Below are 60101 nucleotides of genomic sequence, written 5' to 3'. Positions count from 1 at the left end.
TTTTGGGTAAACTATTTTCTACGCATATTTTCCTCAAATTATATATACAGTCAGTGGTGTAGGGTGGGTTGTCAGCGCCCGGGACAAGGCAAGAAATTTGCACCCCCCGCCAGACTTTAACACTCCCTGGGCCAGATTCTCAGAAGAGATACGACGGTGTATATCAGGAAACACCGTCGTATCTCTGTTTTTGGCCCCGGGTATCTATGCGTCTGATTCCTAGAATCATTTACGCATAGATACAGCGTAGATCCGACAGGTGTAAGTCACTTACACTGTCGGATCTTAGATGTAATTCTACGCTGGCCGCTAGGTGGCGTTTACGTGCATTTCTCATTTGACTATGCAAATGAGCCTGATACGCCGATTCCCAAAAGATTTTGCGCCGCCTCGTCGTCGTTTACGTAAGCGTAAGGTTACCCCTGCTATATGAGGGGTAACCTTACGCCAGTCCGCCATATGCCATGTTAAGTATGGCGTCGGGTCAGCGTCGTCGGGGTCCGTCGTTTTACTAAGTCGTTCGTGAATAGGACTTTACGTCAATGACGCTCACGTCGGGTTCATTAACGTTTTGCGTCGTGAGCTGGAGCATGCGCGCTTGGCTATTTTTACGACCGGCGCATGTGCAGTTCGATCGGCGCGGGGGCGCGCTTAATTTAAATACAAGCCGCCCCCTTTGAATTACGCGGCCATACGCCGGGCCATTTACACTACGCCGCCGCAAATTACGGAGCAAGTGCTTTGCGAATACGGCACTTGCTCCAGTAAATTGCGGCGGCGTGGTGTAAATGGCTTACACTACGCCGCCGCCGATTCTATGAGAATCTGGCCCCCTGAGTCCCTTACACTAGTACAGTAGTACTGACCAACTTGATTCCTACACTGACCTACCTGACTACTGCACTGACCTACCTGATTCCTACACTGACCACTACACTGATCTACTTGATTCCTACACTGACCTACCTGATTCCTACACTGACCACTACACTGACCTACCTGATCCCTACACTGACCTACCTTATTCCTACACTGACCTACCTTATTCCTACACTGATATACCTTATCCCTACACTGACCTACCTTATTCCTACACTGATATACCTTATCCCTACACTGATATACCTTATCCCTACACTGACCTACCTTATTCCTACACTGACCTACCTTATTCCTACACTGACCTACCTTATCCCTACACTGATATACCTTATCCCTACACTGACCTACCTTATTCCTACACTGATCTACCTTATCCCTACACTGACCTACCTTATTCCTACACTGACCTACCTTATTCCTACACTGATCTACCTTATTCCTACAATGACCTACCTTATTCCTACACTGATATACCTTATTCCTACACTGATATACCTTATCCCTACACTGATATACCTTATCCCTACACTGACCTACCTTATTCCTACACTGATATACCTTATCCCTACACTGACCTACCTTATTCCTACACTGATCTACCTTATTCCTACACTGACCTACCTGATTCTTACACTGATCTACCTTATTCCTACACTGATATACCTTATTCCTACACTGATATACCTTATCCCTACACTGACCTACCTGATCCCTACACTGACCTACCTGATTCCTACACTGACCTACCTGATCCCTACACTACACTAAGGTGACCAGATTTTTTAAATGAAATCTGGCGACATATTTTTTTTTACTAGTAATGGCGGCAATCAGCCACTCTCTGCCCGTCGCCGCCACCCGCCCTCACAGCCTGTCAAGTCTCACTCTCTGGGCCCCCGGCTACTACTGGGTGGGGTGCGGAGGAAGATTACTCCGCCAGGGAAGACAAGGAGATAAGCAGGCGGCGGCTGGCCGGGACTTGAGCCAAGCCAGAAGAAAATGCGAACGGAGCTGAATGGGCATGCACCTGAAACTGAAGAAATATTCCCTCCGCTCCGACCAGCACATGATCATCAGAAAGGGGCACAGATAATGAAAATTTGTGTAATTCAGATTTATTTTATTTTATTCGGCACTGACTGTCTTTGAAATTGCCCCAGCCCCTGTTCAAATTCAATCCGGGGACAAAACCGGGGACAGACTTGGTCCGGGGACAGTGTCCTCCATCCGGGGACTGTCCCCTGAAACCGGGGAGGTCTGGTCACCCTACACTACACTGACCTACCTGATCCCTACACTGACCTTGAAAAAAAAAAATCTGCGCCAAGTGTCAAATAGATTGACTCACAAAAATTAAATTTACCGCTATATATCTAAGCTGCTCCCCAAAAATGTAAAGAGTGAAAACCTTTTACTATGATGTGATTAATGATAAAGAGGGCGCTATAAAGTGGTTAATTATAAACACTCATAAATTATAAACTATATAAATATATATATAAAAATAAAAGGATATATATAGAAAGAAAATCACAAATTCCACTACTAGTGAATCAAGTGTAGTGCTACACAACTTACACAGTAAGCTTGCCCCCATCATCTGAGCCGTTCTGGCTGGGGGGTTAGTCAGCGTGCTCTCCCCCTCCCTTGGGACTACATCCCCTGAATGTTCACAGCGTCTCCCCGCAGGGATGTAGTCCCAAGGGAGGGGGCGAGCACGCTGACTAACCCCCAGCCAGACGGCTCGGATGATGGGGGAAGCTTACTGAGGAGGAACAGGAAGTGAGAAATTCAGACAAAGAAAAAAAAACATTTAGAGGGGAAAGCGAAGGAAAAGGTAAGTGAACCAATAATGCACTAGCAGCTTAAAGCGGAGGTTCCGCCTAAATTTTAAGTTTGTTTAAGCCACAAAGGGGCAGATCCACAGAGATCTGTACCCGCGCAGCGTATCAGAGATACGCTACGCCGCCGTAACTTACCCGGCTTTGGTTCGAATCCATAAAGATTTCGCGCCATAAGTTCCGGCGGCGTAGTCTATCTCTGGCGGCGTAACGGCGCGTAATTCAAATCGGCGAGTAGGGGGCGTGTTTCATTTAAATAAAGCGCGTCCCCGCACCGAACAAACTGCGTATGCTCCGTTTCTAAATTTCCCGCCGTGCATTGCACTAAATGTGACGTCGCAAGGATGTCATTTTTTTGTGACGTGGACGTCAATTACGTCCATCCCGATTCACGGACGACTTACGCAAACGAAAAAAAAATTCTAATTAAACGCGGGAACGACGGCCATACTTAACATAGCAGGTTTAACTATACTTAACGAAATACCAGCTTTAACTATACGCTGAAAAAAGCCGACTAGAGACGCCATAAAAAAATGCGACGGACGCTCGTACGTTCGTAGATCGTCGGAAATAGCTCATTCGCATACTCGGCACGGAAAACGACGTGAATGCCACCCAGCGGACGGCGAAGAATTGCATCTTAGATCCGAAGGCGTACGAGGACGTACACCTGTCGGATCTAACCCAGATGCCATCGTATCTTGTTTTGAGGATTCAAAACAATGATACGACGCGGGTAATTTGAAAGTACGCCGGCGTATCGGTAGATACGCCGGCGTACTCGCTTTGTGGATCTGCCCCAAACACTGCAGATGCTGACTTTTAAAAAATGGACACTTCCCTGTCCAGCGCGCCCGTGAAGTCGGCAAACGAGGCTTAGCAATCGCTCGTCCCTCGGCTGCACCCGCCGCCATCATCGGTTAGGGAATCGGGAAGTGAAGCGTTGCGGCTTCACTGCCTGGTTCCCTACTGCGCATGCGCGAGTAGCGCGCTGCACCGTCACTGGTCCCTGCTCTCTCCTGGGAACAGTGGGGGGTGCGGGTAGGGACGTGTCTGACGCACGAGTTGTTCCCAGAAGTGGGTGCAAATACCTGTCTTAGACAGGTATCTGCACCTCCCTCCCCCATGAAAGGTGCCAAATGTGACACCGGAGGGAGGGAAAAGCGGAAGCTCCATTTTTGGGCGGGGAAGCTTTAAAGGAACCTATTTAGAAAATAAAACCTTTACAATCCCTTTAATGCGCATGACAATGACAACAGATCCATGACAACAGATCGGATCAACTTCCAACTGACACACATAAGGATCAAAGGTTTGAATCTAAAACAAGGGTTCTGATTGGTTGCCATGGCCAACACAACTTCTTTTATGTCTCTTTTGTTAAGCCTAGGGGCTCTCTGGCAGGCAAGGGTTCAGCAAAGTTGCCAGTAATTATTTTGAACATATGGTTGACAAGACAAGACTGACTTGAGGCATAAACAAACTGGCTAGATTGGGGCCCTTTGTACACCAGATTGCCCTCCCCAGGAGAGCATGGAAAAAAAGAAATTGCCCAATGGTTGGGCAAAGTTGCCCACATATGTTTTAATCTAAATGTTTGACAATAGGGCTTCCATTTTTTTTGATAACCCTCTAGCTAAAAAAAAAATTGAGGGTCCATTGCTACACGTTGCTACATTGGGAAGCCTTTTATTTTGGATGGTCCACAACACGCTAAGGCAACCCGTCTGATTTTCTGGACTTTTTGGTGAGTTGGCAGCCCTTTCTTATCAATGGGCCACCCTAATGCACTGTAAAAATGCAAATGGACCCCTCGTATATTATATATATATTTTTTATAACTTTTACTTCTATGAGAGAAAATGGTAAATATAAATTCAACAGTTGCTTCCACCATTTATTTGCTGAAATGAAAATATCTTGTCAAGCATTACACTAAGGATGAGATTGTTTGTTCTGAACTGGGTTTGGGGTCCGAACTCGGAAAACCGCTTTCATTCCTGGGCCATTGAACTGAAGGAGGCAGGGGTTTCCCCACCCCGCAGCTGATAGATATATATATATATATATATATATATATATATATATATATATATATATAGAGAGATATATATATATATATACACATATATATATATATATACATATATATATATATATATATATATATATATATATATATATATATATATATAGATATAAGGGGCAAGAATGACCAAATGTGGCCACATGCCTATATTGGGTCAATGATGTCACAAGCATCTCTGCTCCAGTTATGTTACTAGTCACTACTTTGTGTACGTCAGCTTTAGGGTGGGGATGCTAACAGTGGCAGTGCGTCCATAGAGGGCGCAGGAGCGCCGCCCCCTCTCTCCTGCGCCACTCTATCACCAATAGATAGATTCATGCCATGTCTGGCCCCTTGTCGGGTGCCCAGCATCTGAATTACAGCGGTTGTTTTTGGAAGGCTCTAATATGCTTCCAAATTGGTAAACAGCGGGCGCAATGCTCTGTGTTCGCTGTTTACTTAGTGTTGTGTTAGAGAAGCGAATAAATCGCTTCCCTAACACTGACCTGCCTCTCAGCCAATCAGGTGCACCGGGTCTGGTTACCTGTCACCTGATTGGCTGAAGCGACAGGCACTGTGATTGGACGCCTATCAGGCATCCAATCATAGCAGAAGAGGACGGGAGAAGACATCGAGGACTCGGCGGGAGCGTGGAGGACAGCGCCGTGACCCAAGACAGGTAAGTGCTGGGTGGGGGCACACTGGCAGCATTTGATGGGGCACACTGGCGGCAATTGATGGGCACACTGGCCGCAATTGATGGGGCACACTGGCAGCAATTGATGGGGCACACTGGCCGCAATTGATGGGGCACACTGGCCGCAATTGATGGGGCACACTGGCAGCAATTGATGGGGCACACTGGCAGCAATTGATGGGGCACAGTGGCAGCAATTGATGGGCACACTGGCAACAATTGATGGTTACAGCAGCTGTGTTTGATGGCACAGTGACGGCAATTTATGGGTACAGTGGCTGTGCTTGATGGGTACAATTGATGTTTTTTTCAGTTTGTTTGCGCCCCCCCCCCCCCCCCCCCCAAATTTTTGAGCACCAGCCGCCACTGGCTAAGGACATCATTGACCTAATCTGGCTATATGGCTAGATTAGGTCAATGATGTCATGAGCATCCCCCGCCCCGTTGTGTACATCTGCTGTGGAATGGGGATGCTCGTGACATCATTGACCAAATATGGCCACATGACCATATAAGGTCAATGTCATTGACTTAATATGGCTATAAGGCCATATGATGTCACAAGCATCCCTGCTCCAATGACGTCACTAGCATTCCCACCCCTCTGTGTACTCTAAAGCAGGGAAAAGATGCTTAGGACACCATTAACCTAATATGGCTGAATAGTCAAGTTAGGTCAATGTCTATGTGGCCATATTGGGTCAATGATGTCACGAGCATTCCTGCGCCAATGATGCCACTAGTATCCCCACCCAAGATTTAGACCCAAACCCAGTTTGGAACAAACCAAAGCTCATGCCTAACATTACAATAAGTACAAATTAAATTGGCTGAATTGAGTCAAAGGCCGGTGAGTGAAACCAGCAGACAGTACATTTTATAATGGATTTCTTCTGAGCAGTCCTTGGAGAATCTCAGCAGATCTAGAAGGTCCTTGGTATTCTTGAAGTCTACGGCGATTGCACTGGGAAAGAAAAAAAAACATAATCGGCAACAGATCAAAAGAGCATGGCAGAGATGGGACCAGGAAGGGAATGATGGTCTGCTGGGCTCATCTCATTCCGACAAATATGGACAAGACCTATAAGGCCACGTACACACGGTCGGTTTGCTCCGATGAGAATGGACCGAAGTTCATTTTCACCGGACCAAACCGACCGTGTGTATAGACCATCGGTCTGGTTTCCTTCGGTCCAAAATTTTAAAACATGCTTCAAAACCGAACCGATGGACCACTGCCCCATCGGACCAAACCGATGGTTAGTACAGAAAAGCATTGGTTCAAAACCCGCGCATGCTCAGAATCAAGTCGACGCATGCTTGGAAGCATTGAACTTTGTTTTATTCAGCACGTTGTGTGTTTTACGTCACCGCGTTCTGACACGATCGGATCTCACCAAAGCCCCCCAACAGGGCTGATAAAAAAAAAAAAATGCAATAAACAATAAAAAAAATGATTGTAAAAAAAATAAAAACACACTGACACTGTCCACAACCCCCCCCCCCCCCCCCGCCTAAAAAAAATAAAGCATTGTAAAAAAAATAAATAAACAAAATAATAAAAAATTGTAAAAAAAAACAAATAAAAAAAAAATACTGACACATGCGCCACTGTCACATGAGATGAAATAAAAGTATTGGTAATCGGTATTGGCGAGTACTTGAAAAAAAGTGGTATCGGGACAACCCTAGTGCATTGTGTGTTGCGCTCTACTGCACAATGCATTGGGATGCTGTTCACATTTAATAACACTGCATGTAAAGCAGGTGTGTTGCCATGCGTTGTGACAGTGCGTTTAGCACACAGTGTGAATGGATCCTAAAGGGATAGCTTGTAGCATAAAGTATGTACATGTAGCGTTACCTGCATAGGGGCCACTGGCATAGCCCATAACTGTCCCTGATTTCGAAGGACTGTCCCTGATTTGGAACAAAGTCCCTCTGTCCCTCCTCTCCTCATTTGTCCCTCATTCTGGTCTAATCTTTATAGTTGTATATAAAATGCACTACTTGCAGTGGCGGCTGGTGCTCAAAATTTTTGGGGGGGCGCAAAGGAAAACGAAAATTGCAGTCTCACTGTGCCCAAACGCAGCCACTGTTACATGCCATCAAACGCAGCTACTGTGCCATCAATTTGCACCACTGTGCCATGCCATCAAATGCAGCCACTGTGCCATCAATTCGCACCACTGTGCCATGCCATTAAACACAGTCACTGTGCCATGCCATCAAATGCAGTCACTGTGCCATCAATTTGCACCACTGTGCCATGCAATTAAACGCAGTCACTGTGCCATCCATTGTCACCACTGTGCCATGCCATTAAACGCAGCCACTGTGCCATACATTGTCACTACTGTGCCATGCCATTGTCACCACTGTGCCATGCCATTAAACGCAGCCACTGTGCCATACATTGTCACCACTGTGCCATGCCATTAAACACAGCCACTGTGCCCTGTAAATTGCTTTCTCCCCCCCCCCCCCCCGCCCGGCACTTACCTTTACTGGTTTTAGGCATCCACGTCCCACGATGTCTTCTCCCGCCCTCGATAAATGACAGGCGTCTCAGCCAATCAGGTTACAGGCAGCCATAACCGGCCAACCTGATTGGCTGAGACGCCTGTCATCTTATTTAAGGGGCGTACAGTCTGTGCGCTCCGAGAATAAGCTTCCGGGACCCGAGGGCTGTATTGGGAAAGCCTATCAGAGCTGTTGGCTTTGATAGACATTTCCGTACAGCCAACCAGCTGGCGTTATTCAGATGGCCGGACATGAGCGCGGACCATCTGAATAACAGCGGCAGCGGCGAAAATAACATAGATTCGTGCAATGCATGAATCTATGTTATTTGACTCAGTGGCGGTGAGAGCCAGAGGGGGCGGCGCTCCAGCGCCCTCTATGGACGAACCGCCACTGACTACTTGTGTATCAAAAAGTGTTTCCCAGTGCTCAACCTTTCATCCAATTTCTAAATTGCTGCATTTGTAAATTCCAAAAGCCAAGGAATAGTAGTAATAAAGGAATAGTAGTGGTAAGAAAAGCACTTTTGGGTTTAACCAATCTTTTTTGTTTTTGTTTGTAACAATTCTCCTTTAAGGGGCGTGGCAAGGGGTGTGTCCTTTGCCTGCATACTTTTGCTGATAGGTGTCCCTCATTCCCATCTCAGGAAGTTGGGAGGTGTGACTTTAATGATGCATTAATAAATGCAGAGCTGAGTAAATTGTGTCTTTTATATCTGCCTGAAGTTCAGCTTTAATGTTGTCGGTGTTTTTTCTGTTATATTTGTACCCTGAAAACCAGAAAGGGCTGCTCACCGAAATGGTAGTCCGCGGAGTAGCCGGCCATGTTGAACCAGTTGTCGCTGCGGAATTGTAGAAGTAGAGCGTTTCCTGTGGAAGTGATGGCGGGGACGGGATCGTTGGAGCAGAACAGACCCAAAAGAGGAGAATCCAGCCTTCCCCCGTCATTGATAATCAGGTAATCGTACAGACAGGAGGTCGAATATTCCAGATCGAACGTTGTGAAATTTAGGACAATCTGACAAAGGAGGAAATACTATTCTAAAGAGATGCTTTTTTCAACAACAATCTTCCCATAGGAATAAATGTGCATTCAACATATTTAATGAGTGTTACTAAACTACTTCAGATCCGCGCTATAGCCATAAGACGGCTACAGCGCAGACCTAATTTGTCGGGAGGGCGTCCATGGACGTCCTCCTGTTCTTGAGCAGCTTGCACGCCCTCTGCAGGGCTAGCGCGGTGCGCTCTGTGATCAGTGAGTCAATGAGACTTGGTGGATCACAGATCGGAGAAAGGGGTCGATCCCGACCTCTTACCACGTGATCAGCTGTCAGCCAATGACAGCTGATCATGTGATGTAAACAGAGCCGGCAATCGGAGAAAAAAAAAGCTGATCACCGGCGGCTATCAGAGGGACATCGGGCCTGATCAAGGAGACCGGGACCAATGCTCACCTGTGCCACCTGCCAGTGCACAAGAGTGCTGCCTACCAGTGCCCACAGTGCCACCCATCAGTGTCACCTACCAGCTCCACCCATCAGTGCCCACAGTGTCACCCATCAGTGCCGCCCAAAGTGCCACCCATCAGTGCCCACAGTGCCACCTAACAGTGTCACCAATCAGTGTCACCTACCAGTGCCGCCCATCAGTGTCACCTACCAGTGCCCATCAGTGGCGCCTTATCTGTCCCCATCAGTGGCGCCTTATCTGTCCCCATCAGTGGCGCCTTAACTGTCCCCATCAGTGGCGCCTTATCTGTCCCCATCAGTGGCACCTTATCTGTCCCCATCAGTGGCGCCTTATCTGTCCCCATCAGTGGCGCCTTATCTGTCCCCATCAGTGGCGCCTTATCTGTCCCCATCAGTGGCACCTTATCTGTCCCCATCAGTGGTGCCTTATCTGTCCCCATCAGTGGCACCTTATCTGTCCCCATCAGTGGCGCCTTATCTGTCCCCATCAGTGGCGCCTTATCTGTCCCCATCAGTGGCACCTTATCTGTCCCCATCAGTGGCGCCTTATCTGTCCCCATCAGTGGCGCCTTATCTGTTCCCATCAGTGGCGCCTTATCTGTCCCCATCAGTGGCACCTTATCTGTCCCCATCAGTGGCGCCTTATCTGTCCCCAATGCCATCAGTGGCGCCTTATCTGTCCCCAATGCCATCAGTGGTGCCTTATCTGTGCCCATCAGTGCCCACCAGATTTTCTTTACCTGGAACCCTACCGGAGCCCATATGGTGGTGACGCAGTTAGCCAGGTTTGGGTAAAGCTCAGGAAATCCTGGGGAGGTGACGGTGCCGTTGTCCCTGGTGTAGGTCCCTCCACAGTCCACTGCAAGATGGGATTCGAAGAAAGGACAAAAGAGGTTTCAGGGTAACATACAGTGATTTTGTCCGTTTTTACAATAACACTTACTTTGCCCTTATGGAAATATCCTACAGTTGCATTCTCCAAAAGGGTCTACATTTTTATTAGAGCTCTAAACCGGCTTCATTTTTTATTTTCTGTTTATGGATGCTTAGACATAAAAAAAGACAAATCAGCTTGTAGGGCGGTGCAGCGGGGTGCGGTGACACTCTGTCCAGTTGCAGAGAACAGAACTAATGTAGGAGCCAATAATTCACAACAAACCCTGTGGGAAGGCGCCTGGATGGGAACACTTGGGGCACTTTCACACTGGGGTGGGCGGGCGTCAGCGTTGTTTTTGCGGCGCTTTTTGGCCGTTAGCAGGGCGCTTTTAACCCCTGCTAGTGGCGAAAAAAAGGGTTAAAAGTGCCTGCAAAAGCATTGATTTCAATGGGCAGGGGCGCTGTAGGAGCAGCGTATACACCGCCCCTACAGCGCCTCAAAGATGCTGCTTGCAGGACTTTTTTTAGCGTCCTGCCAGTGCAGCGCTGCAGTGTGAAAGCACTCAGGCTTTCACACTGGAGTGAGAGGAGAGGCATTTTGCAGACACTATTTTTAGCACTATAGCCTGTAAAGTGCCTCAGTGTGAAAGTAGCCTTACAGAGTGTAACATCAGTGCGTAGCAGAGCAGGCCTCAGTTGTGCCAACAGCGTCTGTCTTGAGGGGCGGCCTGGCCAGTTTGTGCTCTAATGGGAAGGATTACAGGAAGGATGGCATGTCCCTACTGATTTAGAATCCCTCTTTGACGCTAAGGGTCTTAAATAGGGCCAGGGTCTTAAATAGGCTCTGCCTGACCCAAGATGGCTGCCAGAGTCACATAGGGTGGCAGCCTCCAATCGGATAGCTTCACCAGTGACCCAGAAAACCATAGGAGAACCAAGTTCCTCTTCACCTCCCCTCCAACTGCAGTCAAGTGCCACCTACAGTGGAGGATGGCATGCCCCTATCCTTTCCCTACGAGTCTGGAACCCCTCTCTGCCACTAATCACTGTCCCTGTCAGGCGGGTGACCTATCCCTACACTACCCACAAGTAAAATGCGCACCAAACCTGAGAGCCAGGGCCTTAAATAGGCTCTGCTTGACTCAAGATGGCTGTCAGAGTCACAAGGGGCAACAGCGTCCAATCGTATAGCTTCCCCAGTGACCCAGAAAACCATATAGGAACCAAGCTCCTCTTGACTTCCCCTCCAATTGCAATGCCGCTGTGGTCGAGCTCCACCTACAGTAGAGAAACTAGACTGCGCCTGCCTATACGTTAGGGTTGCAATACTCAGTTTTAATCAAGAGTTGTACCCAGCAGTACTTTTATTCAACAAAATGTCCTCAGATCGACTTTGGGGAGCTTTCAACTATGGGTGCATCCTGGTTCTTTGCTTCTATGCATTTGTTTGTCAGCACTCTATCTTCGAATTACATTGGGGTGGATTCAGGTACGACTTGCGCCCTCTTACAGAGGCGCAGCGTACCGTTTTAACGCTGCGCCTCCGTAAATTACCTGCGCTACGCTTCATTCACGAAGCAGTAGCTCCGTAATTTGCGTGGGCGCTCCGTAAAAATGGCCGGTGTAAGCGCGCGTAATTTAAATGATCCCGTAGGGGGCGTGGATCATTTAAATTAGGCGCGTTCCCGCGCCGAACGTAGTGCGCATGCTCCGTCGGGAAACTTTCCAGACGTGCATTGCGGCAAATGACGTCGCAAGGACGTCATTTGCTTTAACGTGAACATAAATGGCGTCCAGCGCCATTCACGATTCACTTACGCAAACAACGTAATTTTCAAACATTGCGACGCGGGAACGACGGGTATACTTAGCATTGGCTGCCCCTGCTAATAGCAGGAGCAGCCTTACGCGGAACCCGACGAACGCAAACGACGTAAACTGCGTACGCAGGGCGCGCGTACGGTTGTGAATCGGCGTTAGTATGCAATTTGCATACTCTACGCTGACCACTACGGGAACGCCACCTAGCGGCCATCGTAAGAATGCAGCCTAAGATACGACGGCATAAGAGCCTTATGCCAGTCATATCTTAGGCTGCAGTCAGCGTATCAACCTTTCTAAATCAGGAGCAGTCGATACGCCGGCGCAACTAACCAATTGCGTTGCGTAACTATGGATACGCAGACGCAATTGCTTACTGAATCCACCCCATTGATTTAAAGCCTGGAACAAGCCATTGGGCTCTGTAGGAGGTTTTACATAAGGAACTACAAAGAAAGTAGTGTCATGATCTGGACAGTCTCTTTAGCTAAACTGTAGTGCTCTGCGTGCTCCTATGTCAATTGAAATATGTATTTGTAAAACAAAGATTATAGATACAGTATATATACTTTACAGTTGATTTATTATTTGATTGTGCTGCTCATACCTAAACTATAGAAAGCCGTTACATCAGTGGAAGAGAAAGAGACTTCACGTACAAGTTCCACCAGCAAGTCTCTTCCAGATGCCACCAGCAGAGGGAGTTCCTGGTCATTGCATGCCCTCTCCACCAACAATGGAGCGTCTTTGCTTGAACCGTCGTACACCGTGATGAAGCCAGATGTACATTCACCATAGGGAGACACATTAAATGTGTCAAACTGCAGGTACACCTGTAAAATATCGGTTCTGTAACATGTCATGTTTTATATAAAAGTATACAACGCGTGTCGGCAACCTGCCTTAAGCTGGAGTGTTCCTAGGTTTCTCCAAAGCCAAGGACTTTGATTGCTTCTGCCTGCTGCTGTTGAGTAGAGTTGAGCGAACCCGAACTGTAACGTTCGGGTTCGGTACGGACTTTGGGTTTTTCCCGAACCCGGACCCGAAACCGAATAATTGGAAAAAGTTCGGGTCCTTGTTCGGAGTTCGGGGAAAAAAAAATGCGCGGAGGTCCCCGCAAATTCAATAACCAGACCCTTTAGGTCTGGTATGGATATTAAGGGGAACCCCGCCGTCAATTTAAAAAAAAAAATTGAAGTGCGGTTCCCCCTAAATATCCATAACCAGACCCGTTATCCGAGCACGTTGACCTGGCCGGCCGCAGAAAAGAGGGGGGGACAGAGTGCGGCCCCCCCCTCTCCTGAACCGCACCAGGCCACATGCCCTCAACATTGGGAGGGTGCTTTGGGGTGGCCCCCAAAGCACCTTGTCCCCATGTTGATGGGGACAAGGATCTCATCCCCACAACCCTTGCGGGCGGGAGGCTTATCAGAATCTGGAAGACCCCTTTAACAAAGGGGACCCCCAGATCCTGACCCCCCCCGCATACCCCCACAACCACCGGGCAAGGGTTGTGGGGATGAGACCCTTGTCCCCATCAACATGGGGACAAGGTGCTTTGGGGGCACCCCAAAGCACCCTCCCAATGTTGAGGGCATGTGGCCTGGTGCGGTTCAGGAGAGGGGGGGGCGCACTCTGTCCCCCCCTCTTTTCTGCGGCCGGCCAGGTCAACGTGCTCGGATAACGGGTCTGGTTATGGATATTTAGGGGGAACCGCACATCATTTTTTTTTTTCAATTGACGGCGGGGTTCCCCTTAATATCCATACCAGACCTAAAGGGTCTGGTTATTGAATTTGCGGGGACCTCCGCGCATTTTTTTTCCTAAAAGTCCGTGTCCCATTGACTACAATGGGGTTCGGAGTTCGGGTTCGGGTTCCCGAACCCAAACTTTTTTTTTAAAGTTCGGGTTCGGACCCGAACCCAAACATCCAGGTGTCCACTCAACTCTACTGTTGAGTTGTTCTCCAGTAGTTAGCGTGAGAAGAAACAATGTATTTATCTGACTTGGCCAATCACTGAGGGGTTTGTTCCTGTGATTGCCTTTTCTCCTGGGCTGCTGCCCGGGGAAGATGACTCCGTGAAGATCTTATATTCTGTCCTGGGGTTTTTGCCTGGAGAGAATGCCACCGTGAAGACTGAGGTCTTCTTCTTGGACCTTGCCCCACTAGGGTGACCACATTTCCAAACTACCATTCAGGGACACCCCTCCTTCTCAAAAATCAGCTTGTGCTCCAACGAATCACAGCACAGTGGTTGGACACAAGAGGCGGGATTTATGATTTCTCCAATCACAAGTAGGGGGCGGGGATTGTGCTCCTCCAGACATTCCCAGCCAGGAGAAGTACTGTCAGTGAGTAAAGTGGTGATATGACGGCCTTTTTTGGGGGCATCAGATCGGCCTGGGGTGAGGGGGGGGGGGGGTGGCTGTATCAGTTTAATTCAGGGATACTGTATTATCCTGGAATAAAGGTACCCAGGACAGACCCGCACAATGCGGGACTGTCCCGGGCAATCTGGGACACGTGGTCACCCTATGCCCCACATGTGCTAGGGAGCCCAAGGAATTTAAACTGACCTGTGCTAAGTCCTAAGGATACTGAGAAGGGAGATGACGAGCATCTCTAAGAGAACATAAAGGTGGCTATTCAGAGGAAAAAATATTCATAAAGTTCTGCTATGCTGAACACTTTTGACCACTACCCTACCTCCGGTCGTCAGTTCCGCCGCTTGATCGTTCTTATAGCCGACATCCGTTGCTTCTCCGGGCTCTCCTGCGCTATCGGAGGCCTGGAGAACGAATCGGCCGGCACCGGATGACGACGATAGAGATTTCCGGTGAGCAGATGGTCACCAGTCATCTCTATGACCGTCGGAGGCCCAGGCGCGACGTTATGACGTCACGCCCGGGATCCCAAATGTAAACAAAGCCGCCATCGCCGCTGTCAGCATGAGATCGAGGAAAACAAATTCACTGATCTCATGCTGACAGCGGGGTCTTGTTGACCCTGCATCTCTCCATAAAGAGGACCTGTCACAATAGATTCCTATTACAAGGGATGTTTACATTCCTTGTAATAGGAATAAAAGTGATAAAAAAAAAAAAAAAAGTTTAAAAAAATTAAGTAAAAAAAAAAAAAAAAACTAAATGCCACTGTCCGCGGTAGGTCGCACTCAGAAGCAAACACACGCGTAAGTTCCTGCCCACATATGTAAACGTCACTCAAACCACACGTGTGAGGAATCGCCGCGTGCGTTAGAGCGCGAGCAACAATTCTAGCACTAGACTGTAACTCTAAACTGGTAACCTGTAAAAAAAAATTAAGCGTCGCCTATGGAGATTTTTAAGTACCAAAGTCTGGCGCTATTCCATGAGTTATGCGCAATTTTAAAGCGCGACATGTTGGGTATCTATTTACTCGGCGTAACATCATCTTTCACATTATACAAAAAAATTGGGCTAACTTTACTGTTTTGTTAATTCATGAATTAGCAAAAAAATGATGATTTTTACATGTAGGAGAGAAGTGCCAGAATAGGCCCGGTAGGAACTTTGACTGCTTGCATAGGGTCAGAGGGACACTTACTATTAGGTTGCTACTACTGAAGACTACATTGCCACCAACATCTGTTTTTTAAGGATCTATCATTTTTAGGAGGCTACATCTATAGGGCCACCAACAGCTGCACTTAAAGGATTTAAATTTTGCCGCTCAAGAATCAAGGGTCATCAATAGCTGCCCTTAACAGGAGGTCTCCAAACTTTCTAAACAAAGGGCTACTTTACTGTCCTTCAGACTTTAGGAGTAGATAATGCCTCAGGCTTGGTGGACAGCCGTAGTAAAAAAAAAAAAAAGAAAATACATAGCATCCCTGTGGTGAAAGGAAAAGGAATTGTGTCCAATTATTGGTATTAGTGGGAGGAACAGTGCCATATTGTTGGGGTCAATGGGAGGAATAGTGCCCCATTGCTGGAACCAAAGGGGGAGGAATAGTGCCCCATCATTGTTATTAGTGGGAGGAGTAGTGTCCTATCATTGGTATCAGTGGGAGGAATAGTACCCCATCATTGGTATCAGTGGGAGGAATAGTACCCCATCATTGGTATCGGTGGGAGGAATAGTACCCCATCATTGGTATCGGTGGGAGGAATAGTACCCCATCATTGGTATTAGTGGGAAGAATAGTGCCGTATCAGTGGGAGGAATAGTGCTCCATCATTGGTGTCAGTGGGAGGAATAGTGTCCCATCATTGGTGTCAGTGGGAGGAATAGTGTCCCATCACTGGTGCCAGTGGGAGGAATAGTGTTCCATCATTGGTATCAGTCGGGGGAATAGTGCTCCATCATTGGTATCAGTGGGAGAAATAGTGCCCCATCATTGGTGTCAGTGGGAGGAATAGTGCCCCATCTGTGGTGTCAGAGGAAGAATACATGCTCCATAATTGGTGTCAGTGGGAGGAATCATGATCATCATTGGTATCAGTGGGAGAAAAAGTGCCCCATCATTGGTATGAGTGGGAGAAATATTGCCCCTTTGTGTCAGTAGGAGGAATAGCATAGCTCCCAACTGTCCCGGATTTCAAGGGACTGTCCCTGATTTGGAGCAATGTCCCTCTGTCCCTCATTTCTCCTCATTTGTCCCTCATTTTGGTCTGGTCCATATAGTTGTATATAAAATACACTTTTTATCTATCAAAAAGTGCTAAAACTTTCATCTGATTTCTAAATTGCTGCATTTGTAAATTCCAAAAGCCAATATAAAGGAATAGTAGTGGTAAAAAAAGCACTTTTGGGTTTAACCAATCTTGTTTTTTTGTACAATTCTCCTTTAAGGGGGCGTGGCAAGGGGTGTGTCCTATGCCTGCATACTTTTGCTGATAGGCGTCCCTCATTCCCATCTCAAAAAGTTGGGAGGTGTGGAATAGTGACCCATCTTTGATGTCAGTGGGAGGAATAGTGACCCATCTTTGGTGTCAGTGGGAGGAATAGTGACCCATCTTTGGTGTCAGTGGGAGGTATAGAGAGACCCATCGTTGGTGTCAGTGAGAGGAATAGTGACCCATCTATGGTGTCAGTGGGAGGAATAGTGACCCATCTTTGGTGTCAGTGGGAGGAATAGTGACCCATCTTTGGTGTCAGTGGGAGGAATAGTGACCCATCTTTGGTGTCAGTGGGAGGAATAGTGCTCCCATCATTGGTGTCAGTGGGAGGAATAGTGACCCATCTTTGGGGTCAGTGGGAGGAATAGTGCTCCCATCATTGGTGTCAGTGGGAGGAATAGTGACCCATCTTTGGTGTCAGTGGGAGGAATATTGACCCATCTTTGGTGTCAGTGGGAGGAATAGTGACCCATCTTTGGTGTCAGTGGGAGGAATAGTGACCCATCTTTGGTGTCAGTGGGAGGAATAGTGACCCATCTTTGATGTCAGTGAGAGGAATAGTGACCCATCTTTGGTGTCAGTGGGAGGAATAGTGACCCGTCTTTGGTGTCAGGAATGGGAGGAATAGTGACCCATCTTTGGTGTCAGTGGGAGGAATAGTGACCCATCTATGGTGTCTGTAGAAGGAATAGTGACCCATCTTTGGTGTCAGTGGGAGGAATAGTGACCCATCTTTGGTGTCAGTGGGAGGAATAGTGACCCATCTTTGGTGTCAGAGGAAGAATGTGTGCTCCATGATTGGTGTCAGTGGGAGGAATACTACCCCATTGTTGATGTCGGAGGGAGGAATAGTGTCTACTTTTATAGGATCTTTTATTATTCAGAGGCTGCTATTGAACATTCCATGGCCACCAAAACCTACTGGTAAAGGGCAACTATCTGTTTTGCTGTTACCAGAAGGCCAGGGTTATTTCTGCGCTATTTTGGATATCATGTGTCCCCCTAACCATCTTTCCACAAGTTTATTGTTTTGAATAAACTGCCGAAATGAGTAAACCGACTGGCACCCAACTGTTTGTTTTACTCCACAATAAGCCAAGACCCAACCTTAAAATGCAAGGCGCATTCCCAGCTGCCCAGGGGTGAGGAGAGCTACGCCTGTCATAATATTTAAGGTATTCATATAGACATCACTGATTTGTAACAAGACAAAGCACATCATATACACAGCAGGGGTCTCCAAACTTTCTAAACAAAGGGCCAGTTTAATGTCCTCCAGACTTTAGGGGGGCCAGACTGTGGACAGTGGGAGTAACTACATAGCACCCCTGTGGTTAGGTGGAAGAGGAATACAGTGGAACCTCGGATTACGAGTATAATCCGTTCCAGGAGAATGCTCGTAATCCAAAGCACTTGCATATCAAAGCGAGTTTCCCCATAGAAGTCAATGGAATCGAATATAATTAGTTCCGCATTGACTTCAATGGCATGCAATACCGCATGCAGCCAGAGGTGGGGGGGGCGCTGGAGAGCCTAGGAAACTACCGAAAAGGCCCAAGGACACTTCGGCTGACTTCGGCAAAGCTCGTCGGCTCTTCTCGGCTCCAGGACCCCCAACCTCAGGCCAAACGCGGTACTGCACACCGATTTGGCCTGAATCGTGCTTGTTTTGCGAGACAACACTCGCAAACCGAGTTACGATTTTTTTAAATACAGTGGCCCGGATTCAGATAGCCTTTACGCCGGCGTATCTATTGATACGCTGCGTAAGTGCTACAAAGCGCCGGCGTATGTTCTTTCTGTATTCAGAAAGCAAGATACGCCAGAATTTTACTAAGATACGGCCGGCGTAAGTATCTTAGGCTGCATATTTACGCTGGCCGCCAGGTGGCGCTTCCGTATATTTTTGCGAGGAATATGCAAATTAGGTAGTTACGCCGATTCAGAAACGTACGTCCGCCCGGCGCATTTTTTTACGTCGTTTACGTTAGGCTTTTCCCGGCGTAAAGTTACCCCTGCTATATGAGCCGTATCCTATGTTAAGTATGGACGTCCTTCCCGCGTCGAATTTTTAAAATTTTACGTTGTTTGAGTAAGTCGTTCGCGAATAGGGTTGTATGTAAGTTACGTTCACGTCTAAAGCATTGACGATTTGCGGCGTAATTTCAAACATGCGCACTGGGATTTTTTCACGAACGGCGCAAATACGTCAAATACGTGGGGTCACAGTGAATTTGAATCAAACACGCCCACATCAAACACATTTGAATTAGGCGGGCTTACGCCGGACGACATACGTTACGCCGCCGTAACATAGGGCGCAAGTTCTTTCTGAATACGGAACTTGCGCCCTAATTTACGGCGGCGTAACGTATCTGAGATACGTTACGCCCCGCGAATAGATACACCATTGTATCTGAATCCGGGCCAGTGCTCGTATTGCAAAAACGCTTCTTAACTGCGTTACTCGCAATCCGAGGTTCCACTGTAGTTCCCAATTTTTGGTGTCAGTGGGAGGAATAGTGTCCCATTGTTGGTGCCAGTGTGAGGAATAGTGCCCCATTGTTGGTGTCAGTGTAAGGAAATAGTGCCCCATCATTGGTGTCAGTGGGAGGAATAGTGTCCCATCATTGGTGTCAGTGTGAGGAATAGTGCCCCATTGTTGGTGTCAGTGGCAGGAATAGTGCCCCATCTTTGGTGTCAGAGCAAGAATTTATGCTCCATGATTGGGTGTCAGTGGGAAAAATAATACCCCATTGTTGATGTCAGAGGGAGGAAAAGTGTCCCAAGGGCCACATAAAGGCAAGCAAAGGGCCACATCTGGCCCAGGGGCCGTAGTTTTGGAGACCACTGATATACAGTATACCCCTTGTGTAACCGTCGATGGCTAAAACCGTCTATTTGGCTCTGATTTGCCACCTAGTGGTCAAAGAAAAGAATGCAGCATTTTTACATGACAGTACTGGAAGAGGTAAAGGCAGCTCTATGAGCTCCCACCAGTACTGCTTAGCAAAGCATTGTATTTGTTATTTGGATTTGTACTCACACCTTTAGACAAAGCACACTTTACCTTATTCCTGTTGACTCTCACAAGCCATAGGCAGTTTGTGGCGTCAGAATACGTAGACATGGGGGCATCAAAGTTCAGAGAGCCATTGGTCCCCGTGACTAAAAAACTGCATTCGTCTGAAACAAGAACACAAATCAGACTGGAATAACAGAAGAAAGGGGTAAAGGGTTAAAATAACGCTTTATGTGACATTCGGGTTCTCTTAACACAACAACTGGCTCAAAAGGGAACACAAACCTTTAAGCCCATCTCTGGGGAAGGGAACATGCTAATTTAGGTCTAGGGCAGTGGTCTCCAAACTTCACACCCGGATATCAGAACACAGCGAAGGACTAAAACTTCAAGGGGCTAGGGGATTTAAACTGGGATAGTTGGCAAGTATGAGGCAGCTGCTTTGGGCCCCACAACAATCACAGGGCCCAGGGCATCTTCCCCTTTTGCCCTGCCTTAAAGACAGCCCTGACAGCAGCCAAAAGACAAATTTAAGGGGGGGGGGGGGGTGTAAGAATACTCACTGTTCAGCTTCACATATCTGCTGATTATGGACAGTCTAAAAACTGAGCTGCAGATAAAACGGGATCCTTCCGATATACTTACTACAATCATACAGCTTCTTAAGCTTGGAAAGGTCTAGTGAACTCAGCCCAAATCTCTGCCCGATTCCCACAGACTGGTCTGGTTTGGGTATGAGGCTTGGCTCCCCCGATGTATTGGAATAGGAGTACCTGCAAAAAAAATACAACAGGTACTCTTTACTGATGGAGAGAGTAAAAGTCCAACTCCTGCTAAAATTTATGTAGCGCCACCCCTATAGGGGCCACAGGTAACGGCTGGATCTTCCCTAACAGTACAGAGACTGCCAGCCACCCATACACCAATCCAGCACTTTGTCTCTGGTTGGTGAATCAGTCTAGGGCAGGGGTCTCCAAACTTTTCAAACAAAGGGACAGTTTTCTGTCCTTCAGACTTTAACCACTTAAGCCCGGACCTTTAGGCAGCTAAATGCCCAGGCCAGGTTTTGCGATTCGGCACTGCGTAGCTTTAACAGACAATTGCGCGGTCGTGCGACGTGGCTCCCAAACAAAATTGGCGTCCTTTTTTCCCCACAAATAGAGCTTTCTTTTGGTGGTATTTGATCACCTCTGCGGTTTTTATTTTTTGCGCTATAAACAAAAATAGAGCGACAATTTTGAAAAAAAATCAATATTTTTTACTTTTTGCTATAATAAATATCCCCCAAAAATATATATAACATTATTTTTTCCCTCAGTTTAGGGCGATACGTATTCTTCTACATATTTTTGGTTAAAAAAATTGCAATAGGCGTTTATCGATTGGTTTGCGCAAAATTTATAGCGTTTACAAAATAGGGGATAGTTTTATTGCATTTTTATTTTTTTTTTATTTTTTTTACTACTAATGGCGGCGATCAGCGATTTTTTTCGTGACTGCGACATTATGGCGGACACATCGGACAATTTTGACACATTTTTGGGACCATTGTCATTTTCACAGCAAAAAATGCATTTAAATTGCATTCTTTATTGTGAAAATGACAGTTGCAGTTTGGGAGTTAACCACAGGGGGCGCTGTAGGAGTTGGGGTTCACCTAGTGTGTGTTTACAACAGTAGGGGGGTGTGGCTGTAGGTCTGACGTCATCGATCGGGTCTCCCTATATAAGGGATCACTCGATCGATACGCCGCCACAGTGAAGCACGGGGAAGCCGTGTTTACATACGGCTCTCCCCATTCTTCAGCTCCGGGGAGCGATCGCGACGGAGCGGCTATAAACGAATAGCCGCGCCGTCGTCCCGGATCGCTCCCCGCGGGAATCCAACCGCCGCATGTAGCGGGGGGGGGTCCCGATCGGACCCCCCACCCGCTAGAAGGCAAGGACGTACCTGTACGCCCATTTGCCTGTACGTGCCATTCTGTGGACGTACATATACATGCGGCGGTCGGGAAGTGGTTAAGGGGGCCGGATTGTGGCTATTGGGGGTAGAAAATGTCCTCGGTCCGACATCAGTAAGGATAAACGTGGCCTTGATGTTAGTGATCAATAGGAGGAGGAGTAGTGCCCCATCACTAGTATCAGTGAAAGAAATAGTGCCCTATTGTTGGTGTCAGTGGGAAGAATAGTACCTCATATCATATGGCAAAATAACGCCCCAAGGGCCGGATAAAGGCTAGCAAAGGGCCGTAGTTTGGAGACCCCTGGTCTAGGAGTTATCTTTTTTTGGTAATTTATTGCTTGAAGAACTTTGCCAGGAGATGGGATCAGGGCATGGGAAACTCCTAAACGCCCAACCTTATCCTTGAGCAATGATAGGAAGGGAAAAGGGCGCTGGTGTGGAATTTTTTTTGCAAAATAAGTACATAAATGCTATATTGATACATAGGGGAGCCAGAATTTAGGGGGGGAAAAAAGTCCTGTACACACGATTGAAATTTTCGATGGAATAAAATCCGATGGAATTTTTCGTCAAAGTTCCGTTCAAGCTGTCTTGCATACACACTGTCAGACCAAATTCCGACCGTCCAAAACGCTGTGACGTAAAACACTACGACAAGCTGAAAAAAAAATGAAGTTCAATGCTTCCGAGCATGCGTCGACTTGATTCTGAACATGTGTGGTTTTTTTTCTCCGTCGGAGTTCCACACAGACGATCGGAACTTCACATGTTTTATTTTTCTAAACTCTGACAGAAAAAACTCTGATGGAGCCCACACACGGTCGGAATATCCGATGAAAAAATTCCGTCTGACTTTTTTCATTGGAAATTCCGATCGTGTGTACAAGGCTTTAGCCTCTAAGGCCCCGTCACACGACCGGATCGATCCGCTGAAATCGGTCCGCCGAACCGTTTTCAGCGGATAGATCCGCTGCGACCGCTGCCGGATTTCTGTCTGATGGTTGTACACACCATCAGACAGAAATCCGCGTGTAAACAATAAGCGGGGCGTGGCCGCGCCGATGACGCGGCGACGTGGGCGGCCCTGAAAGTTCAAAGCTTCCACGCATGTGTCGTATCAGTACGACGCATGCGAGGGATGGCGGTCGGTCGGTCGGACGTGTCCGGTGAGTCTGTACAGATGACCAAATACGTCCGAAGGACAGGTTTCCAGTGGACAGATTTTTAATCCGCTTGAAACTGTCCGACCTGCGGGACAATTGTCCGCTCGGGCCTACACACGACCGGATCTGTCCGCTGGAACTGGTCCGGCGGACCAGTTTCAGCGGATCGATCCGGTCGTGTATACGGGGCCTAAGGGTGGAAGGACACAAATACAAATATCATTCTTGGGCCCGGATTCAGAAAGAATTTACGTCGGCGTATCTATTGATACACCGCGTAAATTCTAGCATACGCCGGCGTATCTTCTTTCTGTATTCAGAAAGCAAGATACGCCGAAATTTGGCTAAGATCCGACTGACGTAAGTCTCTTACGCCGTCGTATCTTAGTTGCATATTTACGTTGGCCGCTAGGTGGCGCTTCCGGAGATTTACGTGTAGAATATACAAATTAGGTAGATATGCCGAATCAGAAACGTACGTCCGCCCGGCGCATTTTTTTACGTCGTTTATGTTAGACTTTTTCCGGCGTAAAGTTACCCCTGCTATATGAGGCGTAGCCAATGTTAAGTATGGACGTCGGGCCAGCGTCGAATTTTGCGTCGTTAAGTCGTTTGCGTAAGGCGTTCACGAATAGGGCTTTGCGTAAGTTACATTCACGTCGAAACCAATGAGGCTTTGCGGCGTAATTTGAAGCATATGCACTGGGATACGTCCACGGACGGCGCATGCGCCGTTCGTTAAAAACGTCATTTACGTGGGGTCACACTGAATTAACATAAAACACGCCCACATCTTCCTATTTTGAATTAGGCGGGCTTACGCCGGCCCTCATACGCTACGCCACCGTAATTTAGGGCGCAGGTTCTTTCTGAATAGAGAACCTGCCTCACTAGGTTACGGCGGCGACGCGGCGTAGCGTATCTGAGATATGCTACGCCCATACAAAGTAACGCCGGGCTTTCTGAATCTGGGCCTTGATGTTTATCTTATGTGAAGCTTGATTTTAGGGAATTATTCACTTTCGGTCTTACCTCCCATAGTGCATAACTGAAGAGTAGTCATATGGGAGATCCATATTATTCGTGTCTACCAAATTAAACTCAGACCAGTCACCTACATGAGAAGACACAACAAAAGCAATTCAGGGACATGTTCAACTGATCTAGTCATTAAAGCGGAGGTTCACCCATGTTGAACACTTTTTCCCCTTAGATGGATGCTCGTTTTGTCTAGGGTAATCGGCTATTTGTTTAAAAATATGATCCGTACTTACCGTTTATGAGATGCATCTTCTCCGCTGCTTCCGGGTATGGGCTGCGGGAGCGGGCGTTCCTTCTTAATTGACAGTCTTCCGAGAGGCTTCCGACGGTCGCATCCATCGCGTCACGATTTTCCGAAAGAAGCCGAACGTCGGTGCGCAGGCGCAGTATAGAGCCGCACCGACGTTCGGCTTCTTTCGGCTACGAGTGACGCGATGGATGCGACCGTCGGAAGCCTCTCGGAAGACTGTCAATCAAGAAGGAACGCCCAGTCCCGAAGACCCATACCCGGAAGCGACGGAAGAAGATGCATCTCGAAAACGGGTAAGTACAGCTCATATTTTAAAACAAATAGCCGATTCCCCTAGACACAACGAGCATCCATCTAAGGGGAAAAGGGCAACAATTAAATAAATGGGTGAACTCCCGCTTTAAAGGAAAGAAAAGAAGAAGACAGTAAGAGAAGGGTTGGAGAGAAGGGAAAGGATGAAGAGAAAGAAAAATGAGAGACAGAGGGAGCTGTAGGAATAAAGATAAACAGAGAAGGTCAGAAGTGAAAGATGTAATGAAAGAGATGGAGGAAGAGAAAGATAGAAAGAAAAAAAAATCATTTTATCCGACTTATATATTATTCCCTTATTGAACTGAACTGTAAAAAATTGCATAGTTTCTCTATATAGGTTTATTTTCTAGTTCAAGACTGGAATATTTTTTTTAAATTTTAGCCAGTTAAATATATCCTATTGGATATAATTATACCATGGTTACATTTCTAGCCAGCAGGTGGCTCTCTTGGTTGTTTTTTACATGTTTAGGGTATTCAAAAACACACCTCCTTTTTTTTTTTGCTTTTTTTTTTGGGGGGGGGGGGTAAAGCTGTGAGGAGTTTCTGTTAGAAAATAAAGAATTTGTCTGCGACTTCACAGGGGAAACTTTTCCACACTTGAGGGGGAAAGAAAGTATGAAGAAAAAGAGAAATAGACAGACAGAAGGAACTGTAGGAAGAAATGGAGACAGAGAAGGTCAGAAGTGAGAGATGTAAAGAAAGAATCGGAAGAAGACAAAGATAGAAGGTAAAAAAGGCCTGTTCTGTCCCATTTATATGTCTTTTTTCGGTGTTGTCTCTGGTTGCCTTTGTTTGATGTATGCTGACACCTAGTGGCAGTTTATGGCCTCTACAGCTTGTTTACTTATATGATTTGGTATCTTTCTCTGTCCCGCCCTCCTTTTTAGTGCTAGTTAGTATAGTCCTAGTCTGTTTTTTCCCCAGTCAGGTTGGTACTTCGCAGAGACAGGGCTTAGGGAAGTAATTGTTATCTTCCACTTCAAAAGACTGGAACAAAGATCCACTGTACTGCAATTATTTGAAGTAAAATTGTGTTGGACCCAACTTCTGTGTCTTATTGTAGAGTTAAGGTGCCTGTGGTTGATGCCAAGTCAGCAGGTGACTATACTGTCAGGCCAGACAGGATCTATCAAGGTATGCCAATGCACAAAGCAGCATTTGAAGTGTTTTTTTGATTTCTTTCATTGCATGCAGCACATCATTTGGAGTTTGTACCTTTATCGATGTTCTGCCACAGGACGTCTACAAACTTGTCGCGGTCGCTGCGGCTCTGCTCGTGGAAGAAGCCCAGGGAGTGCTGGATCTCATGCTGTACCACTCCCCTGGCCATACAACCTCCCTTCATCAGAGAGATGTCCTGGGCCCCTCCCATCTTCCCAACATATGACCAGCACCTGACAAGGGAAAACACAATTTATTTCCTATCAAATGAGATATGCTATTATTTTAGTGCCTTTTAGGTTTTTGTACTGTGGTTTTTCACCTCACCTCGGCTGCAGGAACCTGTATACAAATGTCCATCTGTGAAATTTAAGGGGTGTAAAGACACAACCACATACATTTCTTGTGACTAGCCAAATGTTTTTTTTATTATACCAACAGTGGGCCAGATTCAGGTAGATCCGCGCAATATTTGCGTGGGCAAAGGGCAACGATTTTTGCTCTGCGCCCACGCAAATATTTTGATATGCCCGCGATTCACGGAGCAGTAGCTCCGTAAATTGCGCGGGCGCTATGCTAAATAGCCCGGCGTAAGGGCGCCTAATGTAAATGATCCCGCCGGGGCGGGAACCATTTAAATTAGGCGCGCTCCCGCGCCGAGCGAACAGCTCATGCTCCGTCGGGAAACTTTCCCGACGTGCATTGCGGCAAATGACGTCGCAAGGACGTCATTTGCTTCTAAGTGAACGTGAATGGCGTCCAGCGCCATTCACGAATCACTTACGTAAACGACGTGAAATTTAAATTTCACGAGCGGGAAGGGCGGCTATACTTTAGCATTGGCTGCCCCTGCTATAGCAGGAGCAACCTTGCGCTAAAGTCGCCGTACGGAAACTCCGTACCTTGCGTGCGCAGGGCCCGCGCAACTTTTGTGAATCGGTGGTAGTATGCAATTTGCATACTATACGCCGATCACAATGGCCGCGCCCCCTAGCGGCCAACGCAAGAATGCAGCCTGAGATATGAAGGCATAAGGAGGCTTATGTCTGTCATATCCTAGGCTGCAGTCCGCGTAGCGATGTTCCTGAATCAGGGGCATTCGCTACGCGGGAGCAAAACAGCTATTGCGCCGCGCAACCTATAGCTTCTTGAATCTGGCCCAGTATCTTGAAAAGAAAAATGGCTTGATTCTCATTCAGGTAACATCTGGAAAATACCCCATTTGGTTACTATGTGGAGTTAAAGCGGTTGTAAACCGCATAAACTTTTTTTTTTTTCCCCCCAAACCTGCAATGCAAAAGGCATAATAGGCTAGTATGCACCGCATACTAGCCTATTATGAAATACTTACCTCGGAACGAGGTGTGTACCACTTACCTGGTCCACGCCGAGCAGGATGTCATCTTGCTCTGGCGTGTCTTCCGGGTATCGCCGCTCCAGCGCTGTGATTGGCTGGAGCGGCGATGACGTCACTCCCGCGCGTGCGCGCGGGAGATTTAAAATCGGCAGGGTCCGGCGATGCCGGTCCTTCAGCCGTGGAGTCCCCCCTACGCATGCGCCGCCCGCATTGCGGGGGTAATATCTCCTAAACCGTGCAGGTTTAGGAGATATTCTCCTTACCTACAGGTAAGCCTTGTTGTAGGCTTACCTGTAGGTAAAAGTCCAAATAGTGGGTTTACAACCACTTTAAGTATTATAAGAATTTTAAATGACACTTTGCTCCATCTAGTGGCCAAAAGCAGTAATTTCTGTTTTAAATCTGTGATTTACTTTTGAACAGCACAAGACATAGCCTATTTGCATTTGTTTTTTGCCCCATTTGCACAGAACAAATGTACATGCGTCTTCGAAACCCACGCTGGCGCAGCGTTGGGAGCACTGGCTTGCTGAATGCAATGCTTGCCTCTCCACGCTACGTTGGCGTGGCGTACAGTGTTTGCGCTACGGCGGCGTAATGTGCGCCTTGCTCTCTGTGAATCCGGGCCATAATATATATATGGATAATCTGTATGAAGCTGTAGCCAGCCTAAGCTTCACTGGTGAACAGACTGACGAAATATATTAACATATGTATCAATGGTATCTTGAAAAGACTAATTCTACTGCACAATGAATGGCTGGAAACCATGGTCCAATCCCAAAGACATAAATGAGGGCCTCCAAGAAATACATTGACATCTACACCAAGCCTTCCACTGCAACGTACCCACTTCCTGAGAAGATATTCAGATAGTCTTGTTCTGTAGAGCGCTCAACAAACTGGACACAGGTCAGAGTACTGAAGGCCCCCAAGGCTTCCGTAATTAAACTCTTCTCATCACTGCCTAGAGGCAAAAGTAAATTCCATATGACAATCCCATAAGCCAACATCTACCACATTAATGACTGATAAGAAATATCGGGCCAGATTCACGTAGCAGCGCGGCGGCGTAACGTATCTCATTTACGTTACACTTGCCTGTAAACTTGCGGCGGCGTAGCGTAAATGCGTCCGGCGCAAGCCCGCCTAATTCAAATGGGGCGTGTACCATTTAAATTAGGCGCGTTCCCGCGCCGAACGTACTGCGCATGCTCCGTTTTGTAATTTACCGCCGTGCTTTGCGCGAAATGACGTCGCCCCGACGTAATGTTTTGAACGGCGACGTGCGTTACGTCCTTTTGTATTCCCGGACGACTTACGCAAAAAAATAATAATTGAAATTCGACGCGGGAACGACGGCCATACTTTAACATGGGCTGTCTATTTTTACACCACCTAAATAGCAGCCGTAACTTTGCGACGGGAAAAGCAGACGTCGTTAGAGAATGTGCCGAACGCGCGTACCTTTGTGGATCGCTGTAAACAGCTAATTAGCATACCCGACGCGGAAAACGACGCAAACTCCACCCAGCGGGCGCCGAAGTATTGCATCCTAAGATCCAAAGGCGTACGAAGCCGTACACCTGTCGGATCTTAGCCAAATGCCGTCGTATCTTTGTTTGGGAATTCAAAATAAAGATACGACGCGGCAAATTTGAAAGTACGCCGGAGTATCAGCAGATACTCCGGCGTACTTTTTCTGTGAATCTGGCCCGTCATTCTTAAGCCTCGTACACACGATCGGACTTCCAACCAACTTTTCCGTGGATTTTGGTTCGAAAGGCGTTGGGCCGTTGGCGATGAACTTGTTCTGCATACACACGACACAACATTTTCAGACAACATTCACCAAATCACGTGACCCTATTTCTCTGATTCTCCCCTTTTTCCACTGTTCCCAACCCACCTCCTTATAGAACAGCGTGCAGGCGCTAATACAGGAAAAAAATTACCAGGTAGCAGAGCGTCTGGATATCTCCTAGGCAATGCCATAGCTCCCAACTGTCCCTGATTTCCACGGACTGTCCCTGATTTGGAGGGACTGTCCCTCATTCCTCCTCACTTGTCCCTCATTTTGGTCTGATCTATAGTTGTATATAAAATGCACTTTTTATCTATCAAAAAGTTGGGAGGTATGGGCAATGCTCTCCCACCAGAACCATGCCGCTCTGCCAGTCATCTCCTTGGGCTCTCTCCTTCCAGTTCTTGCAGCTATCAGCCTACCTTTCTGAGCCTGTTAGCTTCCTAAGCTCAGTGCACGCTGACAGTGGAGGCATCAAGGGCTGGATAGGGACAGCCAAAAGGGACGCATGTGGCCCTGGGGCCACAGTTTGGCCCAGGTCTGTGTTGTGAGATGACAATGCCCTGTCCATCTTTACCAAGCACTTCTGCATTGTCAACCTGTCACATGTGCTTCCAATGGAGACTGTGGGCCAGATTCTCGTAGGAGCGCGTAACTTTGTGCGAGCGTAACGTATCTGATTTACGTTACGCCTCCGCAACTTAGACGGGCAAGTGCAGTATTCTCAAAGCACTTGCTCCGTTCAAATTGTGAAGAGGTGGGTGTGTGGTATGTAAATTATCCATGACCCGACGTGATTGACGTTTTTCACTTACGGCGCTTGCACTGTCCGTTGAAATCTCCCAGTGTGCTTTGCGTCAAAGTACGCCGCAAGGACGTATTGGTTTCGACGTGTACGTAAATGACGTCCAGCCCCATTCACGGACGACTTACGCAAACAACGTAACTTTTTCAGATTTCGACGCGGGAACGACGGCCATACTTAACATTGGCTGCGCCTCATATAGCAGGGGCAACTTTACCCCGGGAAAAGCCTAACGTAAACGTCGTAACTTTGCTGCGTCGGCCGCGCGTACTTTCGGGAATTCGCATATCTAGCTAATTTGCATACTCGACGCGGATTTCGACGGAAGCGCCACCTAGCGGTCCAAAAAAAAAAATGCACTTCAGATCCGACGGCGTAAGAGACTTACGCCTGTCGGATCTAATGGATATCTATGCGTAACTGATTCTAAGAATCATTCGCATAGATACGACGGCTCAACGCAGAGATACGACGGCGTATCTGGAGATACGCCGTCGTATCTCGGTTGAGAATCTGGGCCTATGAGGCGACACCGTGGATCATTGCATAGGCAACTTCTGCGGTTGTTAATATAAGAAAGCCCTTCCTGGGGAAATGACATGCAGCTGCCACTGGATCACATGCATATTTATAGGATGATGGCTGGAGGTTGGGGGAGATCAGCAGCATCAAGTTGCAAAAAAAAAAAAAAAAAAAAGACTAAAGCAATTGTTTATGATATGCAGTGTTTTAGCAAACAAAATTTTAGGTGTCAGCTCTACGTAAATCCAAATAAAAACCTCAGGTGGTGGCTTTAGCCGTTCAGGCTGATAACGCGGATTTATTAAAATATCCCACTTCACCAAGCAAATATGCCCTCTGCCAAGAATCTCCCATGTCTGGGCCAAGGTCCTGTGTGCGGTTTAGAGGATCAGCCTTGGGAGAGGAATCAGAGACACCTGCCTTGGCTCCCACACTCACTGTATTCGGAGGAGAGGGTGTAGGCCACTCTGGCCTTTCCATCTGCTGATTTGGTCCATAGGCAGTTGGAACACTTGCTGGCACTGTAGGTAGAATGCAGGGCAATGTCCCCGTGGTACAGCTTCACAGCAGAACCTGAATGATAAAAGGGGAAATTAGTTATGGGCAAGCAGGACAGCCATTAAGCCTATGGGTAAAGAAGACCTTTGTCTAGGAGGGTTGGGTTTTCACAATGTCCATCCTCGCCAGTAAGGGAGCTAGATTAACCACTTAAGACCCGGACCTTTAGGCAGGTAAAGGACACGGCCAGTTTTTGCGATTCGGCACTGCGTCGCTTTAACTGACAATTGCGCGGTCGTGCGACGTGGCTCCCAAACAAAATTTACGTCCTTTTTTCCCCACAAATAGAGCTTTCTTTTGGTGATATTTGATCACCTCTGCGGTTTTTATTTTTTGCGCTATAAACAAAAATAGAGAGACAATTTTGAAAAAAATGCAATATTTTTTACTTTTTGCTATAATAAATATCCCCCAAAAATATATATAACATTTTTTTTCCCCCTCAGTTTAGGCCGATACGTATTCTTCTACTTATTTTTGGTAAAAAAAATCGCAATAAGCGTTTATCGATTGGTTTGCGCAAAATTTATAGCGTTTACAAAATAGGGGATAGTTTTATTGCATTTTTATAAAAAAAATTTTTTTACTACTAATGGCGGCGATCAGCGTTTTTTTTTCGTGACTGTGACATTATGGAGGACACATCGGACAATTTTGACACTTTTTTGGGACCATTGTCATTTTCACAGCAAAAAATGCATTAAAAATGCATTGCTTACTGTGAAAATGACAATTGCAGTTTGGGAGTTAACTGCTAGGGGGCACTGAAGGGGTTAAGTGTGACCTCATCTGTGTTTCTAACTGTAGGGGGGCAGGGCTGGACGTGTGACGTCATTGATCGTGTTTCCCTATATCAGGGAACTTACGATCAATGACAGCGCCACAGTGAAGAACGGGGAAGCTTTGTTTACACACAGCTCTCCCCGTTCTTCAGCGGCAGGGACTGATCGCGGGACTCTAGCGGCGATCGGGTCCACTGGTCCCGCGGCCGCGGTCACGGAGCTTCGGACCAGGTCGCGGGCGCGCGCCGCGTCCCATGTCTGGGCACTTAAAGAGGACGTACAGGCACGTGCTTGTGCCCAGCCGTGCCATTCTGCCGACGTATATGTGCAGGAGGCGGTCCTTAAATGGTTAAGAAGATCAGAATCTCCCTGCTCATTGTAGTCTTACGCATCGAGGCCCATGGGTAAGACTGCGTTTAAAAGCATTTTTTTATAATAATTATAATAATAATAATAATAATAATAATAATAATAATAAAATGTCAGTGATCTCTAACTGAGCTACCGATGCTGTACAGAAAGTCTTGCAACTGATTAGAAGGTCCATTGGGTTCCCTGATCCCTTGTAGACGTATCAAGCAAGACTTTCCCATGGCACTCCGGGCAGGCTAAAAGCCTTGTGCCAATTTTTCTCTGCAATACCACCCCTTGAAAACTGCAGCCCACTGGAGGATCTTCCAGAAGACCAAGGGTTTCCGAGCCAAGCTGTCCTCAGGCCTTTCCTCTGGCCACATGCGGTATTGCATGCCATTGAAGTCAATACGGAACAAATTATTTTTGTTTCCATTGACTTCTATGGGGAAACTCGCTTTGATATGCGAGTGCTTTGGATTATGAGAATTCTCCTGGAACAGATTACGCTCGTAATCTAAGGTTCCACTGTAGTTAAATCTCTACCCAAATCCAACAGTCGGGCTGAGGGGTAGGCAGAAGTGGTGGCCAGCCACCTTGGGCGGCAGCAGAAGGAGGCACAAAAAGTGCAGGTCCTGTAACCTATTTGCTGTTGAAGGGATGGGTGGAGGTGGTACACTTTGGCTTTTTTTTTCGGCGAGAGACGAGAGTGCTAAAAGATCTTGTCCTAGAACTTGCAAAAACGTTCTGAATTTGTGAAAATCGGATTATTGAATATTTTACCTCTGTGGATCCTTAAGATTCGAGAGAAGACATCCTCCGAGTCGTCTTCTTCGGGAGCGGTCAGCGGAAGAGACCACCTATCTGTTACACATAGAAATATTGAATGTTTTATCGACTACAATGTGATCTGAACAATTTCGGTAAGTCAAAAAGCAACAAGCAAAGTATAGTATTCATTTCACCATTTTTGTGCAGGACATTCTAAAAACTACATACCATCCACTTCTCCTGGAAGCTGTAAAGAAGAAGAGAGAAGACATAAAGAGATGTATACTGGCATCATAATGTATATACTGTAAGAGATTGCTGGTTAAAGAGAACCAGTCACGTAAAAATCTGAATATGCAGTCCTAAAGCTGAATGAGCTGGTCGGTAAGTAGGCTTGGGTTTTTTTCCTTGGATTTATCCTTCACTTTGTTCATACTAAAGCTGAACTTCAGCCTTCCCTTCAGTCTTCCCTTCAGTCTTCCCTTCAGCCTTCCCTTCAGTCTTCCCTTCAGCCTTCCCTTCAGTCTTCCCTTCAGCCTTCCCTCCAGCCTTCCCTTCAGTCTTCCCTTCAGCCTTCCCTTCAGCCTTCCCTTCAGTCTTCCCTTCAGTCTTCCCTATAGCCTTCCCTTCAGCCTTTCCTTCAGCCTTCCCTTCAGTCTTCCCTTTAGCCTTCCCTTCAGCCTTCCTTTCAGCCTTCCCTTCAGCCTTCTCTTCAGCCTTCCCTTCAGTCTTCCCTTCAGCCTTCCCTTCAGTCTTCCCTTCAGCCTCCCCTTCAGTCTTCCCTTTAGCCTTCCCTTTAGCCTTCCCTTCAGCCTTCCCTTCAGCCTTCCCTTCAGCCTTCCCTTCAGCCTTCCCTTCAGTCTTCCCTTCAGCCTTCCCTTCAGTCTTCCCTTTAGCCTTCCCTTTAGCCTTCCCTTCAGCCTTCCTTTCAGCCTTCCCTTCAGCCTTCCCTTCAGCCTTCCCTTCAGCCTTCCCTCAAGTCTTCCCTTCAGTCTTCCCTTCAGTCTTCCCTTCAGTCTTCCCTTTAGCCTTCCCTTCAGCCTTCCTTTCAGCCTTCCTTTCAGCCTTCCCTTCAGCCTTCCCTTCAGCCTTCCCTTCAGTCTTCCCTTCAGCCTTCCCTTCAGCCTTCCCTTCAGTCTTCCCTTCAGCCTTCCCTCCAGCCTTCCCTCCAGCCTTCCCTCCAGTCTTCCCTTCAGCCTTCCCTTCAGTCTTCCCTTCAGTCTTCAGTCCCCCCCACATATGTGTCCCCTTCAGTCCCCCCCACATCTGTGTCCCCATCAGAGTCTCCCCCACATCTGTGCCCCCATCAGTCCCCCCCCCACATCTGTGCCCCCACAATTCTCCCCCACATGTGTGTCCCCATCAGTCTCCCCCACATCTTTGTCCCCATCATTCTCCCCCACACATGTGTCCCCATCAGTCTCCCCGCATCTGTGTCCCTTTCAGTCTCCCCCACATCTGTGTCCCCATCAGTCTCCCCCACATCTGTGTCCCCATCAGTCTCCCCCACATCTGTGTCCCCATCAGTCTCCCCCGCATCTGTGTCCCCATCAGTCTCCCCCGCATCTGTGTCCCCATCAGTCTCCCCAACATCTGTGTCCCCTTCAGTCTCCCCCACATCTGTGTCCCCATCAGAGTCTCCCCCACATCTGTGTCCCCATCAGAGTCTCCCCCACATCTGTGTCCCCATCAGTCCCCCCACATCTGTGTGCCTTTCAGTCCCCCCCCCCACATCTGTGTCCCCATCAGAGTCTCCCCCACATCTGTGCCCCCATCAGTTCCCCCCCCCACATCTGTGTCCCCATCAGCTCCCCCCCACATCTTTGCCCCCCATCATTCTCCCCCGCATCTTTGTCCCCATTAGTCTCCCCCGCATCTGTGTCCCCATCATTCTCCCCCACATCTGTGTCCCCATCAGTCTCCCCCACATCTGTGACCCAAATAGTCTCCCCCACATTTGTGTCCCCATCAGTCTCCCCCACATCTGTGTCCTCATCAGTCTCCCCCACATCTGTGTCCCCATCAGTCTCCCCCACATCTGTGTCCCCATCAGTCTCCCCCGCATCTGTGTCCCCATCAGTCTCCCCCGCATCTGTGTCCCCATCAGTCTCCCCAACATCTGTGTCCCCTTCAGTCTCCCCCACATCTGTGTCCCCATCAGAGTCTCCCCCACATCTGTGTCCCCATCAGAGTCTCCCCCACATCTGTGTCCCCATCAGTCCCCCCACATCTGTGTGCCTTTCAGTCCCCCCCCCCCACATCTGTGTCCCCATCAGAGTCTCCCCCACATCTGTGCCCCCATCAGTTCCCCCCCCCACATCTGTGTCCCCATCAGCTCCCCCCCACATCTTTGCCCCCCATCATTCTCCCCCGCATCTTTGTCCCCATTAGTCTCCCCCGCATCTGTGTCCCCATCATTCTCCCCCACATCTGTGTCCCCATCAGTCTCCCCCACATCTGTGACCCAAATAGTCTCCCCCACATTTGTGTCCCCATCAGTCTCCCCCACATCTGTGTCCTCATCAGTCTCCCCCACATCTGTGACCCAATTAGTCTTCCCCATATCTGTGTTCCCATCAGTCTCCCCCACATCTGTGACCCCATCAGTCTCATCCACATCTGTGTTCCCATTAGTCTCCCGCACATCTGTGTCCCCATCAGTCTCCCCCATATCTGTGTCCCCTTCAGTCTCTCCCACATCTGTGTCCCCATTAGTCTCCCCCACATCTGTGTCCCCATTAGTCTCCCCCACATCTGTGTCCCCATCAGTCTCCCCCACATCTGTGTCCCCATGAGTCTCCCCCGCATCTGTGTCCCCATCAGTCTCCCCCACATCTGTGTCCCCATCAGTCTCCCCCACATCTGTGTCCCAATCAGTCTCCCCCACATCTGTGTCCCCATCAGTCTCACCCACATCTATGACCCCATTAGTCTCCCCCACATCTGTGACCCCCATCAGTCCCCCCCACATCTGTGACCCCATCAGAGCTTTCCCCACATCTGTGTCTCCATCAGTCTCCCCCACATCTGTGTCCCAATCAGTCTCCCCCACATCTGTGTCCCCATCAGTCTCCCCCACATCTATGACCCCATTAGTCTCCCCCACATCTGTGACCCCCATCAGTCCCCCCACATCTGTGACCCCCATCAGTCCCCCCACATCTGTGTCCCCATCAGTCTCCCCCACATCTGTGACCCCATCAGAGCTTTCCCCACATCTGTGTCTCCATACGTCTCCCTCCATTTTATGTCCAGCACACATTTTCCTATTACTTTATTGTCTGTTGCACCTCTTAGTTCCAGCTCCACACTGTAAGCTGAAGGGACACAGATTTAAACAATGGACGGGAGCTGGGAGATGCAGCACTGAACAGGTCATTGGTTGCTAGGACGTAGGCAGTCCTAGCAACCAACTCCACGTTGTGGCGCACGGGCGGGCTTTGTCGGCAAGTTGCAGGAACTCGCCCTGGAAATGGCTGGTGGGTTAGTGGCAGTACAGTGGCAAGCGGAGACTGGCAGTGCAGTGTGTCTGAGGACTATAGCTGGGGACCGGATAAAATGCACTACCGGGCTGGATGTGGCCCATGGGTCGGACTTTGGAGACCCCTGATCTAGCCCTTTCCTCCCCAGCCTGACTGTCCATGGCCGGCCCCTATATTGGATTTCAGTTCCTATTAGACACAACAGGGAGTTGTAATTAAGTCCACAGAGGGGCACAGCAGTGCTGAATTGTTGCATGCTGGGCATCAGGGCTTTAGATATTATTATTTTTAAGTGCATTGGCAATTCCTGCTGGAACTTACCGGGAGAGAAGATGTCAATGATGTGATGGTCAACCAGATGAGCCCAATATGAAGACTGTTCTCCATTGTCTGCTGCCCACAGGAACTAAACGTCAGTACTTTCCTCCTCACCTGATCTTTTATAGCGAGGACTGGATATCCTGCCAGCTACCAAGGTCCCGTCATTGATAAGATTAATTCATTAGGTTCCCAAATGTCCAGCCTGTGCTTGAGAAATACCTGGAAGACCTTGGTACAAACAAACATCTCTGTGGTGTCCAGAGGTGTCCAGTTTTCCAGACACCCAAACAGTCCAGGCTGTGATAGTCTCCAAACTTCAGCTAAAATAGTAACTGAATCCTTAAAGTAGAAGTCAACCCCAACTGGAGGACTTTCTGAACTCTATGGCCCAGATTCACAGAGAGCAAGGCGCACATTACGCCGCCGTAGAGTAACCAATGTACGCTACGCCGACGCAGCGCAGAGAGGCAAGCATTGAATTCAGCAAGCCAGTGCTCCCAACGCTGCGCCAGCGTGGCGTGGGATTCGAAGGCGTACGCCGGCGTAGGTGGAAGTGGGCGTGACCCATGCAAATGAGGCGTGACCCCATGCAAATGATGGGCCGAGCGCCAGACAGATACGTATCACGAACTGCGCATGCGCCGTGACGTGGACGCATCCACCTGCGCATGCTCACAACTGCCTAAACTACGCCGGATCACTGTGTACGGCGTGAACGTAACGTACGCCCAGCCAGACTCACGTCCAACGTAAAATACGCCGGCTTGTGTTCCCTGGTGCAGACCTTTGCATGTCTGCTGCTGGGTTGCACCTCCTTTATGGGGCATAACTTTACGCCGGATGTACAACTTATGCGCACCTCGCGTAGCCTGCGTCGGGCGCACGCAGGTTCGTGAATCAACGTATTTCCCTCATTTGCATGTTTGAATGGCTAATCAATGGGAGCGCCATCATGCACCCAGCCTAAATGTGCGCCCACCCTACGCCGGCGTAAGCAAGCTACGTCAGCGGGGTGTAGCCTGGTTTTAGGCGTATATATGTTTGTGGGTCTGGCGCACAGATATGACGGCGCACATTTGCACTTACGTCGGCGTAACTTGTTATACGTCGGCGTAAGTGCTTTGTGAATCTGGGCCTCAGTTATCTACTCCTGACCCCTGCAATCTGCATTACATACTACATACCTCTGTACTGACCCCTGCACTCTGCATTACATACTACATACCTCTGTACTGACCCCTGCACTCTGCGTTACATACTACATACCTCTGTACTGACCCCTGAACTCTGCATTACATACTACATACCTCTGTACTGACCCCTGCACTCTGCATTACATACTACATACCTCTGTACTGACCCCTGCAGGTTGTGTTACATAGTACTGGCATCTGAATTCTGTGTTACTTATTACTGACCTCTAAACTGTGCTTCGCATACTACTGACCTCTCAACTTTGCATTACTTATCCCTTACCCATGCACTCTATGTTACATACTACTGACCTCTGAACTAATCCCTGCACATTGTGATTTGTGCCACTGACTTCTGAAAGCTGTGTTACTCATTACTGACCTTTGCACTCTGCTTTACATACTACCGACCTCTAAACTGACCCCTGCACAATGTGCTACATACTGCTGACTTCTGATTTACTTATCACTGATCTCTGCACTTTGCTTACATACTACATACCACTGAGCTCTGTGTTACTTACTCCTGACCCCTGCACAATGCATTACAAACTCCTGTTCTCTGAACTCAATATTTTTTCCTCCTAGCCTCTGAACTTAGTGTTATTTCCTCCTGACCTCTGCACTTTGCTTTACATTCATTTGTCTGGACTTTGTGTTCCTTACACTGGACCTCTGCACTCTGTTTTATAGACTACTGAGCCCTGAACTCTGCTTTACATACTATATACCACTGAACTCTGTGTTACTTATTCCTGACCCCTGCACTCTGCATAACATACTACTGACCTCTGAACTCAGTGTTACTTCTGACCTCTGCACTCTGTCACATATTACCAACCTCTGCACTCTGCTTTACATACTATATTCCTCTGGACTTTACATTACTTACACTAGACCTCTGCTCTCTGTCACATACTACTGACCTCCGCATTACATACTACTGACCTCTGAACTCTGTGTTACTTCTGACCTCTGCACTCTGTCACATATTACCAACCTCTGCACTCTGCTTTACATACTATATTCCTCTGGACTTTACATTACTTACGCTAGACCTCTGCTCTCTGTCACATACTACTGACCTCTGCATGACATACTACTGACCTCTGAACTCTGTGTTACTTCTGACCTCTGCACTCTGTCACATATTACCAACCTCTGCACTCTGCTTTACATACTATATTCCTCTGGACTTTACATTACTTACGCTAGACCTCTGCTCTCTGTCACATACTACTGACCTCCGCATGACATACTACTGACCTCTGAACTCTGTGTTACTTCTGCACTCTGTTTTGCATACATTAATTCCTCTGAACCTTACATTACACTGGATCTCTGCACTCTGTGTCACATACTATGTTCCTTTGGACTTTACATTACTTGCACTGGACCTCTTCACTCAGCCTCACATACTACTGACCTCTGCACTTTGTTTTATATACATTCATTTGTCTGGACTTTACCTTACTTACACAGGACCTCTGCACTCTGTGTTACATACCACTAACCCCTCCACTCTGCATTGAACTCTGTGTTACCTACTTATGACCTCTGCTCGTTACGCCGACTGCAGCCTAAGATATGCGTGGCATAAGGCTCTTATGCCTGCATATCTTAGGCTGCATTCTTACGCAGGCGCTAGGTGGCGTTCCCGTTGTGGTCAGCGTATAGTATGCAAATTGCATACTAACGCCGATTCACAACGTTACGCGAGCCCTGCGTACGCAGTTTGCGTACGTCGGATTTCGCGTAAGGCTGCACATGCTAAAAGCAGGGGCAGCCAATGCTAAGTATACCCGTCGTTCCCGCGTCGCGAAGTTTAAATTTTACGTCGTTTGCGTAAGTGAATCGTGAATGGCGCTGGACGCCATTCACGTTCACTTTGAAGCAAATGACGTCCTTGCGACGTCATTTGCCGCAATGCACGTCGGGAAAGTTTCCCGACGGAGCATGCGCCCTACGCTCGGCGCGTGAACGCTCCTAATTTAAATGATTCCCGCCCCCTACGGGATCATTTAAATTGCGCGCGCTTACGCCGGGCATTTTGCCGGAAAGCCCACGCAATTTACGGAGCTACTGCTCCGTGAATCGAGGGTAGCGCAGAAAATTTGCAGGGGCGCAGGGCAAAAACGGTGCCCTGCGCCTACGTAAAAACTGCGCAAATGTCACTGAATCTACCCCTGTGTTACTTATTCCTGATCTTCTGCACTCTGTGTCACATACTACTGACCTCTGCATTCTGTTACTCCCGACCCCTGAACTCTGTATTACATACTACATATCAATGAACTCTGTGTTACTTATTCCTGATCCTCTGCGCTCAGTGTCACATACTACTGACCTCTGCACTCAGTGTTACTCCTGACCCCTGAACTGTGAATGAAAGTGAATGCCAAGTTTCTCACTAAAGCTGATACGTTAGAATACGTTTATATTTTATGCTGACTTTTGTATTTTATTTTTCCAACTTCCATTACTTTTTAATGTGGCTTTGCTAGGTTGAAGCGCCCCGCGTGCTGCGCCCCCGGTGATCATTGATCTCTCCCATGCTGTTCAGGTAGATCTCCACCTCTCCAGGGTTGCCCCTACTTGAAAATGAATGGCCCGGATTCAAGTAGATTTGCGCATTTTTTACGGAGGCGCAGGGCAACGTTTTTGCCCTGCGCCCCCGGCAAATTTTCTGCGCTGCCCTTGATTCACGGAGCAGTAGCTCCGTAAATTGCGTGGGCGCGCCGGCAAAATGCCCGGCGTAAGCGCGCGCAATTTAAAATATCCCGTAGTGGGCGGGAATCATTTAAATTAGGCGCGTTCCCGCGCCGAGCGTAGAGCGCATGCTCCGTCGGGAAACTTTACTGACGTGCATTGCGGCAAATGACGTCGCAAGGACGTCATTTGCTTCAAAGTGAATGTGAATGGCGTCCAGCGCCATTCACGATTCACTTACGCAAACTACGTAACTTTCAAATTTTGCGACGCGGGAACGACGGGGATACGTAACATTGGCTGCCCCTGCTAATAGCAGGGGCAGCCTTACGCGAAAACCGCCGTAAATTGCGTACGCAGGGCTCGCGCAACGTTGAGAATCGGCGTTAGTATGCAATTTGCATACTATACGCTGACCACTACGGGAACGCCACCTAGAGGCTAGTGTTGAGCAGAATACGCCATATTCGATTTCGCGATATATCACGAATATATAGCCGAATATTCGAGAAATATTCGCTAAATTCGAATATTCGTGATATTTTATCGAAATGAAATGTTTGCGAAATTTCGCTATTGCGAATGCGAAAATAATTGTGAAATTTCGACAACTGCTGTAGGAGCACTCTGATTGGCTCAGAATATTCGTGATATTTTATCGAAATTTCGCAAAATGTGAATGCGATATTTACTGCGGAATTTCGACAACTGCTGTAGGAGCACTCTGATTGGCTCAGAATATTCGTGATATTTTATCGAAATTTCGCAAAATGCGAATGCGATATTTACTGCGGAATTTCGACAACTGCTGTAGGAGCCCTCTGATTGGCTCTGATGCAGAAGAAGGGCGAAGAAAATAATCGCGCAATATTCCTATTGCCGAATAATCGCATTGCGAATTTTCAGCAATATAAAATGATCGCTTCAGCTACTCGGCCCAAGGTCTCTAATCATACCAGCAATGCTTTTAGACGTCGATGGAGATCTCTAGGATGTGATCTGTTCTAAAAATAAAATTGAAAAAATCAGAATATTCGGAATAGCGAATATTCACCGCGAAATTCGAGATATTCGCGAATACTCGAATATGCCATATTCGAACCGAATATTCGCAATACGAATATTCGTGAGAAACACTACTAGCGGCCATCGCAAGAATGCCGCCCTAAGATATGCGGGCATAAGAGCCTTATGCCGCGCATATCTTAGGCTGCAGTCGGCGTAACGAGCTCTATGAATCAGGAGCATTCGTTACGCCGGGGCAAGTAAGCAATTGCGCTGTGTAACTTATGGTTACACAGGCGCAATTGCTTCTTGAATCCAGGCCAATGTACTTTCCCTTTAAGGACACATTACTCTTATATAGAGGCCTCTCAGTAGAATTCAAAGTGCATTTCCTGCTGCGGTTTCTCACTGTCTGCCCGGGGGAGGAAGAAAGGACGAAAATGGAATCATTCGCAGGCAACGCTCAGTAGACACATCGCACTCAGCGACTGCGGGCGGCTTTCTGTCCCGGGCAAGAACTTTCTGTTTTGTTTTCCGTTCTATAAAATGAAACGAGTCAGACCCGGAACTCTCCGATAAACAAAAATCCCCGGAATCTAACAAACACGCATCGCCGCTTTCCCCTCTGGGCTTCCCCTGCCAACCGGATCCAGGGGGGCTTTTCACTGCTCAGTTCATTTACTGGATCTTCAGATTCACATCCTCAGAACGCGCTCCACGTCGGCGAGGCTTTATAAAGTCTCAGGAACCAACTCAGACGTGTTTTTTGGGCTCCGAATAAAAGATGAGAAGATTTTCCAGTTGGGAAAACTCAGTTGGGATGGATGAATAGTTGAGGATCCTTCGCTATGTCCGGCAGGTCCGCGGGTTATGTGCTTCAGGGGGTTTTGGGGTTACTGGGTACCATCGCCCTGATGGTTTCCGTCCTCACCTCTCAGTGGTACAACAATAGAGGATTGTGGGATGAAGTGGCAGATAAAGCGAAAGCCACCAATCAGACGGCACTTTTACAAAACAGCCGAGGTAAGTGGAAGAAGCGAAATCGTCAATTAGTCACATTTTGTAATATTTAAATTAAAGAGTTTTTTTTTTAAGTAATTGTTACTATTGTGGTAAGCCCCGGACCTTTAGGCAGCTAAAGGACCCGGCCAGGTTTTGCGATTCGGCACTGCGTCACTTTAACTGACAATGGCGCGGTCGTGCGACGTGGCTCCCAAAAACAAAATTGGCGTCCTTTTTTTCCCACGAATAGAGCTTTCTTTTGGTGGTATTTGATCACCTCTGCTGTTTTTATTTTTTGCGCTATAAACAAAAATAGAGCGACAATTTTGAATAAAATGCAATATTTTTTTCTTTTTGCTATAATAAATATCCCCCAAAAATATATATAAACAATGGGCCAGATCCACATACATGTAGAACGGAGCAGCGTATCAGAGATACACTACGCCGCCGTACCTTACCTGGCGCATTTTCGAATCCTCAGCGATTTAGAGCCGTAAGTTACGGCGGCGTAGTGTATTTCTGGCGGCGGATTTTAAATTGGGCGGGTTGGGGGCGGGTTTCATTTAAATGAAGCGCGTCCCCGCGCCGAATGAACTGCGCATGCGTCGTCCCAAAATTTCCCGCCGTGCATTGCGCTAAATGACGTCGCTAGGGCGTCATTTTTTTAACTTAGACGTGAGTTACGTCCATCCCTATTCACGGACGACTTACGCAAAAAAAAAAAAAAAATCAAATTTCGACGCGGGAACGACGGCCATACTTAACATGGCAATTCTATGTATACGCCGCAAAATACCAGCTTTAACTATACGCCGGAAAAAGCCGACTACAGACGACGTTAGAAAATGCGACGGCCGCGCGTACATTCGTGGATCGTCGTAAATCGCTAATTTTTATACCCGACATGGAAAACGCCACCCAGCGGACGCCGTATTGCATCTTAGATCCGAAGGCGTACAAAGACGTACCTGTCGGATCTAACCCAGAAGCCGTCGTATCTTGTTTTGAGGATTCAAAACAAAGATACGACGCGGGAAATTTAAAATTACGTGGCATATCAATAGATAAGCCAGCGTAATTTCTTTGTGAATCTGGCCCAATGTTTTTTTCCTCAGTTTAGGCCGATACGTATTCTTCTACCTATTTTTGGTATAAAAAAAAACGCAATAAGCGTTTATCGGTTGGTTTGCGCAAAATTTATAGAGTTTACAAAAAAGGGGATAGTTTTATTGTATTTTTATTAATTATTTTTCTTTTACTACTAATGGCGGCGATCAGCAATTTTTTTTTTTCGTGACTGCGACATTATGGCGGACACTTCGGACAATTCGGACACATTTTTGGGACCATTGTCATTTTCACAGCAAAAAATGCATTTAAAATGCATTGTTTACTGTGAAAATGACAATTGCAGTTTGGGAGTTAACCACAAGGGGGCGCTGAAGGGGTTATGTGTGACCTCATTTGTGTTTCTAACTGTAGGGGGTGTGGCTGTAGGTGTGACGTCATCGATTGTGTTTCCCTATAAAAGGGAACACACGATCAATGACGCCGCCACAGTGAAGAACGGGGAAGCTGTGTTTACACACAGCTCTCCCCGTTCTTCAGCTCCGGGGACCGATCGCGGGACTCCAGCGGCGATCGGGTCCCGCGGTCTCGGTAACGGAGCGTCGGACCACGGCTGGGCACTAGCAGAGGACTTACCTGTACGTGCCTGTGCCCAGCCATGCCATTCTGCCGACGTAAATGTGCAGGAGGCGGTCCTTAAGCGGTTAAAAAACATTTTTTATATTATCTAATTCAGCGTTTCTCATCAGAGTGGTGCAACATCCTGGGGGTATGGACATAGGCGTGTGCCAGGTGTGCCCAGGCACACCCCAATCACCCTGTGCAGCAGAGATTTCCCCTACTGCCCTGGCTTTCCCCCTTCCCCGCAAAGCACTGCCGACTTCTCTCCTCTCCTGCTAGCTGTTGCTGAGGGGAGGTATTAGGATAAGTGAGGGAAGGGGGCAATAAATGTGTAATTTACCAGCCCCTTCCCTTTTGTGAATGAACACCGTGAGTGATCGGCAGTGTATGTTTGAGCTTTGGGGTGCAAACCCTAATGTAATAGGCTGTGCACACCTAGGCTTCTGGACTAGTCAGCAGGGCTTAATAGCATCATGGGCCCCTGGGCAAAGTAATGCACTGGGGCCCCTACCAACCTGCCCCAATTTGTGCACCTACTCTCAAGAATTAAGGTATAAATAATTGATAGAATTAAACATGCATTTATTAGTACTTTTAACCACTTAAGGACCGTTTCCTGCAGATATACGTCGGCAGAATGGCACGGCTGGGCACAAGCACGTACCTGTATGTCCTCTTTAAGTGCCCAGCCGTGGGTCGCGGGCGCGCGCCCGCAACCCGGTCCGAAGCTCCGTGACCGCGGCCGCGGGACCCGATCGCCGCTGGAGTCCTGCGATCGGTCCCCTGGCTTGAAGAACGGGGAGAGCAGTATGTAAACACAGCTTCCCTGTTCTTCACTGTGGCGCTGTCATTGATCGTGTGTTCCCTAATATAGGGAAACACGATCAATGACGTCACACGTCCAGCCACACCTCCCTACAGTTAAAAACACACATGAGGTCACACTTAACCCCTTCAGCGCCCCTAGTGGTTAACTCCCAAACTGCAATTGTCATTTTCACAGTAAACAATGCATTTTTAATGCATTTTTTGCTGTGAAAATGACAATGGTCCCAAAAATGTGTCAAAATTGTCCGATGTGTCCGCCATAATGTCGCCGCCATTAGTAGTAAAAAGAAAAAATGAATAAAAATGCAATCAAACTATCCCCTATTTTGTAAACGCTATAAATTTTGCGCAAACCAATCGATAAACGCTTATTGCGATTTTTTTTTTACCAAAAATAGGTAGAAGAATACGTATCGGCCTAAACTGAGGAAAAAAAAAAATTTATATATATTTTTGGGGGATATTTATTATAGCAAAAAGTAAAAAATATTGAATTTTTTTCAAAATTGTCGCTCTATTTTTGTTTATAGCGCAAAAAATAAAAAGCACAGAGGTGATCAAATACCACAGAAAGAAAGCTCTATTTGTGGGGAAAAAAGGACGCCAATTTTGTTTGGGAGCAACGTCGCATGACCGCGCAATTGTCAGTTAAAGCGACGCAGTGCCGAATCGCAAAAACTGTCCAGGTCCTTTACCTGCCTAAAGGTCCGGGTCTTAAGTGGTTAATAAATATCGATTTTACACAATAAGAAAACATGCCATAAATCAACGAGTAATTAATACAAGGGGCACAGTATGGGGGGCGCAGAAGGGCCAGCTTCTAGGATGCTGCCCAAGACACGGCCATCCCGGGACGTCTTAGTAAAAAACGTGACTGTCCCGGCAAATCCGGAACAGTTGGCAAATTTGCTGTAGTGCAAGGTTATCATGGTGCACCTGGGGGCCCCTGGGCAATGACCAGGGTGCCCATGCTTTAAGAAAGCCCTGCTAGGCAGAGGTGTGTCTGCACCCCTTCGTATGGCACAGCGTCATGCAGCATGAATCAGACTGGGCAGCCAAGGACTGTAATGTGAAAGTAGGAGGTGGGAAGTGTGATTTAAAATCAAAGGGGAACTGGTGACTCTATGTGAAGTGGGAGGGAGAGCTGGGGACTTTCTGAAGTTGTCATTTTTTGTCAAAATTTTTGGGAAAATTATGAAATTAAAAAAAAAAAAAAAAAAAAATTCAGATACTGTCACCAGTGCAGTACAGCGTCATCATACAATGACAGTGATCAGGGACACTGACTGGTGACAGTATGCAACAAAAAAAAAAAAAAAAACATATATGTATATATATATATATATATATATATATATATATACTGTATATATTTTATTATTACATTTTTTTATTTTCCATTTTTTTTTAATCTTTTTTTTCATACAGTGGCCAGAGCAATACAGTGTTACCATAGTAACACTGTACTTCTCTGGGGAGGTGATAAGGATATTTTTTTTTTTTTTTTACACACTATGATTGCTTGTAACTGTGCATTTTACAGTTATAAGCAGTGGCGGCTGGTTCAAAACCCCGCTGACAGCTGATGACTCATCGGTTGCTAAGGACGCGGCGGCCGGCTTCCCAGCCCCCCACTTAGCAGCCAGCTATATGCAGTAGTAATATAAGAACAGCAAAATTAAAAACGCATCAAAAATTCATCACTTGCATTTTCTGGTGCAGCTCCATTGAAGTCTATTAGCCACAAATCGCGAGAAAAAAGTCCCTGAACCTTTCCAAAAAAAACGCACCAACCGCAAAATGCATAGATGTGAACTAGCACCACAGGAAACCTTGGGGTAGATTCAGAAAGCAATTGCGTCTGCGTATCCATAGTTACGCAGCGCAATTGCTTAGTTGCGCCGGCGTATCGAGTGCTCCTGATTCAGAGGGCTCGATACGCCGACTGCAGCCTAAGATATGACTGGCATAAGGCTCTTATGCCATCGTATCGTAGGCTGCATTCTTACGCTGGCCGCTAGGTGGCGTTCCCGTAGTGGTCAGCGTATAGTATGCAAATTGCATACTCACGCCGATTCACAACCCTACGCGAGCCCTGCGTAAGCAGTTTACGTTGTTTCCGTTCGTAAGGCTGCTCCTGCTATTAGCAGGGGCAGCCAATGCTACGTATACCCGTCGTTCCCGCGTCGCAAATTTAAAATTTAACGTCGTTTGCGTAAGTGAATCGTGAATACGTTCACTTTGAAGCAAATGACGTCCTTGCGACGTCATTTGCCGCAATGCACGTCGGGAAAGTTTCCCGACGGAGCATGCACACTACGTTCGGCGCGGGAATGCGCCTAATTTAAATGATCCACGCCCCCTACGGGATCATTTAAATTACGCGCCCTTACGCCGGGCAGTTTTAAGGAGCGCCCGCGCAAATTTCGTAGCTACTGCTTCATGAATGAAGCGTAGCGCAGATAATGTGCGTAGGCGCAGGGTAAAAACGGTACGCTGCGCCTCCGTAAGAAGTGCGCAGCAGTACCTGAATCTACCCCTTGTTAAATGGACTGTAGTGTATTTCTGCAAACTGCAAAACGCACTTAAAAAAACGCATAGGTGTGGACGTAAGGGTAAATGGACGTGGGGGGGGGGGGGGTCCTTAAGCAGTTAAATCTTAAATATTTTTTGCACAAATTTCAATGATGTATTTAAAACAAAATATAAATATTTGTAAGTGGTTTCAATTGTGTCATTGAATTTTGTGGAAAGGGTTTTAAGAGTTGAAGTAATTGTTTGTATATATTTGGAATGATACATTGTTTATATTTTTGTATATATTTGGAATAATACATTGTTTATATTTTTGTATATATTTGGAATAGATATATTTTTTACATTCCTGGAATATCTTTACTATGGGAACATATTTCTCTTGATATTTGTGAGGAATATAACTAACTGGGGTTGGTGCAGTGGCGGTGCCTTCATAAAGGGCGCACAGGCGCCACCCCCTCCCTCCTGCTGTCCCTCTATCACCAATTCATGCATTGCATTAAATCTATCTATGGTTGCCGCTGCCACTCCCTATCCCCTTTTTGGGCGCCGGGCACCTGAATTACAGCGGCGGGGTATTTTTTTGGAAGCGCCTGATTAGAGCCATAGGCTCTAATAGGCGTCCAAAAAGGTGAACAGCGGGCGCATTGCTGGGCGCTCGCATTTCACTCAGCGTTGTGTTAGGAAAAGCGAATATGCGCTTTCCTAACACTGAACCGCCTCTCAGCCAATCGGGTGCGGTTACCTGTCACCTGATTGGCTGAAACGACAGGCGCTGTGATTGGACGCCTATATTAGGCATCCAATCATAGCTGAGGATGGGAAGAGAGGACGGGAGAAGACATCGAGGAGCATGGAGGACATTGCCGCCGTGACCTGCTGCCCCACGAGACAGGTAAGTGGCGGGAGGCGGGGGATGCACACTGGCAGCATTTGATGGGCACAGTGGCAGCCAGGGGCGGACTGACAACTCATGGGGCCCCCGGGCAACTAGAGATTATGGGGCCCCCGGGCTATAGGAGATTATGGGCCCCCCGGCTATGGATTATGGGGCCACACACGTACAGTATACATACACAGTATACACACACTGAAAAGGTACTGGAGAGGCGGGGCAGCTATAATCTTGGGATTTAAAAAAAAACACAATTGATGGGCACACTGGCAGAAATTGATAAGCACAGTGGCAGCAATTGATGGGCACACTGGCAGCAATTGATGGGCACACTGGCAGCAATTGATGGGCACACTGGCAGCAATTGATGGGCACACTGGCAGCAATTGATGGGGACACTGGCAGCAATTGATGGGCACACTGGCGGCAATTGATGGGCACAGTGGCAGCAATTGATGGGCACACTGGCGGCAATTGATGGGCACACTGGCGGCAATTGATGGGCACACTGGCGGCAATTGATGGGCACAGTGGCAGCAATTGATGGGCACACTGGCGGCAATTGATGGGCACACTGGCGGCAATTGATGGGCACACTGGCGGCAATTGATGGGCACACTGGCAGCAATTGATGGGCACACTGGCAGCAATTGATGGGTACAGTAGCTGCTCTCCGTGATGACCTGTGGAGAACAGGAGGCCGCCGCTGCCGCCGAGCAGGGGAAGCCAACAGTGATGGGGTAAGTGCTATCTACCGACCAACCGGGGGGAGGGGTTTCACCGGCCGCCACTGTTCCAACGCCATAGTTCACACCAGTGCAGTGCATTACAGTGCGTTTCACTTATCTGGAAAGCTGCAATATATTCCATTTTTAGTTTTGGGTTTATTAATGCCTTCAGAAATACATTCAGTACATTCAGTATATATGGCTTTGCTTTTCTCATTACAGTTCATGGAGCTCAGATGTTCTTCGCCGGACTATCCTTCATCATGGCTGCTGCTGGTTCCTGCATCTGCTTGGTTTACTTGTTTTGTCTGAGACCACCGAGACACCCCCATCCTACCCTCCGGATGCCGAAACCAGGAAGCCTTCTTCTGGCCGTGCTTCCTCCTACGGGTGAGCAGAACTTCTCCTGCATTATGTTCTGCAGTCAGACTGATATCACACACCGCCATCGTCATAGCCGCACAACGTCCTCTTCCTCCTGCATGTAACCTCAGGCACCTTTGCACTTCACACTGCAAGCTTGTTACTAAACAAATAGAAAAGTGCCCCGGAAAGTATTCACAGCGCTTCACTTCTTCCACATTTTGTTATGTTACAGCCTTATTCCAAAATTCATTATTTTCCTCAAAATTCTACAAACAATCCCCCATAATGACCACGTGAAAGAAGCTTATTTGAAATCTTTGCAAATTTATAAAAGAAAAATGAAACAAATCCCATGTACATAAGTATCTCAGGCTCCTCCCATGTACACAAGTATCTCAGGCTCCTCCCATGTACACAAGTATCTCAGGCTCCTCCCATGTACACAAGTATCACAGGCTCCTCCCATGTACACAAGTATCACAGGCTCCTCCCATGTACACAAGTATCACAGGCTCCTCCCATGTACACAAGTATCACAGGCTCCTCCCATGTACACAAGTATCACAGGCTCCTCCCATGTACATAAGTATCTCAGGCTCCTTTCATGTACATAAGTATCACAGGCTCCTCCCATGTAACCCCTTAAGGACCGCCTCCTGCAGATATACGTCGGCAGAATGGCACGGCTGGGCACAAGCATGTACAGGTACGTTGCCCTTTAAGTGCCCAGCCGTGGGTCGCGCACGCGCCGCCTGGTGCGCTCGCAAACCGGTCCGAAGCTCCATGACCGCGCCCGCGGGGACCCTTGGACCCGATCGCCGCCGGTGTCCCGCAATCGGGTCACAGGAGCTGAAGAACGGGGAGAGGTGAGTGTAAACACACCTTCCCCGTTCTTCTCTGTGGCAGTGTCACTGATCGTCTGTTCCCTGTCATAGGGAACCACGATCAGTAACGTCACACGTCCAGCCACGCCCCCCTTCAGTAAGAAACACACAATAGGTCACACTTAACCCCTTTAGCGCCCCCCCTAGTGGTTAAACCCTTCACTGCCAGTGTAAATTTTACAGTAATCAGTGTATTTTTATAGCACTTTTCGCTGTGAAAATGACAATGGTCCCAAAAATGTGTCAAAAGTGTCCACCATAATGTCGCAGTCACGAAAAAAAAAATCGCTGATCGCTGCCATTACTAGTAAAAAAAACAAATATTAATAAAAATGCCATAAATCTATCCCCTATTTTGTAAACGCTATAACTTTTGCGCAAACCAATCAATAAACGCTTTTACCAAAAATATGTGGAATACGCATCATACTAAACTGAGGAAAGAAATGTTTTTTTATATATATTTATTATAGTTTGACCGCTAGAGGGGGTTAAAAGCGCCGCACTAGAGGCCGAAAAAAGTGTGGCAAAAACTACGCTAAAATAGCGGCGCTTTACCGTGATAGAACCCTTAGAAGCACTTTTCCTTGTCTCCGTTTATTGAATTATCCTATGCAGTCCTGCTGGTCTCTGATTTGATGAATTCTGATCTTTATTTGTAGGATTCTTCTTCTCCGTGGCCTGGACCATCTTCACATGGCAGCACCGGGAGGCAATAACGGCTAACTGGACTGGATTGGGCTTCTCCTACTGGCTGGGGGGTTTAGCATGGACTGCACTGCTGCTCTTTCTTCCTGTCCTGTACCTGATGGAGGAATGTGAGGTCACGGCGAGTCACAAACCACTCCTCGTCTAACCAAAGAGACCTCAGAGAAAGGAAGAGACCTCAGGGGACGGAAGAGACCTCAGAGGACGGAAGAGATCTCAGGGGACGGAAGAGACCTCAGAGGACGGAAGAGATCTCAGGGGACGGAAGAGACCTCAGAGGACGGAAGAGACTAGGGTGACCACGTGTCCCGGATTGCCCGGGACAGTCACACATTTTGCAGGTCTGTCCCGGGCACATTCATTCCAGGACAGTACAGTGTCCCGGGAATGAAACTGACACGGCCACCCCCTCAGGCCAATCTGATGCCCCCAAAAAAGGCAGCCACATCACCGCTTTACTCACTGACAGTACTTGTCCTGGCCGGGAATACCTGGAGGAGCACAATCCCCGCCCCCTACTTGTGATTGGAGAAATAATAAATCCCGCCTCTTGTGTCCAATCACTGAGCTGTGAATCAGCACAAGCTGATTTTTGGGAAGGGAGGGTGTCCCTGAATGGTCGTTTGGAAATGTGGTCACCCTAGAAGAGACCTCAGAGGACGGAAGAGGTCTCAGAGGACGGAAGAGGTCTCAGAGGACGGAAGAGGTCTCAGAGGACGGAAGAGGTCTCAGAGGACGGAAGAGGTCTCAGAGGACGGAAGAGGTCTCAGGGGACGGAAGAGGTCTCAGGGGACGGAAGAGGTCTCAGGGGACGGAAGAGGTCTCAGGGGACGGAAGAGGTCTCAGGGGACGGAAGAGGTCTCAGGGGACGGAAGAGGTCTCAGGGGACGGAAGAGGTCTCAGGGGACAGAAGAGGTCTCAGAGGACAGAAGAGGTCTCAGAGGACAGAAGAGGTCTCAGAGGACAGAAGAGGTCTCAGAGGATGGAGCAGCTACAAGTGTGCGATGATAGGAACTTTTTATCATAGGCGTGCGCACAGGGTATGCCTGGTGTGCCTGGGCACACCCTAATCACTCTTTGCTGCACAGATTCCCCCTGCTGCTTTGCTGCCGAGAAAGGGACTGGGGAATCTTTTTCCTTAGAGTCTTTCTTTGTCTAAAAAGTGAGACATCAGGGGTTTGCTTAGACCCCTGATATTTCACCAAAGCCCCCTGTGGGGCTCCTAAAAAATAATAATGAATTGTAAAAAAAAAAAAATACAATTGTAATAAAAATAAACTACTGACATTGTCCGCTGCTCTACTGACACTGTCCATTGCCATATATTATATACTCACATGTGCGTTTGAGATTTGGAGTCCACACCCTATGCAATAGGCTACACACGCCTATGCTTTTCATTTTCTCTCTTATAACTTCCTGTCCCAGTGATGGGTGTCAGACTCACTCAGACGTAACAATGTATTCATGCCCCTTGTGAGCCTTTAATTAACAACTTGCCGACCAGCCGCCCTCGCATTACGGCTGCAGGTCGGCTCCCCTGCGCAAGAGCACGTAGCTATACGTCGGCTGCACGTGCTCGCCCCCGACTGCCGTGCGCGTGTCCGCTCGTTACAGAGCAGGGACCGGGAGCTGTGTGTGTAAACACACAGCTCCCGGTCCTGTCAGGGAGAGAAATGCTGATCTTCTGTTCATACAATGTATGAACAGCGATCAGTCATTTCCCCTAGTGAGGCCACCCCCCCCTACAGTTAGAACACACCCAGGGACATACTTAACCCCTTCCCCGCCCCCTAGTGTTAACCCCTTCACTGCCAGTGGCATTTTTATAGTCAATGCATTTTTATAGCACTGATCGCTATAAAAATGCCAATGGTCACAAAAATGTGTCTGAAGTGTCTGAAGTGTCCGCCATAATGTTGCAGTACTGAAAAAAAATCGCTGATTGCTGCCATTAGTAGTAAAAAAAATATATTAATAAAAATGCCATAAAACTACCCCCTATTTTGTAAACGCTATAACTTTTGCGCAAACCAATCAATAAATGCTAATTGCGATTTTTTATTACAAAAAAGATGTAGAAGAATACGTATCGGCCTAAACTGAGGAAAACATTTTTTTCTTATATATTTTTGGGGGATATTTATTATAGCAAAAAGTAAAAAATATTCATTATTTTTCAAATTTGTCGCTCTATTTTTGTTTATAGCGCAAAAAATAAAAACCGCAGAGGTGATCAAATACCACCAAAATAAATCTCTATTTGTGGGGAAAAAAGGACGCCAATTTTGTTTGGGAGCCACGTCGCACGACCGCGCAATTGTCGGTTAAAGCGACGCAGTGCCGAATCGCAAAAAAGTGCTCTGGTCTTTGGGCAGCAATATGGTCCGGGGGTTAAGTGGTTAAGATCATATGTATGTGTTTACAAAAAAAAAAAACATATTTCTGCTCATAGATAGACCCCTGCTGGAAATTGTTAAAGCCGGAGTGCCTCTGTTTTCCTTCCCATTGTTCCCCCCTCAACAATATGCGAATGTATTTTGCTGTGTTTTTACCTTGCTAAAAGTGCAAGAAAAAAATTCCCTTTAAACCCGATGGGACTCTTCACACCACTGCGCTGGGAGGGACGATGACGACGATGTTTTGATAAGTCGCGTCAATGGAGCACCCTTAAAACGCACAACAAAAACTCCCCTCCCCATTGAAATGAATGGATAAGTGTATATTGATTGGTTTGTGCAAAAGTCATTGCGTCTACAAACTATGGGATATTTTTATGCCATTTTTATTTATTAATTTTACCAGTAATGGCAGCGATCAGCGATTTTTATCAGGACTGCGACACAGATTTTGAGTCTAGCTGCTATTTATTGTATGTTTCAGAGCAGGTGGAGAGTGAAACTGCATGGAGAGGGGGCCCCAAGAATTTTTTGCCCAGGGTCCAATCAATATTAACCACTTAAGGACCGCCTCCTGCACATTTACGTCGGCAGAATGGCACGGCTGGGTACGTCCTCTGTAAGTGCCCAGCCGTGGGTCGCGGGCACGCGCCCGCGACCCGGTCCGAAGCTCCGTGACCGCGGGACCCGATCGCCGCTGGAATCCCGCGATCATTCCCCGGAGCTGAAGAACACGAAAAGGTGTGTGTATACACCAGTGGCGACTGGTGCTCAAAATTTTTGGGGGGGGCGCAAACGAAGAAGAAAAAAAATCGCAGCCTCACTGTGCCCATCAAATGCAGCCACTATTCCATCAATTCGCACCACTGTGCCATGCCATCAAACGCAGCCACTGTGCCATGCCATCAAACGCAGCCACTGTGTCATGCCATCAAACGCAGCCACTGTGCCATGCCATCAAACGCAGTCACTGTGCCATCAATTGTCACCACTGTACCATGCCATCAAACGCAGCCACTGTGCCATGCCATCAAATGCAACCACTGTGCCATGCCATCAATTGTGGTCACTGTGCCATCAATTGTCACCACTGTGCCATGCCATCAAATGCAGCCACTGTGCCATGCCATCAAATACAGCCACTGTACCATGCCATCAAATGCAGCCACTGTACCATGCCATCAAATGCAGCCACTGTGCCATGTCATCAATTGTGGTCACTGTGCCATCAATTGTCACCACTGTGCCATGCCATCAATTGTGGTCACTGCCATCAATTGTCACCACTGTGCCATGCCATCAAATGCAGCCACTGTGCCATGCCATCAAATGCAGCCACTGTACCATGCCATCAAACACAGCCACTGTGCCAATTGTGCCCACTGTGTCACTGTCCAGTCATCCATCCACCTCGGAGCTTTATATTATAACCTGCTGGGACTTGTAGTTCTCCATCGTCTCCTGGGGCTCAGGTGCATGCAATCCACCATCTTTGTCCAGTTTTTCTCACTGCTGGGACTTGTAGTCCCATAGATGGTGGATTGCATGCACCTGAGCCCAGGAGAAGATGGGGAACTACAAGTCCCAGCAGTTTATAATACAAGACTCCCATCCACCTAGGAGCCTTATATTAAAACCTGCTGGGACTTGTAGCTCCCCATCTTCTCCTGGGCTCAGGCTGCTGACGGCTGGCATTTCAACCATAATATGCATTGCATTGAACATTAAAAATCATTTATTAAAGCCCAACTCCATGAAAATGTTAAAAAAATACACCCTTGCAATGAGCCTACATCTGCACTGGGTTAATTGCTCATCATGTCTAGTGAACATTCAGCCGAAATCGCGGCACCCCCATCCCCCCCCCCCCCCGCGGGGGGGATGGTGGTGCCGCGATTTCGGCCAAATGTGCACTAAAAAAAAAAATTCCAAATGTTCCAATTTTTTTTTAAAGTGAATATTCGGCCGAAATCGCGGACAACCCAACCCGCGGGTTATTCACTATAACATTTTTTTTGGAACACAGGTAATCTTTAAAGAAGGGGGGTGGACCGCTCCTGCTGCCGCCGAACTTTACAAAGAAAACAGTCCATTACAGAGGGGCAGAGGCAGGCGGCATAGCTCAGCTTAGCTTACCTGTACTCGCACTGAGCGCCCCGAGTCCCGACGTCACTTCCTGTTCTTCCAGGGACGCCGGGACGGAACGAGCACAAATAGTGGATGCACCCGCCCAGCCATAACAATGCAGTCCATCGCGCCGGAAGCAAGTGGCGCGATGGACTGCGCCACAAAGGCATTTTTGGGCTGCCAATGTAGCGCCACGTCTGCAATCCCGTGATTTCACAGACGTGGCGCTACCCATACTGCGCTGTTCCCGACGCCCGGACTAAGGTGCACATAAGAACCTTTTTTGGAATTTGTTTTTCCCTTAAAGGGACATGTTTAAATAAAAAAATTTTTTTTTTTAGATTTTTTTTTTTTACTGACTGGGGGAGGGGGGGCGGCGCCCGGGCGCCCTTTATGGGCGGGCCGCCACTGGTATACACACGTTCTTCACTGTGGCGCCGTGATCAATCGTATGTTCCCTTTTATAGGGAAACACAATCGATGATGTCACACCTACAGCCACACCCCCCTACAGTTAGAAACAGACATGAGGTCACACATAACCCCTTCGCCCCCTTGTGGTTAACTCCCAAACTGCAATTGTCATTTTCACAGTAATCAGTGCATTTTTTGCTGTGAAATGACAATGGTCCCAAAAATGTGTCAAAATTGTCCGAAGTGTCCGCCATAATGTTGCAGTCACGAAAAAAATCGCTGATCGCCGCCATTAGTAGTAAAAAAAATAAAAAATTAATAAAAATGCAATAAAACTATCCCCTATTTTGTAAATGCTATACACTTTGCGCAAACCAACCGATAAACGCTTATTGTGATTTTTTTTTTACCAAAAATAGGTAGAAGAATACGTATCGGCCTAAACTGACGATTTTTTTTTTTATATATTTTTGGGGGATATTTATTATAGCAAAAAGTAAAAAATATTGCTTTTTTTTTCAAAATTGTTGCTCTATTTTTGTTTATAGCGCAAAAAATAAAAACCGCAGAGGTGATCAAATACCACCAAAAGAAAGCTCTATTTGTGGGAAAAAAAGGACGCCAATTTTGTTTGGAAGCCACGTCGCATGACCACGCAATTGTCAGTTAAAGCGACGCAGCGCCGAATCGCAAAAACTGGCCGGGTCCTTTAGCTGGCTAAAGGTCCGGGTCTTAAGTGGTTAAAGACGGCGCTGCCTGTCAGCCCAACCGCATCGCCATCAGACGTGAACCCAGCATGAAGCATACACAGAACTGCAAGTTAATTCAACAGCATCTAAAAATAACTTGGAAAAATGAAAGTTTTATTATCACTTTAATGTTTTATACACCTTGCTTCCATGTGTAATTATGGTGGCCACCACTGGGGGCAGCCATACTCGCTCATTACATCTACAAGGTCCTTTTTTTCTGGGTAAGTGCTGAACTGGTGATTGTGTTTCACTGCAAGTCTTCTGGTCTGACCCGACCGGACGAAATAAAAACTCTTTTTTAAAGTCTAAATAAACTAAAATCTTCACAGTCATAAAGCGGGGATGCTAATGACGTTCTCTGAGACACAAATGACCACCAGAGTATATGGAGTGCAGGAGTATACGGAATGCAATAACATAAAGGAACATAAAGATAAGAAAGTGATGTTACCCCCCCCCCCCCCCCCGGGTCACACTGGTGCGACTTGTGATAGTCTAAAATCGCATGGCAAGTCGCACCCTATTGGAAGCGGTCAAATCGGTGCGACTCCGACTCCTTGAGAGTCGCACAGATTCTGAAAGTAGTTCCTGCACTACTTTTTTTTGCAAGTTCAGGTGCGACTTGCGTTGACGTCAATGCATGAATAGTAAGATCCCGCTGTTCACAGGCGAGTCACACAGACCATAATCCACAATGCAAGCGATGGGGGGGCGCGCCCTGCCACTGCTAGCAGAGATCAAATGGGAACAAGACGACAAAATGGCTGCGCACCCACACAGTGCGATGTCCACTTTATTGGTGTCAAAAATATTGTAAAAACAACAAAGCATAGACAGGCAGGGGATGATGAGGTTGACGTGTTTCACCCGAAGCTCGTGCTTTGTCAGGGGTTTTCGTGTGAAACACGCCAATCTTATCATCTATGCCTGGTTGTTTTTACAATATTTTTGATATGGTGATGTGGGTGTGCAGCCATTTGTCTTTTTTGTTAACGGGTTTCACACAAAGCTCGTGCTTTGTCAGTTTCCGCGTGAAACGCGTCAACCTCGTCATTTTTTATACCAATAAAGCTGACATTGCACTGTGTGGGTGTGAAGCCATTCGTCTTTTTGTTCCTATATATCAGTGGTCTCCAAACTACGGCCCGGGCCCTTGGGGTGCTTTTTTATTCATTGGGACCAATGATGGGGCAGAATTCCTCCCAATGACGGGGCAGAATTCCTCCCATGACACCAATGATGGGGCAGAATTCCTCCCAATGACACCATTGATGGGGTCCAATGACACCAATGATGGGGCAGAATTTCCTCCCAATAATGGGGCAGAATTTCCTCACAATGACACCATTGATGGGGTCCAATGACACCATTGATGGGGTCCAATGACACCAATGATGGGGCAGAATTTCCTCACAATTACACCATTGATGGGGTCCAATGACACCAATGATGGGGCAGAATTTCCTCACAATGACACCATTGATGGGGTCCAATGACACCATTGATGGGGTCCAATGACACCAATGATGGGGCAGAATTTCCTCCCAATAATGGAGCAGAATTTCCTCCCAATGACACCATTGATGGGGTCCAATGACACCAATGATGGGGCAGAATTTCCTCCCAATGATGGGGCAGAATTTCCTCCCAATGATGGGGCAGAATTTCCTCCCAATGACACCATTGATGGGGTCCAATGACACCAATGATGGGGCAGAATTTCCTCCCAAATGACACCATTGATGGGGCAGAATTTCCTCCCAATGATGGGGCAGAATTTCCTCCCAATGACACCATTGATGGGGTCCAATGACACCAATGATGGGGCAGAAATTGTGCGACTTCAAGTCGCACGATTTCAAAGTTCGGATTCAGTTCTGAAGCCTTAAAAAACGACAAGGCGAAATGAACGCAAAATAAGCACTCGCTGGAATAATCTCTTTTTATAAACTTTGCAAAAAGTGTCGCCAGAAATGGGAGGCGCCTTATTATATCCACCGCCTGATATAATGTTCTCTGTTCCCTTATAGCTGAAGTATCATTGTATTGTGTTTAATAGAACCTTTCATGTCAAAATGTTGCTTTATTATGACTCTATGGTCGGTCGGCATAGGTTAGGTTCATACAGGTGGCAGTCTCCACTGCCCCTCTGAAAAGTGTGATAGATCACTTTACAGAGCAGTGGCTTTTTTTTTTTTTTTTGCCATGTTTGTGATTTCCCTTCACTTCCTGTCCCATAGCCAAAACAGGAAGTGGGAGGAAATCTCAGGGAAATTCCTTAGGGACCCCTCAGCTCACCACAACTAGTGTTGGGGTTAGGGTTTCCCATTGACATAGGACTCCGGGACTGGAACAGGGACCTCCCCCAAAGGTCAGAAGGCGGGTTCCCGGAGGTCAAAGGTCACAGGGCGTGGCTGACCCCACCCCCACCAAAGTGTACCGCCTACCCCAACTAAGTCGGGGAATGAACAAGTCGGGGAAAGCGTCTCGTTTCCCCTCCATTACTTTTCCGGGGACAACTCAAAACTTGGGGTTTTCTTTTAATGATAAAAAATACAAAGAGAGGCTGAATCTCCTTAATGGGGGACACAGACAGCAACACAAACTGACAGGGGGTTCTAATCCCTCTCCACTCTAGCCAAAACAACAACAAAAAAGTTTTGGATTTAGTTATATTTTAAAGTAGGGTTGCACCGATACTGTTTTTTTTGTTTTTTTGAATTGGCCGATACTGAGTACCGATACTTCGCAGCGAAATTTGCATCAATACACAAAATGAATGGGCTCAAATCTCACTGTGCAAAAGAATCGCATGTGATTTGAACAGGAATATGGCGCATGCGCTTTCCCCCCTCACCACTCCGGTGTGAACCCAGAGTGGAATTCAAGCGCCATCTAGTGGGCAGTTTATTAAAAAGGTTAACTTGCATCAACCACTTCAGCCCCGGACCATTTTGCATCTAAAAGGACCGGGCCACTTTTTGCGATTCGGCACTGCGTCGCTTTAACTGACAATTGCGCGGTCGTGCGACGTGACTCCCAAACAAAATCGACGTCCTTTTTTTCCCACAAATAGAGCTTTCTTTTGGTGGTATTTGATCACCTCTGCGGTTTTTATTTTTTGAGCTATA

The 60101-nt window shown here is 47.5% G+C and overlaps 1 protein-coding gene across 1 annotated transcript; it reads right to left on the bottom strand.

Moving 5' to 3' along the window:
* Nucleotides 1-5851: 5851 nt before the first annotated feature.
* LOC120916778 (astacin-like metalloendopeptidase) lies at nucleotides 5852-36912 on the bottom strand. Its single transcript, XM_040327716.1, has 13 exons — nucleotides 36731-36912; nucleotides 33156-33174; nucleotides 32940-33020; nucleotides 30904-31038; nucleotides 28184-28301; nucleotides 26032-26210; nucleotides 24243-24324; nucleotides 20731-20858; nucleotides 20134-20249; nucleotides 12790-13015; nucleotides 10226-10344; nucleotides 8809-9031; nucleotides 5852-6455 (listed from the first exon to the last, which is right to left on the bottom strand). Exons 1-13 carry the CDS (start codon nucleotides 36794-36796, stop codon nucleotides 6442-6444), a joined length of 1506 nt encoding a protein of 501 aa, XP_040183650.1. The 5' UTR covers nucleotides 36797-36912; the 3' UTR covers nucleotides 5852-6441.
* Nucleotides 36913-60101: the final 23189 nt, after the last annotated feature.

This window comes from Rana temporaria, chromosome 11, assembly GCF_905171775.1.
Source record: "Rana temporaria chromosome 11, aRanTem1.1, whole genome shotgun sequence".
NCBI lineage: Eukaryota > Metazoa > Chordata > Amphibia > Anura > Ranidae > Rana > Rana temporaria.
The sequence above is the reverse complement of the archived record's forward strand: the minus strand, read 5'-3'. Positions and strand labels throughout refer to the sequence as shown.

Excerpts from the sequence above, each read along its gene's own strand:
- LOC120916778 (XM_040327716.1), bottom strand. The coding sequence starts at position 36,796 with ATGGAGAACAGTCTTCATATTGGGCTCATCTGGTTGACCATCACATCA. Across the intron at positions 20,250-20,730 it reads TAAGAAGCTGTATGATTGTA|ACGAATGCAGTTTTTTAGTC; the intron begins GTAAGTATATCG and ends TTCTTGTTTCAG. Across the intron at positions 10,345-12,789 it reads AACGGCTTTCTATAGTTTAG|TGGACTGTGGAGGGACCTAC; the intron begins GTATGAGCAGCA and ends CCCATCTTGCAG.